This window comes from Bubalus bubalis, chromosome 16 (genome assembly GCF_019923935.1).
Source record: "Bubalus bubalis isolate 160015118507 breed Murrah chromosome 16, NDDB_SH_1, whole genome shotgun sequence".
Classification (NCBI taxonomy): domain Eukaryota; kingdom Metazoa; phylum Chordata; class Mammalia; order Artiodactyla; family Bovidae; genus Bubalus; species Bubalus bubalis.
This window is the reverse complement of record NC_059172.1, coordinates 2,374,492-2,446,580: the sequence shown is the minus strand read 5'-3', so window position 1 is coordinate 2,446,580 and position 72,089 is coordinate 2,374,492. Positions and strand designations below refer to the sequence as shown.

The 72,089-nt window shown below is 41.0% G+C and overlaps 2 protein-coding genes and 5 pseudogenes across 2 annotated transcripts; 2 read left to right on the top strand and 5 right to left on the bottom strand.

Annotated features, from left to right (window-relative positions):
* Window positions 1–7,655: 7,655 nt before the first annotated feature.
* LOC112579591 (olfactory receptor 5B2-like) lies at window positions 7,656–8,612 on the bottom strand. Its single transcript, XM_025266292.3, has one exon. It carries the CDS (start codon window positions 8,607–8,609, stop codon window positions 7,656–7,658), a length of 954 nt encoding a protein of 317 aa, XP_025122077.3. The 5' UTR covers window positions 8,610–8,612.
* Window positions 8,613–15,877: 7,265 nt separating this feature from the next.
* LOC102411157 lies at window positions 15,878–16,819 on the bottom strand (annotated as a pseudogene).
* Window positions 16,820–23,127: 6,308 nt separating this feature from the next.
* LOC102404415 lies at window positions 23,128–24,047 on the top strand (annotated as a pseudogene).
* A 5,844-nt stretch (window positions 24,048–29,891) lies between these two features.
* On the bottom strand, window positions 29,892–30,842 carry LOC102410818 (annotated as a pseudogene).
* Window positions 30,843–49,243: 18,401 nt separating this feature from the next.
* On the bottom strand, window positions 49,244–50,182 carry LOC102410488 (olfactory receptor 5B2-like). The gene has a single exon (XM_025265833.3). It carries the CDS (start codon window positions 50,180–50,182, stop codon window positions 49,244–49,246), a length of 939 nt encoding a protein of 312 aa, XP_025121618.3.
* A 4,242-nt stretch (window positions 50,183–54,424) lies between these two features.
* On the top strand, window positions 54,425–63,098 carry LOC102406894 (annotated as a pseudogene).
* A 4,121-nt stretch (window positions 63,099–67,219) lies between these two features.
* LOC112577639 lies at window positions 67,220–68,255 on the bottom strand (annotated as a pseudogene).
* Between the last annotated feature and the right edge of the window lie 3,834 nt (window positions 68,256–72,089).

The window sequence follows — 72,089 nt, the reverse complement described above, 5'->3', positions numbered from 1 at the left end:
CCTTAGGAAGCATCACTATGAACAAAGCAAGTGGAGATAATGGAATTCTAGTTGAGCCACTTCAAATCCTACAAGATGATGCTGTGAAAGTGCTGCACTCAATGTACCAGCAAATCTGGAAAACTCAGCAGTGGCCACAGGACTGGAAAAGGTCAGTTTTCATTTCAACCCCAAAGAAAGGCAATGCCAAAGAATGCTCAAACTACCACACAATTGCACTCATCTCACATGCTAGTAAAGTACTGCTCAAAATTCTCCAAACCAAATTTCAACAGTACATGAACTGTGAATTTCCAGATGTTCAAGCTGAATTTAGAAAAGGCAGAGGAACCACAGATCAAATTGCCAACATTCACTGGATCATCAAAAAAGCAAGAGAGTTCCAGAAAAACATCTACTTCTGCTTTATTGACTATGCCAAAGCCTTTGACTGTGTGCATCACCACAAACTGTGGAAAATTCTGAAAGAGATGGTAATACCAGACCACCTTACCTAACTCCTGAGAAATCTGTATTCAGGTCAAGAAGCAACAGTTAGAACTAGACATGGAACAACAGACTGCTTTCAAATAGGGAAAGGAGTACATCAAGGCTGTATATTGTCACCCTGCTTATTTAACTTCTATGCAGAGTACATCATGAGAAACATTGGGCTGGATGAAGCACAAGCTGGAATCAAGATTGCTGGGAGAAATATCAATAGCCTCAGGTATTCAGATGACACCACCCTTACGGCAGAAAGTGAAGAAGAACTAAAGAGCCTCTTGATGAAAGTAAAAGAGGGGAGTGAAAAAGTTGGCTTAAAGCTCAGCATTCAGAAAACTAAGATTGTGGCATCTGGTCCCATCACTTCATGGCAAATAGATGGGGAAACAATGGAAACAGTGAGTGACTTTATTTTTGGGGGCTCCAAAATCACTGTAGATGGTGACTGCAGCCATGAAATTAAAAGACATTTGCTCCTTGGAAGTAAAGCTATGACCAACCTAGATAGCATATTAAAAAGCAGACATATTACTTTGCCAACAAGGTCTGTCTAGTCAAAGCTATGGTTTTTCCAGTAGTCATGCGAGAGTTGGATGTGAGAGTTGCACTATAAAGAAAGCTGAGTGCCTAAGAATGGATGCTTTTGAACTGTGGTGTTGGAGAAGACTCTTGAGAGTCCCTTGGACAGCAAGGAGATCCAACCAGTTCATCCTAAAGGAGATCAATCCTGAATATTCATTGGAAGGACTGATGTTGAAGCTGAAACTCCAATACTTTGGCCACCTGACGCAAAGAACTGATTCATTGGAAAAGACCCTGATGCTGGGCAAGATTGAAGGTGGGAAGAGAAGAGGACAACAAAGGATGAGATGGTTGGATGGCATCACCGACTCAATGGACATGAGCTCCGGGAGTTTGTGATGGACAAGGACGTGTGGCGTGCTGCACTCCATGGGGTTGTAAAGAGTCGGACAGGACTGAACAACTGAACTGAATTGAACATTTTCCTCCTAAAACTTTTGCAACTTCATTTTACAAGCCTGTACCTTGAAGATATTATGTTTACCGGCCCAAACACACGTGACCACTTTTAGCAATAGTATGTTCTGTTACCAACCAGTTCTTTAAAGATAAACGAGTGGTGTGTGTGTCTGTGTGTCTGGTTATGTGTGTGTGTGTGTGTGTGTGTGTATAAGGTAAGTAGCATTATGATTTCTACTTTACCATTAGGAAATTAAAGACTTAAGAAGTTATGCGTTGCTCTAAAATTGCACAGCTAATATGAGAGTCAAGATTCAAGAGTTAAATCCACTTTTGGTCAAATCAAAAGTCTATGCTTTTAGCCATTCACTGCTAACATGTGTACACATTCTAGTAATAATAAGCATGAAATTATGAAGAAAAGGTCACAATGCAGTTTGGATTTTGTTAATTCCTATTAGACACTTTCATGTTGCTATTGTCTCAGTGAACTCCGGGAATTGGTGATGGAGAGGGAGGCCTGGCGTGCTGTGATTCATAGGGTCGCAAAGAGTCAGACACGACTGAGCGACTGATCTGATCTGATTGTTGTTTAGTCGCTAAGATGTGTTCAAATCTTTATGCCCTCCAGGCTCCTCTGTCCATGAGATTTCTCAGGCAAGAACACTGAAGTGGGCTGCCATTTCCTTCTCCAGGGATCTTCCTGACCCAGAGATTGAACCCACATCTCCTGCATTGGCAGGTAGCTTCTTTTTTAAAAAATTAAAATTATTTTTTATTGAAGGATAATTGCTTTACAAAATTTTGTTGTTTTCTGTCAAACCTCAACATGAATCAGGCATAGGTATACATGTATACCCTCCCTTTTGAAGCTCCCTCCCATCTCCCTCCCCATCCCACCCTTTAGGTTGATACAGAGCTCCTGTTAGAGTTTCCTGAGCCATACAGCAAATTCCCGTTGGCTATCTATTTTACATATGGTAATGTAAGTTTCCATGTTACTCTTTCCATGCATCTCACCCTCTCTTGCCTCTCCCCACGTCCATACATCTATTCTCTATGTCTCCTTCTCCCATTTCTCCCACTGTTCATTGCAGCACTATTTACAATAGCTAGAGCATGAAAGCAACCTAGATGCTCATTGACAGATGAATGGATAAAGAAGTTGTGGATATATACACAATGGAATATTACTCAGCCATAAAAGGAACACATCTGAGTCAGCTCTAATGAGGTGGATGAGCCTAGGACCTATTTTACAGAGTGAAGTGAGTCAGAAAGAGAAAGATAAATAACGCGTTCTAACACATATATAAGGAATCTAGAAAAATGGTACTGAAGAGTTCATTTGGCAGGGAGCCTGTTTACAGTAAGCCACCAGGGAAGCCCAGGTACTGTTACAGTGTAACCAGGAAGGGTTAATTTTGATTTTACACTGGATCTGCTTCTGTGACTTTAACCCTTATTTTGCTGCTTTTGTTATTATAGACATGCACAGTGGCTGCCTGAGAGAGAAAACCTGATCCTGGCCGCCTGTGAAGGATGCCACACTCTTGAGGCCTTTGTGTCCCAAGGTGGAGTGACAGTGCCCCTCACACGCTGCTAACTGTCTTGGCCCCAAAATTCACTTTGGGAGGCCAGAATCACAGATAGATGTGGCATCCTTGTTAGCCGATACAACAGGAGACATTCCATTTCACACCAGCGGTGAAATGACTTAAGGAAGTGAAGTGAACACGTCCCCCTACCTGAGGCTTGCCAGTCTAGGAGATATTTGCAGGAATTAAATGGTCTTTTTACTTTGTTTCCTCACCTCCCCTTTGCCCCCCAGATCTCTGATCCATAAAAGAACCTGGCCACCAAGCCCCTGACAAGATGATTATTTTGAGACACTAGCTTGCGGTCTTCTCCACCAGCCAGCTTCCAAATAAAGTCCCTTCCTAGTCCCAACACCTCATCTCAGATTCATTGACTTTTCTTGCAGCAAGCCAAGCAAGCCTGGACTCAGTAACATGCGGATTTTTTTACCTCTGCTTTTTTTGTTTGTTAGTATTGATTTGTTTCTTACCTCTATTGAGCAGCCAATATTTGATGAACAAGATGAAATTACCATTCAATCAATCAGAGAATCTATCTAGGTTTTTTTTCTGTTCATGTCTTTAGGAAAGCAGGATGGGGTTTCCTGGGTATCAGTAAACTCTACTGATGGAAGTTTGACGTTTGCATCCCAGTCTCACCTTGATATCAGCTGTAGAATGACGCAGAAATACTGTCAGAGGACCTGTCCTTCCAATAATGGTCTTATGATTCCAAAGTCTCTAAGGCAGGAAAATGGAAGAAAGAATATTAACATGGTTTAATTCCTGAACTTCCTGTGTATTCTTTCTGTCTCCTTATCTCCTCCTCCTTTGAACAATAAACTTCGTAAGATTACCTCTGTCATATAATTCACAGAATTGTTTCTGTAAATAAAAAATTCCAAAGAGATTATCCTTTAAGAGCCAGTCAATTTCATTTTTATCTTTGGGGTGTTTCCCTGACTATGGGTACAGGTACATATAAAATTCTGGGGTAAAGCTTCTGTGTACTGACGAGTATGAATAGTCAGATGAATAAATGATGGCTGTATGGGTTCAGCATGCAGAGCCGTCCCTCTAAAATGAGGTCACATTGATCCTGGGATTTCAAAGGCTGATGCTGGGGGACGTGGAGGGTGTTATAGAGAGGCAGAGCTCTCCAGGAATTTCCCTTGTGGGCACATCTACAGTTTCTCATCCTGCTTTCCCAGGAAAGGCACGATTAAACTGTCTGTGGGGACCATGCTGATTATTTCCTTTGTACACACATGTTTTTTTACTACTTCTTTTTTTCTTGTTATTTTGGTCAATTTATTATGAACATATAATTTACATACAATAATATCCAAAATTTTAGTGTACAGTTCTAAGAATTTTGTCAAATTTACTGTCAAAAAACCACTATCACCTGAATAAATTGCTATAAACTTCTTTGGATAAACACATTTTCCTATCCACTGCCCCTGACAATCAGAGAATTTTGCCTTTGCAACGATGTCCTTCACTGCAATCCTGGAATACGTACTCTGAGTTGGGAATCTTTCACTTAGCATTTGAGAGTCACTCTTGTTATTACGTGGTCATAACGGAATCTTTATTGCAGAATCATATTCTGCACAATGGACATTACAGGTTGTTCATCCTACTTCGTAGCTGAGGAACATTTGTGTTGGTTCAAGGGTCTGGTGATTACAAATAAAACTGATATAAACATTTGCCTAAGATATTTGAACACAAGCATTCACATCATTTGGATAAATATCTAGGAGATGGGTTGCTTGATCATAGGGTGACTATGTGTTTATTTAAATGAAACGTTGCCAAGATATTTTCTGAAGTGTTCTACTATTTCAATTTCTTACCAGCAATGCATTAAAATTATTTTACATTTTTACCATCATTTGGTATTTGTTTTTAAATTTAAATTTATGCCTTATGTCATTTTTCCAAGGTATTATAATATCATTTACCATATTCACTCTGCTGTATATCATGTTCTCATGGCTCCTGTGTTTTATCACTGGAAGTTTGTGCCTCTCATTCCCTTCACCTCTTTTGCAGCCTTACTCCCACCCCACGGGCAGCCGTCAGTTATTTCTCTATGAGTTTGTTTTCATTTTGTGCTGTTTGTGTTTTAGAGTCTCATAATGGTCAGAATGACCATCTTCAAAAAATCTGGAGAGGATGTGGAGAAAAGGGGATCCTCCCACACTGTCAATGGGAATGTAAATTCGTACGCCACAGAGAGCAGTATGGAGGTTCCTCAGAAAGCTAAACGTAGAACCAGCACATGATCCAGCAATCCCACTCCTGGGCACATTTCAGAGAAAACAGTAGTTCAAAAAGATACATGCACTCCAGTGTTCACTGCGATAGTATTTACAGCAGCCAGGACACGGCGACAACCTAAATGTCCATTGACAGATGAATGGATAAAGAAGACGTGGTAGGTATATACAGAGGAATATTTCTCAGTCATTAAAGAATGAAATAATGTCATCTGCAGCAACATGGCTGGACCTAGAGATTGTGGTACTAAGTGAAGTAAATCAAACAGAGAAAGATATATGTGGAATCTTATTCCACTCACATGTGGAATCTTAAGAAATGATGATACCAATGAACTTATTTACAAAACAGACTCACAAACTTTGAAAACAAACTCACGGTTATCAGAATGTAAAGGTGAAGTGGTGTAACAAATTAGGAGCTTGGGATTAACAGCCACACAATACTACGCATGGGGCTTCCCAGGCGGTGCTAGAAGTAAGGGACCTGCCCGCCAGTGCAGGAGACGTAGGAGACGCAGGTTCCATCCCTGGGTGGGGAAGGTCCCCTGGAGGGCATGGCAACCGCTCCAGTATTCGTGCTTGGAGAATCACTTGGACAGGGGAACCTGGAGGGTTACAGTCCACGGGGTCGCAGAGAGTCAGACACGACTGAAGCAACTTAGTATGAATGCACTAATATATGTGAAGCAGATAATCAACAAGGACCTACTGTGTAGCCCTGCAATTCTACTCAATATTCTGTAATAAATTATATAGGAAAACAACCTGAAAAAGAATGTGTATACACTGACTCTCTTTTCTGTACACCAAAAGCTAACACAATATTGTTAAATCAGCTATGTGTGTGTTCAGTCGCTCAGTCATATTCAACTCTTTGCACATCCATGGACTGTAGCCTGCCAGGCTTCTCTGTCCATGGAATTTTCCAGGCAAGAATACTGGAGTGGGTTGTCATTTCCTCCTCCAGGGGATCTTCCTTGGATCGATCCCATGTCTCCTGAACCTCCTGCATTGGCAGGCAGATTCTTTATCAGGAGCTTCACATTCCAATATAAAATAAAAATAAAAATTTAAAAAGAGGAGTTTTAGGAAAATGAAAACACTCTTCATGGTATTATAATGATGCATTCAGTTCATTATACATTTGTCCAAACCATTAGCATGTAGAATACCATTAGGGTGAGCTATGGATTTGGGTTGATTATTTTATCTTATTGAAAATTGTAGTGTGAATGTGTTGTGATTCAGTCAAGAAGAAATATTAATTCAAGATATTTATATATCGTTTAATAAAATGTGCCAAAAGAGTACATAATTTCATTTAAAATAATTATTTTTCTCCTATTCAGAATCACAGAACAGTTATTCAACAAAAGAAATAACTACAAATAGACATAATTTTATATTTAATGTCAAATCTGCTAAAACTACTTTTATTAAAAACTAGCCACAGTCCATTTTTTCATTTAAAAGAAGTTTTACTGGAGTATGGTTGATTTACAATATTTTATTAGTTTCTGTTATACAGAAAAGTGAATCAGTTATGCATATACATATGTCCACTTTTTATAGATTCTTTTCCTATATAGGTCATTACAGAATATTAAGTAGAGTTCCTTGTGCTATACAGTAAGTTCTTATTAGCTATCTATTTTACATATAGTAGTGTGTATATGTCAGTTCCAATTGACCAATTTATCCCTTTCTTCCCCATTTCCTCCTAGTAACCAAGAGTTTGCTTTTAAAGTCTGAGAACCTGTTTCTTTTTTGTAAATAAGTCCATTTTACCATTTTTTTTCCAATTCCACATACAAGTGATATCACATATCTGTCTTTCTTTGTCTGACTGACTTCACTCAGTATGACAATCTCTAGGTCCATCTGTGTTGCTGCAAATGGCATTATTTTGTTCTTCTTATTCCAGCCACATTTCATTTACCTGTGACAAATCTCTCTTTCCAGCGTGTATGTGCCCGCATGAGACACATGCCTGCACCTTTGTTTACGGGCTTGACTGTACTCCTGTTTTAGCATTTATGTTTGCACTGACAGGTAGTGAACCAAATGTAAGTGAAACAGTGAATAAATCAAATAGCATCAGTAAGTTTTGACAAGTAGGTCTTAACATTTCTAAAGCTTCCCATTAGCCATTCTCATTCAGGTTTTAGATTTTTAAATGTTTTATTTTTTACTGGATGACAGATTTTTAAAGATAAAGATGTCACCTCAGAAATGTAAATGTTTTCACGTCCACAGACCTGAAAAGCAACAAGTTACATGGGGAAAGTCTGAGAGGAGTTAAGTGAGGTTACTGTGCATACTACAGTGTTAAAAGGCCCAGCCCTGTAGATAAATCTGTCTTCTCAACTACCTTCTTGAATGCACTCTTGACCTCCTTGTTCCTCAGGCTGTAGACCACAGGGTTCAGCATGGGGATGACCATGGCATAAAACACAGATGCCACTTTGTCTGTGTCCATGGAGTGCCTGGAACTGGGCTGTAAGTACATGAAGATAACAGTCCCATAGAAGATGGAGACGGCAGTGAAGTGGGAAGCGCAAGTGGACAAAGCCTTTTGGTGACCCTGAGCTGAGTGCATCTTCGAGATGTTTACAAATATGAACAGGTAGGAAATCAGTATAACCAGAAGAGCAAACGAGACATTAAAGCTCGACATAAAAACAAGAACCACTTCACTAATGTGTTTTTCAGAGCAAGAGAGAGCCAGGACAGCTGGAACATCACAGAAGAAATGATGGACCGTGTTGGACTTACAGAAAGTAAGACTGAATATGTCTCCAACATGGAAGCAGGCATTTAGAAACCCAGAGATGTAGGAGCCTATGGCAAGATGTGCACAAACACTTGTCGTCATAGTTGTGGTATAATGCAGAGGTCTGCACACGGCTGCATAGCGATCATAGGCCATTGAGGCCAAAAGGTAATTTTCCACAGTAGCAAAGGCTACGAAGAAGAACATCTGAGCAGCACATGCACTGTAGGAGATGAACTTGTCTCCTATAAGTAACCCAGCCACAGCTTTTGGAGTGACAGCCGAGGAGTAGCCAAAGTCCACCAGAGACAGGTTACTGAGGAAAAAGTACATAGGAGTGTGCAGATGAGAGTCCAGGAGAATCAGTGTGATCATTCCCAGGTTTCCGACCAGAGTAACGAGGTAAATGAGAGTGAGCATGATACAGAGGAGGCTCCGCAGCTCGGGGGCACTGGATAGTCCAAGGAGGATGAACCCAGTCACTTCCGTGCTGTTTTCCATTAGTGCTATTTGGGAACCATTAGATGTCTTGGAGCAACAAGAAATAAAGGGAAAAGTGACCCCCAAAATAATAAATTGTAATGAAATGGGAGTGCCTAATTACCTTGTGCATTATGTCATTAATAATTTGTACTTCAAAATTATCTTGATTTAATGCTAAGAGCTTTACATTTAAGTTTGTGCATGTGGCCACTAGTGGTAAAGAACCCGCCTACCCATGCAGGACACATAAGAGATGTGGCTTTGATCCCTAGGTCGGGAAGATCCCCTGGAGTAGGAAATGGCAACCCATTCCAGTGTTCTTGCCTGGCGGGCTACAGTCTGTAGGCTTGCAAAGAGTCGAACATAACTGAAGCAATTTAGCATGCACACAAGTGTGTGAATGTGTGTGTATATGTATGTGTGTGTATATATATATGTGTGTGTACACTAGGTAGTGTTATTATGTTTATTTTACCATTGTAAGAATTAGAGATTTGAGATTATGTGATATTCTACAATTTCATTGTATGAAGAAATTTCAGGATTCAAGATTGAAATCCAGTTTCAATATAATAAAAATATGTGTGCGTTTATATACTCCATTGTCAGCATATTTAAAGGTGCCTGTAATAATAAGGATGAGGTTATGGGGTAAAGTTTGATCTTGCTAGGGATGCTTTTGTTTTAAACCTCCAATGGGAGACCAGCTGAAATTAACACCTACACAATCAAAGTATCATTTATCTTATTTTTTTAACTTCTCTTTATTCAGGGCTTCCGTGGTAGCTCAGTTGGTAAAGAATACACTTGCAATGCAGGAGACCCCTGTTTAATTCCTGGGTTGGGAAAATCCCCTGGAGAAGGGACAGGCTACCCACTCCAGTATTCTGGCCTGGAGAATTCCATGGGCTGTATAGTCCATAGGGTCACAAAGAGTTGGACACAACTGATTGACTTTCAATTTCACTTATTCAGGAAGCAGCAGGATTCATAATTATCACCAAATCCCTTACTAACCAAAGTTTTGACATTTATACTCCAGGTTCTACTTACTACTATAAAAATAATCAAAGCATCTTCTCCTGTGCTCTAATAATTCATCATATGCATAGTCTCCCCAAGGCTTTTACATGGATTGTACTTTTTAGTAAAAATCCCTGGGTTAGGAACATCCCTTGGAAAAGGAGATGGCAACCACTTCAGTATTCTAGCTTGAAAAATTCCTTGGACAATGGAGCCTGGCAGGTTATAGTCCATGGCGTTGCAAAGCGTCAAACATGACTGAGAGACTGAGCACACACACGTTGATTTACATGGAATACAATAGCTTACCTTGATCCTTGACAAGAAGAGACAATCAATTTTGAATAGTGAGTGTGAAGTGAGAATTTCAGCCATAAAATAGTTAATCAGTAATGAAAGAGGGTAGTGGTCAAAAGGTTCCGAATTCTCTAAAGCAGAGAAACATGGAGGAAAAAGACTAACAAAGATGGAGGAGCCTGGGTTCAAATTTCAAATCCATGATCAATTCTTATTGTGCCTTGAAAGGAGTCACTTAGCCTCTCCTTATTTGTAGGATAAACATAATAAAATAACTTCTCTTACATAATTTACAGATTTAGTCACTGTAAATAGCAAATAAGAGAAGGTTGTCATAATTTTTACATAGAGGTGGTTTTCTTGGCCATGGTTGTAGGCTCATAGCAATTCGTCAGGTAGTAGGGAGACCTGTGTGCAATGACGATGATTAACATGCAGGTGAGTATATGATGACCAAGGAGCTTGGCATGCAGTCAGGCCCCTCTAAAACGATGTCGTGTGGAGTGTTGGTATTTCAAAGGCGGGTGCAAGGGAACCAGGAGTGAATTATAGAGACATGGAGCTCTCGGGGATGCCCCCATGGGACCATCTACAGCTCCTCACCCCACCTTCCCAGGGAAGAAGCAATTGAATACCCTGTGAGGACCTTATTGCATATGAGTGTGCACGCATATTTTGGTATTACTTGTTCTTTCCTCTTGAGTTTTTCTAAATACATAATTCACAAATATTAAAATCTACAGTTTTTGTATATAGTTTTTAAAATTTGGCCTAATGTATATGGTTATGTGTTACTCCAATCAAGATATAAAACCGTTCTATCATGTAGACAAAACCTGTGGTTCTTTCTGATCCACTCCTTCTCCTACCTGTGGCCCCTAGAAACCTCACAAATGCCTTGTGTACAAACTTTGCCTTTGCAAGAATATCCTTAACTAGAATTCTAGCATATTTGGTCTTTAAGTCTTGTTTCTTTCACTTACTATAATGCAGTTAACATCCATCAATGCTGTTAACTTGACTATCAGTGGAATTTTTTGAATAGTATTCCATTTTCAGTTGCTTCACTCGTGTCTGACTTTTTGCAACCCTACAGATTGTAGCTTGCCAGGCTCCTCTGTCCATGGAATTTTCCAGGCAAGAATACTGGAGTGGATTACTATTTCCTATTCCAGGGGATGTTTCCAACCCCGGGGTCAAATTCTTGCAACTCTTGCGTTGGCAGTCGGGTTCTTTACCAGTAGTGCCAGAGACATTACATTGGTTCTAGTGCTTAGGGATTACAAATAAAGAGAAATAAAAAATAGATTAAGACAAATAAAAATGAAAACACTACATATCAAATATTGAATAGTTAACAAAAACAGTGTTCATAGAGATCCTTACAGCTGTGAGTGTTTATTTCAGGAATGAGTAAAGATCTCAAGGGAAAAGAAGTGCTCACTAAAAACAAAATTTAAAGAAAGCAGGAAATAGTACAGATTCGAGTAGTGATAAGGAAAATAGACAATAAAAATATGTAATCTGCAATAGAAGCCATATGAAACTAATAAACCTGTACCCAGTTTTCTCCATATCCTGTATTACTTATTTACTAAAATGTAAAAAATAACTGTTTGATGTATTTGAGTGCAACATGATGTTTCGATGGACAGGTACACAGTGAAATGATTGTTGCTGTCAATGTGATCAACATAAACATTTTTTCACATAGTTACTTGGTTTTCTATGTGTGTATTTCACACCATTATTCACAATAGCCAAGCTAAGGAAACAATCTAAGTGTCTCTGAAGGATACATGGATAAAGAAATTGTGGGATGACCCAGAGGGATGGTAAGGGGAGGGAGGAGGGAGGAGGGTTCAGGATGGGGAACACGTGTATACCTGTGGCGGATTCATGTTGATATATGGCAAAACCAATACAATATTGTAAAATTAAAAAATAAAAAATAAAGCAAAAAAAATATATATATAAAAAGAAATTGTGGCATATATACATGCAATGGAGTAATATCCAGCCTTAAAAAAGGAGATATTGCCTTTTGCAACAGCATAAATAAACCTGGAGGACATTATACTAAGTGAAATACGTCAGAACTAGAAAGAACATGGCTGCCCGATCTCACTTATGTGTGGATCTAAGAAAACTAAACACAAAGAAACAGGCAGCAGAATGGTGGCGGTTTCTGTTGCAATGTTAGCTTTTTCACTTTTTATGGTGAAATGAAAATATCTCCTGCCATATCAATAGGCAAGAAATGTCACAGCCATCAGCGATTTCTGGCCTCCAAATATGAATGAGGGCTCCCCAAGCTGGGATCCCCCAGACGCCTCCACCCGCCAGGGTGATTGCTGAGGACCTGGGGAAGGCAAGAAGCAGCCATCTGCACATCCACCACCCGTTAGGGGGAGCCAGGAAACAGGAGTGGCCCCGGAGAGCGGAGGTGCATATGAAAGGAAAGAATTCACGGAGCCCAGAGGCTTGCATCTTCCTGTGCACAGAATGCTAAATTCCTTAACTTGATACCTGATATTTGATGTTCAGGCTGCCTGCTCCCTTTGTTGCAAACTTGTATATAGCCTGACTTCCTCTCCTGCCTCCTTGGAGCAGTTTTCTCCGAGCTACTGAGATGCTGTCTCCCTGGCTCAGAGTCCTAAACATTCCCACCAAATAAAATAGCTCTTTACTTTCAGGTTGTGACTATATTATACTCTTTGAAATAAGTCACTAAGTCGAGCTTACTGAACTGCAGGTGTTGTGGAACTAAGCTCCACCTCCTAGAGGGGGCAATGTTCTAACAAGAGTTCTGTTAGTGAAATTTGTCTGTTCTTCCTGATTTATTACTTAGTCATGTATTTTTTTAGTGTGTTCTCATACATTTACGCCTTGGGTTGTAATCCAATCCCAGGTTATTTTTTTGCTTTAATTATTCCCGTTTTCACCATGTGAAACTTTTTCAGTTAGATCCTTTGTCTCCCTGACATAGCACGAGCCTTCTGTTCTTTGAGCATTTCTTTACTTCGTGGCACTATAGAACGCTCTAGGCATAATGCTCTTGTTTTTTCTCTTCCCCCAAACCAGAATCAATACTTAAAAACTTGGCGGCTTAAAAGAACAGAAAGTTATTCTCTCACAGTTCCAAAAGCTGGGCATCCAAAGTCAGTTTCACTGTGCCAAATTAGTGGTGATCCCTTTGGAGGCTATAGGATCAGATCCATTATTGCTTGTTCCACTTCTGGTAATTGCACCACTCCGATCTCCATCTCCATAGCTACACCGCCTTCCCCTTCTCTGTGAGCCAATCTCTCTCTGACTTCTTCTAACAGGGATACAGGTGATTTCCTTTAGGGCCCACATGTATAATCCAGGACAGTTGTTCAGTCTTAAACCCTTAACATAACCACAGCTGCACAGTTCCCAGACTATACAGGTTCACATGGGAACATCTACATGATCTTTGAAAACTGGCTATAACTCAAAATTAGCTCTAACATTAAAAAATTAAGTTTCAACAGCAAAACATCATCATAAAAACAGATGTGAATCTTATGATATACTTCACTGCCTACACGTAGCAGCATGATCGTCTTCATACGTTCCAGTAGGATCTTACCAATGCTGAGATGGTGAAGTCTACAATCAGATAGAGACAGAAAAAGGAGCCACTGGTACATGTTCCCTTTGAAATTTTAGTATAGAATCGACTTCCCTGAGGATCAAATTAAATGCATAATGATATAGAATGTATGTTATGTTTATTACTGACAGGTATTTTTATATGAATATTATGAAGCATTTCAGTTAGAAGTATAATCAGTATGTATGAAGTAATTTTCCAAATTAACTGAGTAAACTTTTATATAATCTTATTAATGTATTTTTATGATTTACCAAATAGAATTCATTTGGTGCTTACTTGCCATTGTACAAGGCATTGTTGTAGCCACGCGTTCTCGGAAACAAACTCACTCAGAAGGACAATGCAGATAGTGGAGTGCAGTTTATTACACCAGCGGGCCCAAGGCAATCTCCTCTTAGCCAAGGACCCGACCACTTTTTGTGAAAACCTTATATACCCTACCTATACGTGCCCAAACCCACCTCCCCAAATTCCCTGACAATCAAAGTTAACCCGTGATTCATATGCCTTAAGCCTAGGTAGTCAACAGTGGACAATTATCAATAGGCCTGTGGTCATACTCCTAATATGCATAATAGAATGTATGATTGTATTCTGTTACACAAATAATTAGGGTATTCTTTTAGGCCAGGGAGAGTCTAGGTACGAGCCCTGGGGCTCTTCCTTCGGGGGCCTGGTTTTCCAGTTGATGTGTCATTTCCATAGATACTGGGCATAGAGCTCAAAGTCCACAGTCCAACCCAAGATGGAGTCCTGCTTTCAAGATACAGCCTGTTCTCTGTTTCCTCCTTCAACAGGATGAGGAGTATGTGTGTGTGGGGGAGGAGAGAGTGACTATTTTTAACAATGATCAGGGAAGCTGTCCATGTTAAGATAACACTTAAAGACACCCTGAGTGAAGTAAGCGGAGATTCCATTCAGAAGGAACCTCAGGTACAAAAGCAATGAAATGGAAGCATGTGTAGACTTGTCAGGAAACAGCAAGAGGATCACAGAATGAATGGAGTGGGGAAGCAGACATTGGGAGTGACAAGAGATGACCTAATTCAGCCAAAGTATGAACATAAACCATTTCACAGCATTTGTAGGCAGAAAAACGTACTGACTGAGCTTTGCTGGTGGCTCAGTGGTAAAGAACCCACCTGCCAATGCAGGAGACATAGGCTTGATCCCTGGGTTGTAAAGATCCCCTGGACAAGGAAGTGACAACCCACTCCAGTATTTTTGCCTGGGAAATCCCATGGGCAGAGGAGCCTAGTAGGCTACCTGGCATGCTACAGTCCATGGGATCACAAAGAGTCAGACATGTCTTTGCTACTGAACAACAACTCTCAGGGCATTTTAAAACATTGTGAAAATGTGTGGTCATCTGTGAAGAACTGAACATGCTTTTATTTTCCTCCATTTTTCTTCTAGTGTTTTCATCCTTTCATAAAAGCAAATGTTTGGTTTTTGGTTCTTCAAAATGACTCAGTCAAGACAGAAATATAGCTCCATTTAAATGTGATATTTATGTGTCTTTCAATAATGTGTTGGAGAAGGAAATGGCAACCCATACCAGTATTCTTACCTAGAGAATCCTGTTGACAGAGGAGCCTGGTGGGCTGCTGTCCATAGGGTCACACAGAGTTGGACGCGACTGAAGCAACTTAGCATGCATGCATGTCTTGGAGAAGGAAATGGCAACCCACTCCAGTATTCTTGCCTGGAGAATCCCAGGGACGGAGGAGCCTGGTGGGCTCTGTCTATGGGGTCGCACAGAGTCAGACATGACTGAAGGGACTTAGCAGCAGCAGCAGCAATAATGTATGCCAATAAGGCACATACTTTCATTTAGAGTTACAAAATATTTCTCTAATTAAGATACTTAGAAGAGATATTCAGCTAAATAAATTAAACATAAAGTTACATTCTAATACCCAAAAGTTATCCTAACTTATTTTATTAAAAACTACTAACACTTTATCACTGACATTTACACCACTGTCATGTGTAAATGACCGCATGCCTCATGCCCACATAGAGCACATGCATGTGTTTCTCATCATAGCCTTGCTTGTCTCACTGATTTACATGTACATTTGCACTGACATGTGGTAGAGAAAAAGCCTGTGTAACAAGTGAATAAATCAAATCCATGACTAAGGTTTTTGAGAAGCAAGACCCAAACATCTTATTCTTTCCCTGAGCTATACTATTTCAAGTATTACATTTCCAGACATATTTTATTATCCCTAAACAACATATTAAATGCATTGTATGGCTAAAAAGAGAGAATAGAATGACCTGAGACAAATGAAACTACATTATTTTGTATAATACATTAAAATGCAAATCCTAGAGAGAATTTTGCCTTCCCCCAAACCTTCTTGAATGTGCTTTTCACCTCTTTGTTCCTCAGGCTGTAGACTATAGCGCTCAGCATGGGGATGACCATAGCATAGAACACAGAGGCCACTTTGTCTGTGTCCATGGAGTGATTGGAGCTGGGTTGTAAGTACATGAGGATGATTGTCCCATAGAAGATGCTGATGGCCGAGAGGTGACTAGCGCAGGTGGACAAAGCTTTTTGGTGTCCCTTAGCCGAGTGCATCTTCAAGACAGTGATAAATATGAGAAGGTAGGAAATAAATATTACCAGAAGAGCAAAAAAGACATTAAAGCTTGAAATTAAAATGAGAACCACCTCTCTAACATGTTTATCAGAGTAAGAGAGAGCCATGACAGCTGGAATATCACAGAAAAAGTGATGGACCACCTTGGACTTACACAGAGAAAGACTGAACGTGCCCCCAACATGGATGGAGGCATTCACAAATCCACAGACGTGGGACCCTATGGCCAGATGGGCACACACACTTGTCTTCATGGTGATGGTGTAATGTAGGGGTTCACACACTGCGACGTGGCGATCATAGGCCATTGCAGCTAAGAGGAAATTTTCCACACTGGCAAAGGCTGCAAAAAAGAATATCTGAGTAGCACAGGCATTGTATGAGATGACCTTGTCTGCTCTAAGAAACCAGCCATCGCTTTCAATGTGACAGCTGAGGAGTAGCCAAAGTCCACCAAAGACAGATTAATGATGAGAAAGTACATTGGGGTGTGGAGACAGGAGTCCAACAGGATCAGTGGGATCATCCCCAGGTCTCCAAAAACACTGATGAGGTACATGAGGGTGAACACAATAAAGAGAGAAATTTGAAGTTCTGGAGCATTGGTTAGATCCACCAGGTGAAATCATCACCTCTGTACCATTCTTCATGGGAATTTTCTAAATTCTTTGTAGTAATGAGAAGGCAAAGAGCATCTGGTAAATAGCAAAAAGTTTGCACTGGAATTATATAAACACCCTGTTATTTTATCACTTTATGATGGCAATAAATTATTCTTCACAATTCTCTGATCTAGAGCATAGGTTTGAAGCAAAAAACCTAGTAAATATCTTATAGTTACATACTGATTTATCTTACAGCTACATACTTTGCGTTTTTGGGCTTCAAAGTCACTGTAGATGGTGACTGTGGCCATGAAATTAAAAAACACTTGCTCTTTGGAAGAAGTTATGACCAACATAGACAGCATATTAAGAAGTAGAGACATTACTTTGCCAACAAAGGTTTGTCTAGTCAAAGCTATGGTTCCAGCAGTCATGTATGGATGTGAGAGTTGGATTATAAAGAAAGCTGAGTGCTGAAGAATTGATGCTTTTGAACCATGGTGTTGGAGAAGACTCTTGAGAGTCCCTTGGACAGCAAGGAGATCCAACAAGTCAATCCTAAAGGAAATCAGTCCTGAATATTCGTTGGAAAGACTGATGCTGAAGCTGAAACTCCAATACTTTGGCCACCTAATGGGAAGAACTGACTCATTTGAAAAAACCCTGATGTTGGGCAAGATTGAAGGCTGGGTGGACAAGGAGATGACAGAGAATGAGATGATTGGCTGACATCACTGACTCCATGGAGATGAGTTTGAGTAAACTCCGGGAGTTGGTGATAGACAGAGGCCTGGGCTGCTGCAGTCCGTGGTCGCAAAGAATCAGACACGACGAAGTGACTGAACTGAGCTGAACTGATAGTTACATCCTGTTGAAGCTGCAAGATGCATACAGAGTACACGCATTGCACAACTTCCCACTTGTGCAGATGAGCAAACTAAGGTGCAGAAAGAGGTTATAATCTGTCTAAGATCACATATTTACCATAAACTTGTCTCCCAAGTCCGATAACTTGAATCTGTTAACGGTTTACATTTATATAGTGCTCATCCTCAGTATACATTTACATTTAATATGTTGGTCTTCGCTAGTGGCTCAGACGGAAAAGAATCTGCCTACAATGCAGGAGATCAGATCAGATCAGTCACTCAGTCGTGTCCGACTCTTTGCGACCCCATGAATCAGCACGCCAGGCCTCCCTGTCCATCACCAACTCCTGGAGTTCACTCAGACTCACGTCCATTGAGTCAATGATGCCATCCAGCCATCTCATCCTCTGTTGTCCCCTTCTCCTTCTGCCCCCAATCCCTCCCAGCATCAGAGTCTTTTCCAATGAGTCAACTCTTCGCATGAGGTGGCCAAAGTACTGGAGTTTCAGCTTTAGCATCATTCCTTCCAAAGAAATCCCAGGGCTGATCTCCTTCAGAATGGACTGGTTGGATCTCCTTGCAGTCCAAGGGACTCTCAAGAGTCTTCTCCAACACCACAGTTCAAAAGCATCCATTCTTTGGCGCTCAGCCTTCTTCACAGTCCAACTCTCATGTCTATACATGACCACAGGAAAAACCATAGCCTTGACTAGACGAACCTTTGTTGGCAAAGCAATGTCTTTCCTTTTGAATATGCTATCTAGATTAGTCATAACTTTCCTTCCAAGGAGTAAGCGTCTTTTAATTTCATGGCTGCAGTCACCATCTGTAGTGATTTTGGAGCCCAGAAAAACAAAGTCTGACACTGTTTCCACTGTTTCCCCATCTATTTCCCATGAAGTGGTAGGACTGGATGCCATGATCTTCGTTTTCTGAATGTTGAGCTTTAAGCCAACTTTTTCACTCTCCACTTTCACTTTCATCAAGAGGCTTTTGAGTTCCTCTTCACTTTCTGCCATAAGGGTGGTGTCATCTGCCTGGGTTCAATCCCTAGGTCAGGAAGATCACCTGGAGACAGAAATGGCAACCCACTCCAATATTCTTGCCTGAAGAATCCTGTGGACAGAGGAGCCTGGAGGGCTACAGTCCATGGGGTTGATGTTAAAAACTATGTAATCCTCTTAACAGTCATACAAACAATTAAGTGTTTTGTGGACCTTTACACGTGACAGAGTGAAGCTTTTAATCAAAGGTAGAGCTTGGACTCTGGAAAAAGGTACATATATATTAAAAAAGCAGCCCCACCGTTTACTATTTGGGAGACATTATCCATAAAATAACTTCTCAGAGCCTTTCTTTCTCTATATACAAAATGAAAAGATTAATAGGACGTCTAAAGTTGGATTATTATAATAGTTAAATGAGAGAATACATTTTTAAAAAACCACAAACGGATGTGCACTGCAATCCTAGTGATTTACTGTGTGTTCTCATTATGATAAAACAGCCGTCTCCATCTTGGTTTAGGAAATGAGGGTGGTGGCATGTAGGGTCTCAACATGTGGGTGAAGTTGACCTATGAGATTTGATCTATGAGATTCTAATTTGAACAATTAGAATCACACACTAAAGGCTATGAGTTTTGGGCTTCCCTGGTGGCTCAGATGGTAAAGAATCCGCCTGCAATGCAGGAGACCTGGGTTCTATCCCTGGGTTGCGAAGATCCCCTGGAAAAGGGAATGGTTACCCACTCCAGGATTCTTGCCTGGAGAATCCCACAGACAGAGGAGCCTGGTAGGCTACAGTTAATGGGGTGGCCAAGAGTTGGGCATGACTGACTTAGCACACCACAGAAACTATGGCTATTAAGTGTTTGTTGTTGCTAGTGGTAAAGAATTCGCCTGCCAGTGCAGGAGACACAAGAGAATGGGTTCAATCCCTGGGTCGGAAAGGTGCCCTGGAGAAGGGACTGGCAACTCTCCCCAGTATTCTTGCTTGGGAAATCCCATGGACAGAGGAGCCTGTGGGGCTACATTGAATGGAATCGCAAAGACCTGGACATAACTGAGCAACTGAGTGCACATATATTTTAATTAGAAAATGGAGAAAGAAAAAGAAATAACAAGCAATACGATAATGTGTAAACCATCAACATATCCAGCTAGATCACACAGGTAATTCAATTCTTTCTTCCCTAAGAAAGAGATGAGAGCTATAGATGCCCTCATGGGGAATATCCCTGAAGAGCTCCATGTATCTATAACTCCTTCATGATTCCTATGAGCTAGTCTCTGAAATCCCCATCTGACTCAGTATGACATCATTTTAGCTGAGATCCCTTGGCTGTCATCTATTCCAGTAAGAATTAGTGAAGTGTTCAGGACTTTCTCCCAGGTTTCTAACTCTGCTGGGTTCTTTCCTCCATTTTTACTTATCTTAGAGGTCTTAGAATCTTTTGACCAGTGCCTGACAGAGAACATCCATCTCTCGCTACATACATGCATTATTCCATGGTTAAATGCTGACTCTAGACTCACTATTTGGGACTGACGGTCTTTTCCAGCAGTAAGGTAAGACTTTATGTTTCATATAAATTTTTGGTGAGTGTAATTCATGCAAAAATATGTGGGGCAACTTTAGCTACTATGAACTATTTGAGCACAGAAATAGATATTTTGACAATTTTCTTCCCTAAAACTGTAAGTTGAGACTGCAGTTTAAATGTCAAAACTTCCATCAATAGGAAATTTAGTGACACAAGGAATATCCATCATACTGCCTTCCTAAAAAAAAAATTAGCAAAAAAAAAATGTAAGTGATGCTGTCTTACTTCATTTTATTTACTATTTCTTGTCCTTTTATTGGAAGCTAAAAAAGAAACAAATAAAAAACACTAAAACACCAGAACAGAGTGAAATAATTCTTCTTTAGACCACAGAAGTGTTATAAATGAATTAGCAAGATCAATATTCCATTGTAATCTTTCCCCAATAACCTCATCCTCATGATTATTACTAGCACATTTATAAAGGCCAGTAGAGAGGGGGCTAAAAAATAAGGCTTTTGATTTGATCACAGCTGAGTTTGAATTTTGAATCTTTAACTTACCTGATACTAACTATGTAATTGTAGAGCTTCATGTAATTCTCAAATCCTCAGTTCTCTTAATGGTAAAATAGGAATAATAATACCTACCTTACAACATGACTGAGGATTAAATGAAAAGAGATATGTATTTGTATATATACATATAAACACATGAATAAATAAATTAAATATATATCTGACAATTAGAAGTACAATGGTAGAGAAGAATAATAGATGGCCTGTTAAAGGACTAAATTCAAGTAAGAAATATTTAAGGCACTCTTACACCAGAACATGTTCATATAAAAATTTCATACATGGGGCTCACCACCAAACCAGACCTATTGGCAGGCTGGACTGTCAACAAACTAGGAAATTTTCCACCCTTGACCTCTGTGGTTCAACTATGAGAAGATAGTAATAAGAGAAAGGATGAGCTTCTAAAGAGGCTCTGGGAATTCCCCGGCAGTCCAGTGGTTAGGACTCCAGGCTGTCACTGCCGAGGGCCTGGGTTGATCCCTGGTTGGAGAACTAAGATCCCACAGGCCACATGGAATGGCCGAAATAAAAATAAAAAAGAGACCCTTTCAACCCAAGCTAAAACCTGGATTTTAAAGGAGGAACCTGAGCAAAAGAATCACTCGTATGGAATGACCAGAAGAGCCACTCTGTACAGCTGCAGACAGACAGCCTGGGAAAGCCTGGAGGACACAGGAAAATGTCAGTGGACCACAGGCGAGAGGAAGACACAGCACTACAGCTCTCACCCACGCCTGAACCTTGCACCTCACTACCCACGTTTCTCAAGCAATCATGGAGGTGACCAATTCATCTTAATACTAACATTACATCTGATGTGATCAGACTGCACTCAATACCCAGCATTTTACTCATCGTTTTTAATATGTTTTATCTCCTTTAATTCTCATAATAATACCTTGTTAAGTCTCAGGGACTTAAGTCCTTATTAACTTAACAACTTAATAAGTTGTTAAGCCACAGGGACTTCCCTGGTGGCTCAGCTTGTAAAGAATCCGCCTGCAATACAGGAGACCCAGGTTCAGTCCCTGGGTTGGGAAGATCCCCTGGAGAAGGGAATGGCAACCCACTCCAGTGTTCTTGCCTGGAGAATTCCATGGGCAGAGGAGCCTGGCGGGCTGCAGTCCATGGGTTGCAAAGAGTCGGATGACTGAGCAACTAACACTTATTTAGTCTCATTACTATTGTCACTTTGTAAATGAAAAAGATCGGTTCAGGGGAGTTAGGTCAGGCTCAGTGATTCCCAGGTAGTGGGTGGCAGGCTGTGTGCACTGCATCTCAGAGCCCAGGCTTCTTGCTGGATGCTGCACCCCACCTCGCTGAATTGTTTCTGCAGGTTGTATAGCTCCTCCTGCCCCAGTTATCCCACCATGGGCACTGGGCAAGTGTCTCTCAGTTACTTCAGTGTAAAACTGCAAAGCCTGGGTTAGAACACTGGAGACATAGAGTAATTGTAAACTGAATTAAGTTCAACTTGATTTTAAACTCAGTTAAGACAGTGGACTTACACTGGCAGTGGAATCTCTTACACTTCCAGTGAATCACTCACACTTCCAGTGAATCACTCACACTTCCAGTGGAATCACTCTGAAAGTGAAAGTCGCTCAGTCGTGTCCTACTCTCTGCGACCCCATGGACTGTAGGCCTCCAGGCTCCTCTGTCCATGGGATTCTCCCAGTAAGAAAACTGGAGTGGGTAGTCATTCTCTTCTCCAGGGGATCTTCCCGACAGAGGTATCGAACCCAGGTCTCCTGCATTGCAGACAGATTCCTTACCATCTGAGCCACGCTGAAAGCTGGGTACAGACATTGTTCTGGCAGTCATAATTTTATAAACTTAAATACAATACTCAGCCTCTGTGCTTCATGAGTTAAATGGGGACATTAATCTCATGGGGCTGTTGAGAGAAATAAAAGAAAATACGTGTCAAGTGTCCAGAGCAGTTTGGGGCACTTGAGCAATTTAGACCTAAGCGTTTACTAGGCTGAGAAAAACTGAATTAACAGATATATTTATTCAAGACGGTTCATCTTAATCAGGACATAATATTTTCTACATCTCAGTTTATGAACTTACAAAATTTAAAAGTTGGAAAATTATCCATGAAGACCCCTCAGCTTCAACAGTGTGAAACTCTACAGATACTTTGTGGCTTAAATTTCGTTTAGTCTGTACTTCAGATGTGGAGAATCTTGAAGTTCAAATTATTCCATTAATGAAATATTTGTATATGTGTATATATACACATATGCGCCTACAGTGCTGAATTAATTTCACTTTCAATCTCCCATTTGTTTATCACTGTGCTCCTTTCTTTTTCTTTGCCATAGGACCTCCTGTGATTCAAAAACTGCCTCCATGGGGAATGATACAGGAGTGCCTGAATTCATCCTGCTGGGACTCACCAGTGCCCCCGGACTGCAGGTCCCCCTCTTTATAATATTCCCGCTCATTTATCTTGTCAACGTGGTTGGAGCTCTGGGACTGATGCTGCTGATTCTCTTGGACTCTCGTCTCCACATCCCATTGTACTTTTTCCTTACAAATCTGTCTCTGGTGGACTTTTGCTACTCCACAGCTGTCACTCCCAAGGTGATGGCTGGGCTCCTGTAGGAGACCAGGTCGTCTCCTACAATGCACGTGCTGCTCAGAGGTTCTTGTTTGCAGCATTTGCCACTGTGGAAAGTTACCTGTTGGCCTCAGTGGCCTATGACCACTACGCAGCAGTATGCAACCCCCTACGTTATAACACCACCATGACAGCAAGTGTGTGTACTTGTATGGCTATGGGTCCCTACTTCTGTGGTTTCCTGAATGCCTCCGTCCACACGGGAAACATTTTCCAGCTCTACTTCTGTAGGGCCAATGTGGTCCACCACTTTTTCTGTGATGTTCCAGCAGTCATGGCACTCTCTTGCTCTGGTAAACGTATCAGCGAGCTGATTCTCCATGTGGTGGCAAGTTTCAGTATTATGTTTGCCCTCCTGGTTATCTTGATTTCCTATTTGTTCATATTTACCACCATCTTGAAGATGCACTCGGCTGAGGGATATCAGAAGGCTTTATCCCCCTGCGCGTCTCACCTCACCACAGTCTCCATCTTCTATGGGACAGGCATCTTTATGTACTCTCAGCCCAGCTCCAGTCATTCCATGGACACAGACAAAATTGCGTCTGTGTTCTATACCATGGTCATCCCCATGCTCAACCCCTTGGTCTGTAGTTTGAGGAACAAGGAGGTCAAAAATGCTTTCAAGAAGGTGGTTAAGAAGGCATAATTTTCTAAGCTTCACCTTTGAAAGTTGTAGGATCCAAATGACTTAGTTTCTTTCCCCTAAGACCTTCATCATGCAGTAATTCACATTTTAAGGCTTGTACTGCACCTAAATTACTATGGTAACACCATTCCTTTTTTGAAAATCTATCATCTAGAAAAACAAAAAAAATATGTTTAAATATGTGATAGTTGATTGAGGATGGCCAGAGGGGACCTTAAGAATATTAAAATCCTGCTGGTAGTGAATTTTGTTAATTATATTTGATTTATTCGCATGTTGATATCTTTATCATGTGGCAATGGTGCTGCTGCTAAGTTGCTTCAGTCGTGTCCGACTCTGTGCGACCCCATGGACTGCAGCCGGCTCCTCCATCCATGGGATTTTCCAGGCAAGAGCACTGGAGCGGCAACGCTAGCATATATGAAAACACGGCGCGCAGAAACCCCTACCAGAAGCATATGTAAGAATCTCGTAAGTGCGCATACGCACAGGAGTGAGAAATTTGTTAAAGGAGTTGGAGTATCGCCAGCTTTTAAATAAAAATTTAAAATAATCAATATATGTTCATGTCTTATATTGTTTATCTAGTTGAGAAACTGTTTCCAGAGTCCAGAATGAGGAAAATTGTGACATGGATTTTTAATAAAAATATATGATTTTATTGGATGATTTATTCAGCACCACATACGTATAGCATTTTACAGAAATCAATATCTCTGTCTTTAGTGTGTCATCTGGTAGAAAGAGTAAGGTCACAGGATGATCTTGAGAAGCAAGAAGCCCACAGTACAAGAAAAGGTGATCAGTCAATAATAATAATGGAACTTTCCAGTTGTCCCGTATATGACTACGGTCTCTTACATTTTGAAAAAAAAAAAAGCACTAATAATCATGCCATTCATTTTCCTCCCTGGAAAGACTATAAAATGGCTAAAGCCACTCACTCATAAACCCTCTGGTTTTAGGTGAGCCACGTGGTGCCTTCCCTCTTCTAGGCACTCACCCCGCTTCTTTCACGCCGCGTTCCTTGCTGTTCCTGGACAATCTCAGCGTGCCTCTTCCCCAGGGCCTTTGTACTCGCTGTTTCTAATGACCAAAGGCTCCCTCTCTTCCTTCAGGCTTGCTTCATTGTTACCATGTCATAGTTACCCCGGCCCCGTGGGCACTGTTCCCTGCTTACCTTCCTTGCTTTATTTTTCTTTGCTCTGGTCACTGCCCAAACCCTATTAATTTCTTTTCTTAAGGCTTTTTGCAATTAATGATTTGATTGTGCCAGGTCTTAGCTGAGGCATGTGAGATCCTCACGGTGGCATGTAGGATCTGTTAATAGTTCGGACCCAGGCCCCCTGCAATGGGAGCATGGTGTTTTAGCCACTGCATCACCAGGAAAGAACCCTATTTCCTTCTTTATTCAGTCATTTACCTTTCTCCCCAAAACATACACTACACAAGAGGAGTGACTTTGTCTTCTTTATGAACAACTTCATGCACAATACATGAATAATGATCCGATTCATACCAATAGTTCAATAAACGTTTGTTTAAAGAATTCAGTTTGGTGTCCAGAAGTCAATATATCTGAATTACTGATAATTATAGTTTACTACTCTTTAGAAAATTCTTCAGATAATAATTTTAGAGCATTTCTGGAGATACAGCTTTTTTATCTATATTCTCACTCACTATTTGTACTTTTGGACAAATTAATTTTTTGGAAACCAACAGTATTAAATGATTAATATCAAACCATCTAAATGTTTCATTACTGATTTTTCATTAAGGGAAAAATAACACATGAAATGAATTTTATTTAGTAAATCAAAAAGGCAAACTATGAGACTATGAGAAGTTTCCTACCTGATACAATTTGCAAAATTTCTTCATAAATAATTATTCATTTAACTTAAATGATTCTAAACAGACAAGACTTACATAATTCTCACCCAGTTTCCTCTATTTTTAACATCTTATTTTATCATATTTGTCAAAACTAAGAAACCAATATTGACATGTTACTATTATCTAAAACTTCAATAATTTATTCAGATTATTACTGATATTTTCAATTATGTCATTTTGCTCGCACAAATCTAATCAAGGACACGACATTGCCTATATTTGTTATATCTCTTTATTCTCCTCTGATTTGTGACAGTTTCTCAGTCTTTCCTTATTTTTCTTTAACTTAATATCCTTAAGGAGTACTGGACCAGTGTTTTGTTGAAAGTCTTTCAACATATGTTTCTGATTTTTTTGGTCACAGTTATACAGAATGTATAAGTTTGAGAAAGGATAAGTGACCTTTGTATCACATCCTATCAGATAATGCATTTTACCAACAAGACTTGTCACTGGGGGATGTTAACCTCGATCACCTGCTTAAGATACTTTTGCAGGTTCTTTGACGTAGTGCTAACTCTTCTCCTTTCATACTCTGTACTCCAGAGAGAAGTCATTAAGTTCAGCCCACCTTTAAGGTAGAAGGGAATATACTCTACCTTCTAATGGAAGTCTAAATATATAGCTTGGAATTTTTCTATATAAGGAAGAATTATTTATTTGTTTGTTATTTATATCAGCATGGAGTCATGTGTATTTGTTTTATACTTTGGGTTACACTTTGGTACCATGGTATTTATTGTGTTGTTCAAATTGCTCCATCTTTGGCTACTGGGAGCACTTTTAGTTTTACTCCTGTTTCCTTCTAATATGCCCCAACCCTTTTGTCTTTTGGGTTCCTCCTTATTTTCTGGAACTACAAGGTATTCCAGGTTCATTCTGTATTATCCTTGTCCCAATCCTATCATCAGCTAGTTCTCCAAAGAACCATACTTCCTTTTATTCAGCTCAGTTCAGTTGCTCAGTCATGTCTGAGTCTTTGTGACCCCATGGACTGCAGCACACCAGGCCTCCCTGTCCATCACCAACTCCCGGAGCGTACTCAAACTTGTGTCCATCAAGTCAGTGATGCTATCCAACCATCTCATCCTCTGTCCCCTTCTCCTCCTCTTCTCTCCTTCCTTTTATTAGATAATGATATTTAGTATTGAGTGGTGTGTTAGGTATAGTTATTGCTACTGGGAACCACTTATTACAGGCCCTCTAAGCAGAGAAACCTGGAATAAATATTATATACAGATAGATAGATAGATATAGAGACATAGAGACAAATAGATATCTATATTTATATAGATATAGATAGTTCCATGAAAGGAAAAGTGAAAGTGAAAGTGTTAGTTGTTCAGTCGTGTCTGACTCTTTGAAATGCCATGGACTGTAGCCCACCAGGCTCCTCTGTCCATGGAATTCTCCAGGCAAGAATACTGGAGCCAGGTAGCCATTCCCTTCTCCAGGGCATCTTTCTGACCCAGGAATTGACCCCAGGTCTCCTGCATTGCAGGTAGTTTCTTTTACCGTCTAAACCATCAGGAAGATAGTTTCATTGTTTTGACAAATGCATAGTCAAGTATCTATCATCCCAGTACCATATAGACTAGTTCTATCACTCTAAGTATTTCCTTATGTGTCTCTTTTTCAGAAAACAGCTCTTCCTTTTCCCAACCCACCAACAATGAACAATTTGGAAAGGAAATTAATAGCTGTACAGTTGAGCTTTGAGCAACATGGGTTTAAACTGAATGGGCCCACTCATATGTTGATTATTTTTCACTAAATATGTATAAGAGTAGTACACAATCTATGGTTGGTTGAATCTGCAGATGTAGAATTGCAGATACGGAGTTGCAATTTGTTTTAAACTTATATGTGATTTTTTAACTGTGCAGAGGGCCCATGCCTCTAATGTTAAGGAGTGTTTGAGGCTCAACTGATTTACAATAGCATCAAAAGGAATAAAATGCTTAAGGATAAACTTAATCAAAGAATTGAAAGACTTGTATCTACACTGAAAATTATGAAGTATCATTAAAAAAAACTAAAGATGATACAAAAAAAGGAAAGATAGTCTATATTCATTGATCGGAAGATTTAATATTGTTTAAACAGCCATACTACCTGAATTGAAAGAGACACACGTACCCCAGTGTTCATCGCAGCACTGTTTATAATAGCCAGGACATGGAAGCAACCTAGATATCCATCAGCAGACGAATGGATAAGAAAGCTGTGGTACATATACACAATGGAGTATTACTCAGCCATTAAAAAGAATACATTTGAATCAGTTCTAATGAGGTGGGTGAAACTGGAGCCTATTATACAGAGTGATCAGATCAGATCAGATCAGTCACTCAGTTGTGTCCGACTTTTTGCGACCCCATGAATCACAGCACACCAGGCCTAGCCAGAAATAAAAGCACCAATACAGTATACTAACGCATATATATAGAATTTAGAAAGATGGTAACGATAACCCTGTATGCGAGACAGCAAAAGAGACACAGATGTATAGAATGGTCTTTTGGAGTCTGTGGGAGAGGGTGAGGGTGGGATGATTTGGGAGAATGGCATTGAAACATGTATATCATATGTGAAACAAATCGCCAGTCCAGGTTCGATGCATGATACAGGATGCTTGGGGCTGGTGAACTGGGATGACCCAGAGGGATGATATGGGGAGGGAGGTGGGAGGAGGGTTCAGGATGGGGAACACATGTACACCTGTGGTGGATTCATGTTGATGTATGGCAAAACAAATACAATATTGTAAAGTAATTAGCCTCCAATTAAAATAAATTTATATTAAAAAAATAAAAAATAAACAGCCATACTACCTCAAGCAGTCTACAAATTCAATGCAATCCCTACCACTGAGCCGAAACTACCCAAATACATTCGTGTTGCTACAGCTTATGGTAAATTCTTGCCAATGAAATGTATTCAGTAATAATGTGTACAGCATCTGCATCACTTTCTTGAAAAGAAATTATTTTTCCTCTAGCTTACCTATTTCTCCTTTCCTCTAGATATAATAATTATAGTGAAGACAGACTTTCAAGACTCTAGGCAATGGTAGAAAGAGACAATGTGGAATGAACTTGGTCCCAGGATATCCGAGACACACAAGTTGTCTAGATAATTCATTTTCACCATGCTGCATTAGTTACCACTATTTGAGAAATAAATAGTTCTATTTTAAAATCCACTGTATTTTGTCTCTCTTTGTTACAGAAGTTTAACCTAATTGTGATAAATGAATTATGGGTAGAAATTCTTTGCAGTTCTTTTCCTCAAGAGACAGAGTCTTTTTCTTCATGTTTGGATCTTGATCATCCTTTTGACATGCATTGATTAGTATAACATGGTCGAAAAAATGTTGTGAGTTGGGAGTCTGGACTTTAAGAAGCTTTTTAGTTTTGCTATCACACTGTGAGAATGTTAGCCTGAAAATATTATGAGAGAAAGCTTTTCCAGCGTCTGAAGGATCAAAGACCATGTGTAGAAGAGATAGAGAGTAGCCAGAGTCAGCATCCAGATATATAAGGACATCTTTAAACTTTCAGCCCAGCTGACCATGCAGAAAATAGGCAACCTCATGAGTCCATGTGAAAGCAGAAAAATAAACGCCCTGCCAACCATAGAACTGAGAGAAATAATAAACAGTTGTTTTAAGCTTCCCTGGTGGCTTAAGTGGTAAAGAATCTGCCTGCAATACAGGAGACTTGGATTCAATCTCTGGGTCAGGATAATCCCTTGGAGAAGGGAATGGCAACCCACTGCAATATTCTTGCCTGGAGAATCCCATGGACAGAGGAGCCTGGCAGGACACAGTCCTCGTGGTCACAAAGAGTTGGACACATCTGAGCAATGAACACTCACTTTTCACTACTACTTTAAGCCACGAAGTTTCTTGGGAGTTTATCACAAAACAAAATAAATTTATAATTAAATCTGTGTACTGAACAGAAGCTTCATCTTCTCAATGGCTCTCCTGAAAGCATTACTAATCTCTTTATTCCTTAGACTATAGATGAGAGGGTTCAACATGGGTACGATTATTGTATAGAACACAGATGCCCTCTGGTCGGTGTCCATAGAATGATTAGAACTTGGCTGTAAGTACATGGAGATCACAGTTGCATAGAAGATGGTAACAGCAGTGAGGTGAGAAGAACAGGTAGAAAAGGCTTTCTTCCATCCCTCCACTGAGCGCATGCTCAGGATGGCAAAGAATATAAACAGATAAGAGCTCACAACTACCATCAGGGCAAAAAAGACATTGAAAGCTGCTAGAATGAAGAGCACCATCTCATTTACGTAGATATCAGAGCAGGAAAGAGCCAGGATTGGAGGAATATCACAGAAGAAGTGATGGACCACATTGGCAGAAGGAGAGGCGGAAAGCGAATCCAGTGTGGATGGCAGACTCAGCAAAGCCCCAGACATAGCAGGCCGCGACCATCCTGAGTGCACACACCAGGGGTCACAGTGCTGGCGTAACGAAGAGGCTTACACACGGCGGCGTGCCGGTCGTAGGCCATGGCAGCTAGGAGCAAACAGTCTACACTGGCAAAGGCCACAAAGAAGAACATCTGAGCAACACCCCCCCCCGTAGGAGACGACCTTATCTCCGGTGAGAAGCCCAGCCATCACCTTGGGAGTCACAGCTGAGGAGTAAACACAATCCACCAGAGAGAGGTTACTGAGGAGAAAATACATGGGGGTGTGCAGACGAGAGTCCAACAGGATCAATGTGATCATCCCAAGATTTCCAGTGAGAGTGATGAGATATATGAACGTGAATATTATAAACAGGGGGACTTGCAACTCTGGGGCATCCGTCAGTCCCAAAAGTCTAAACTCATTCACCTCAGTGCTGTTCTCCATGAAGGACATTTTGAAATGATGTTTTACCTGTCAGAAGAAGGGAAGCAAAATGGAAGAATTATTGGTGCGTGGAAAGTGACTCGCTGCACGTTCTGTCACCTGAACAACACGAGCCTTGGTACCACCGTCAGTACAGCCCAGCTCAGCTCAGTTCAGTACATTTGCTCAGTCATGTCCGACTCTTTGTGACCCTATGGACTTCAGCACACAAGGCCTCCCCATCTATCACCAACTCCCAGAGTTTACTCAAACTCATGTCCGTTGACTTGGTAATGCCATCCAACCATCTCATCCTCTGTCATCCGCTTCTCCTCCTGCCTTCAATCTTTCCCAGCATCAGGGTCTTTTCCAATGAGTCAGTTCTTTGCATCAGGTGGCCAAAGTATTGGAGTTTCAGCTTCAGCATCAGTCCTTTCAATGAATATTCAGGACTGATTTCCTTTAGGATGGATTGGTTGGATCTCCTTACAGTCCAAGGGACTCTCAAGAGTCTTCTCCAACACCACCACAGTTCAAAAGCATCAATTCTTTCACACTCAGCTTTCTTTATAGTCCAACTCTTACATCCATATATGACCACTGGAAAAACCATAGCCTTGACTAGATGGACCTTTGTTGGCAAAGTAATGTCTCTGCTTTTTAATATGCTGCCTAGGTTGGTCATAGCTTTTCTTCCAAGGAGCAAGCATCTTTTAATTTCATAGCTGCAGTCACCATCTGCAGTGATTTTGGAGCCCCCCAAAATAAAGTCTGTCACTATTTCCATTGCTTCTCCATCTATTTGTCATGAAGTGATGGGACCAGATGCCATGATCTTCGTTTTCTGAATGTTGAGTTTTAAGCCAACTTTTTTGACTCTCCTCTTTCACTTTCATCAAGAGGCTCTTTAGTTCTTTGCTTTTGGCCATAAGGGTGGCATCATATGCATATCTGAGGTTGTTGATATTTCTCCCAGCAATCTTGATTCCAGCTTATGCTTCATCCAGCCCAGCGTTTCTCATGATGTACTCTGCATATAAGTTAAATAAGCAGGGTGACAATATACAGCCTGACATACTCCTTTCCTGATTTGAAACCAGTCTGTTGTTACATGTCCAGTTCTAACAATATTGCATAGGATCCTGGAATGTTAGGTCCATGAATCAAGGCAAATTGGAAGTGGTCAAGCAGGAGATGGCAAGATTTAACATCGACATTTTAGGAATCAGTGCACTAAAATGGACTGGAATGGGTGAATTTAACTTAGATGACCATCATATCTATCAATATAAGGTTCCCAATAACCCCAAGACTGGCAGCTTCTCATCTTGCCATCTGTAAAGGCATGCACTGTATTCATTAGTTCCTGACCCCACTCAGCTATTCCAAACAACCACCTAATTATGTACAAAATACCTCTTGTGTGGGCTTCCCTGACGCCTCAGCAGGTAAAGAACCTGCCTGCAGTGCAGAAGATGCAGGTTTGATCCCTTGGAAGGAAAGATGACTTGGGGGAGGAAATGGCAGCCGAGTCCAGCATTTTTGCCTGGAGAATCCCATGGACAGAGGAGCCTGACGGGCTACAGTCCCTGGGGTCACACAGAGTCCGACGTGACTGAGCACATACATACTGCTAGTGTCTATTGCTTATTTTTATGCCGGTTGAAAGTTGTGCTTCCTCTGCAGATTGCTTTTTCTGAAGACTTTTTTTGACGTGGACCAGTTTTGAAATCTTTATTGAATTTGTTACAATATTGCTTCTGTTTCACATATAGGTTATTCTGGCCCAGAGACATGTGGGGTCTTAGCTTCCTGACCAGGGATCAAACCTACACCCCCTGCATTGGAAGGCAAAATCTGAACCCCTGGACTGCCAGGGAAGTCCCTATTTATACTTTTATCGCTGTTGTTCCTAAGCAAGACATCACTCCTATTCACTGAGCACTTACCATAAGCCAAGTAGTTTGAGAAGGATAAATATTTCATTTGATCTTTTCAGCTCTCCTATTAGATTATCACCTGAGAAAAAAGTGATATATCACTGTCTTTCTGGAGGTGAACAGTGTGAAGAATGAGATTATCATCCAAGCAACTATGATCTATCTGAGGTCTAAGAAATGGAGAGTCAATTGCATGTTAAATGCAGATTTTCGACTGTGCTGAGGGTCACTGCCCCTAAATCTCATGTTGGTCAAGAGTCAGTCTTACTTAGTGAAATATGTTTAAATCACAAGATGAATCCAGGATGGTTCATCCTGATGGCTGTCAGAGATGGGGGAGTGGAGGGTGGCTGACATGGGTGAAAGAGTCAAATGATACAAACTTTCAGTTACAAAATAAATCATGGGAATATAATGTACATTATAGGCAATAATGCTACACTGCATATTTTAAAAAGTTGTATCTATGCATGGTGACAGCTGTTATCAAGACTTATTCTGATGATCGTTTTACTATAAATACAAATATCAAACCACGGTGTTGTGCGCCTGAAACTAATAGATAGAAGATAGAAAAGCACAGGAAGTAAAGGTACGTTTCAGATAAAAATACGCTAGGGCTCCATGAAAGTTTTATTTCTACTGTACGCATTAGGTGGGTAGATGTGCTGAGCGACAATGTAAGTCATGTTTTTTTCTGTAGATTTCTTATTCAAAAAGTGTAAAGCTTTTGATCTCGGGCTTCCGAAAATCCCATGCAAAGTTACACCCGAGACTGCTCTAGTAACACAGGACCATGAACTTCATAGTGTGCTCCATGGAGTTCAGCTAGTGACTTATTCATGTCTTCATTTGTCCACTCAGTGCCTTAGTAAACATTTACTGAGTACCCACCATTTTCTGAGTGCCACCCTAAACACAGGGATTGTGCTCAGAAAAATATCATCTTCTATTACTTGAGAAAAGTCATTTCTTAGTTAATGAAGGTTGTTGAAACATCTGGACTCTAGCTTGGGAACATGAGAGCATTAAAACTCAGGATTTTAAACTCCAAAGAAATTCACGAGGACACACTGCCTTTGTAACTTTACACAGCACATCTTGTAAGACCACAGTCTAAACTAGGCCATAGAACTGACCTAGAAATTTACCTTACTTTTCAAGGAAAGTGGCACAACTTCCCTGTGACCTTCAAATTTTTAGTCCCACTCAAAGAGAAAGGATCCTATTGAAGCTTTTTCTACATGTCTCATCACAAAGATTGAAGTTCTCCAGAGGCAGGGAGATATAAGGAAAATGTAATTTTTAAGTGAAGATGATAAAATACTTTCAAATGTGTCACACAGGGATGTTGCTGTGAGGACAAATAGGAGAACATCCTTGCATGCACTCTATAAAGGGCTGAGCAATGTCAAGAAAGGATTATCATACTCACCATGGACATTTTAGCTTGGGGTTTTATCCCTGATAGTTGTTACAGGCTCAGAGTAATATGCCTGGGAAATAAGTTCACTTAGTAAAATGGACAAACTATTACCTTAAGATTTATAGAAGAATGCCAAAGGGCCTCTGACCAGCAGACTGGTCCATCTAAAACGATGTCAGAGTCATTGCGATGTTACAGGCCAGTGAATGGAAACCAGATGGATTTATGTGGACATGAAGTCATCAGGGGATCAGGTACCCAGGAGGGAAGCCACCATCTCTCATTCCACCTGGAGAAGAAGCAATTACACTGTCTGTAGAGACCTACCTTAGTTTGTGAAGGCACAACACGATATATCTACATCACTGGGCATTATTTCTTTTGGTAATGAAGACACCTTTAGAAGAGATTAGTCACTAACTTTCCTGATAGAATCAGACAGAATCATGAGAGGAGTAATGAAAACTATGCTAGGACATTAATTCTGTTATCTCACAGCGATATGACTTCCTAAATTCACAACAAAATTGTTACACGTGACATAACCCTTCTGCACATCAGTCCCCTCATTTATAAAAAGGAGATGATGATAGTGCTTACTTCTTATGGATGTTATGAGGAACGTATTTGTTGATGCTCATAAAGTTCTTCGAACAGCCTGATACATGGTAAACTCATCAAATACTATAAAATACAAAGTCTTAATTTTCTTTGTAAAAGAGCCTCTGGTTCTGAAAGTGTGATTTTCTCTGAAATAAATCATTTATCCCTTGTGGTGGTGGTGTTCAGCCGTTACGTCATGTCTGACTCTGTGATCCCATGGACGGCAGCACGACCGTCTTCTCTGCTCTTCACTATGTCTCAGTGTTTGCTCAAGTTCATGTCCATTGAGTCGGTGATGCCATCCAACCATCTCATCCTCTGTCATCCCCTTCTCCTCCTGCCTGCAATCTTTCGCAGCATCAGGTCTTTTCCAATGAGATGGCTCTTCACATCAGGTGGCCAAAGTACTGGAGTTTCAGCTTTGGCATCAGTCCTTTCAATAAATATTCAGGGTTGATTTCCTTAAGGATTGACTGGTTTGATCTCCTTGCAGTCCAAGGGGACTTAAAAGTCACCATGAGTTAATTTCAAAGACCTTAACATATAGTTGTGGGATTGGGGATGCCTGTGAAAAATTAACAAACCAAGAAATAAGACAGAGGAGGGTCAAAACATGAACATTCTTAAGGTGTCAAAAATTGTAAAGCAAGGATTCATCAGTACAATCTTTGCTTTTTTTCCTCCAGTTATGGACAAGGCTGAACAATTCTGGGACTCCACCAAAACAAAAATTCAGATATATTTCTATGTAGAAACTGTAACATGACCACTAGGAGATTCCATTTTCTGGAAGTTCTTTACCTTTACTTCACGTCAGTAGCTCAGTCGTGTCCGACTCTTTGCGACACCATGGACTGCAGGATGCCAGGCCTCCCTGTCCATCACCAACTCGCAGAGTTTACTCAAACTCATGTCCAGTGAGTCAGTGATGCCATCCAGCCATCTCATCCTCTGTCGTCCCCTTCTTCTCCTGCCCCCAATCCCTCCCAGCATCAGGGTCTTTGCCAATGAGTCTGCTCTTCACATCAGCTGGCCAAACTATTAGAGTTTCAGCTTCAGCATCAGTCCTTCCAATGAATATTCAGGACTGATTTCCTTTAGGATTGATTTGTTGGATCTCCTTGCAGTCCAAGGGACTCTCAAGAGTCTTCTCCAACACCATAGTTCAAAAGCATCAATTCTTCAGTGTTCAGCTTTCTTTATAGTCCAACTCTCACTTCCATACATGACCACTGGAAAAACCAGAGCCTTGACTAGACGGACCCTTGTTGAAAAAGTAATCTCTCTGCTTTTTAATATGCTGTCTAGGAGGTGATGGAATTCCAGTTGAGCTATTTCAAATCCTAAAAGATGATGCTGTGAAAGTGCTGCACTCAATATGCCAGCAAATTTGGAAAACTCAGCAGTGGCCACAGGACTGGAAAATGTCAGCTTTCATTCCAATCCCAAAGAAAGGCAATGCCAAAGAATGCTCAAACTACCACATAATTGCACTCATCTCACACACTAGCAAAGTTAATGCTCAAAATTTTTCAAGCCAGGCTTCAGCAATATGTGAATCGTGAACTTCCAGATGTTCAAACTAGTTTTAGAAAAGGCAGAGGAACCAGAGATCAAATTGCCAACATCTGCTGGATCATGGAAAAAGCAAGAGAGTTCCAGAAAAGCATCTATTTCTGCTTTATTGACTATGCCAAAGCCTTTGACTGTGTGGATCACAATCAACTGTGGAAAATTCTGAAAGAGATGGGAATACCAGTCCACCTGCCCTGCCTCTTGAGAAACCTATATGCAAGTCAGGAAGCAACAGTTAGAACTGGACATGGAACAACAGACTGGTTCCAAACAGGAAAAGGAGTACGTCAAGGCTGTATATTGTCACCCTGCTTATTTAACTTATATGCAGAGTACATCATGAGAAACCCTGGGCTGGAGGAAGCACAAGCTGGAATCAAGATTGCCGGGAGAAATATCAATAACCTCAGATATGCAGATGACAACACCCCTATGGCAGAAAGCAAAGAAGAACTAAAGAGCCTCTTGATGAAAGTGAAAGTGGAGAGTGAAAAAGTTGGCTTAAAGCTCACCATTCAGAAAACGAAGATCATGGCATCTGGTCCCATCACTTCATGGGAAATAGATGGGGAAACAGTGGAAACAGTGTCAGACTTTATTTTTCTGGGCTCCAAAATCATTGCAGATGGTGACTGCAGCCATGAAACTAAAAGACACTTACTCCTTGGAAGGAAAGTTATGACCAACCTAGAGAGTATATTGGAGAAGGCAATGGCACCCGACTCCAGTACTCTTGCTTGGAAAATCCCATGGATGGAGGAGCCGGTAGGCTGCAGTCCATGGGGTCGCTAAAAGTCGGACATGATTGAGCAACTTCACTTTCACTTTTCACTTTCATGCATTGGAGAAGGAAATGGCAACCCACTCCAGTGTCCTTGCCTGGAGAATCACAAGGACGGGGGAACCTGGTGAGCTTCCGTCTGTGGGGTCGCACAGAGTTGGACATGTGAAGCGACTTAGCCGCAGCAGCAGAGAGTATATTGAAAAGCAGAGGTATTACTTTGCCAACAAAGGTCCATCTAGTCAAGGCTATGGTTTTTCCAGTAGTTATGTATGGATATGGGAGTTGGACTGTGAAGAAAGCTGAGCACCGAAGAATTGATGCTTTTGAACTGTGGTGTTGGAGAAGACTCTTGAGAGTCCCTTGCACTGCAAGGAGATCCAACTAGTCCATCCTAAAGGAGATCAGTCCTGGGTGTTCATTGCAAGGACTGATGCTGAAGCTGAAACTCCAACACTTTGGCCACCTCATACGAAGAGTTGACTCATTGGAAAAGACCCTGAAGCTGGGAGGGATTGGGGGCAGAGGAGAAGGGGATGACAGAGGATTAGATGGCTGAATGGCATCACTGACTCGCTGGACATGAGTTTGAGTGAACTCCAGGAGTTGGTGATGGACAGGGAAGCCTGGCGTGCTGTGATTCATGGTGTCGCAAAGAGTCAGACACGACTGAGTGACTGAACTGACCTGAGGTTGGTCATAGCTTTTCTTGCAAGGAGCAAGCATCTTTTAATTTCATGGCTGCAGTCAGTATCTGTAGTGATTTTGGAGCCCAAAAAAAATAAAGTTTGTCACTGTTTCCACTGTTTCCCCATCTATTTCCCATGAAGTGATGGGACCAGATGCCATGATCTTCGTTTTCTGAATGGTGAGCTTTAAGCCAACTTTTCCACTCCCTTCTTTCACTTTCACTGAGAGGCTCTTTAGTTCTTCTTTGCTTTCTGCCATAGGGGTGTTGTCATCTGCATATCTGAGGTTATTGATATTTCTCCCGGCAATCTTGATTCCAGCTTGTGCTTCCTCCAGCCCAGGGTTTCTCATGATGTACTCTGCATATAAGTTAAATAAGCAGGGTGACAATATACAGCCTTGACGTACTCCTTTTCCTGTTTGGAACCAGTCTATTGTTCCATGTCCAATTCTAACTGTTGCTTCGTGACCGGCATACAAATTTCTCTGGACACAGGTCAAGTGGTCTGGTTTTCCCATCTCTTGAAGAATATTTCAGTTTGTTGTGGTCCACACAGTCAAAGGTTTTGGCATAGTCAATAAAGCAGAAATAGATGTTTTTCTGGAACTCTTTTGCTTTCTTGATGATCCAACAGATGTTAACAATTTGATCTCTGGTTCCTGTGCCTTTTCTAAAACCAGCTTGAATATCTGGAAATTCACAGTTCACGTACTGTTGAAGCCTGGCTTGGAAAATTTTGAGCATTACTTTTCTAGTGTGTGAGATGAGTGCAATTGTGTGGTAGTTTGAACATTCTTTGGCATTGCCTTTCTTTGGGATTAGAATGAAAACTTACCTTTTCCAGCCCTGTGGCCACTGCTGAGTTTTCCAAATTTGCTGGCATATTGAGTGCAGCACTTTCACAGCATCATCTTTCAGGATTTGGAATAGCTCAACTGGAATTCCATCACCTCCACTAGCTTTGTTCTTAGAGATGCTTCCTAAGGCCTGCTTGACTTTGCATTCCAGGATGTTTGGCTCTAAGTGAGTGATCACACCATCATGGGTCATGAAGATGTTTTTTGTATAGTTCTTCTGTGTATTCTTGCCACCTCTTCTTATCTTCTGCTTCTTTTAGGTCCATACCATTTCTGTTCTTCCAGAAATGGACATTATTTACCCTAACTTTTCCTATTTTTGATAATTCCCCAGTATGTGAAACTTGGTGGAAATCTATACAACAGCATGTTCAAGGGTCTCCTACAGAACCTCTAAAGAGGCATGATTTCAAGCCCTGGTTCTGTCCAAACTGCCCTGGACCTCAGGCAAGTTATTTAGTGTCTGTAAGCCTCCATTTCCTAAGTAAAATGGAAATAATAGTACCTATTCATGGAGTTGTTGTGAGGATTAAATAAGTTAAGACATATAAAGCATGGAGAGCAGCATCAGTGCTCTAAGAAACTATATAAATGAGAGCTATTATTATTGTCATTGGGCTTCCCTGGTGGCTCAGAGGGTAAAGCGTCTGGCTGTGATGCGGAAGACCCAGGTTTGATCCCTGGGTCTGGAAGATCCCCTGGAGAAGGAAATGGCAACCCACTTGAGTATTCTTGCCTGGAGAATCCCGTGGACAGAGGAGCCTGATAGGCTACAGTCCATGGGTGCCAGGGGCAGAGGTCATGAGGAAGGAGGCTCGGCATATGCAAAGGTGAGATTGAGTCTCAGGAGTCCCTCTGGAAATTCTTGAGCATCTACCCCCAAAACCAGAGTCTGCCTACTTTCTGCTTTGTGCTTTCACCTACACCTCTGACTTTACAGGGGGGCTGTCCCCCATTACCTCTCTCTGAAAAAAAGAGTTAACTTACAGTTCCAGTTAATAAAGTTCCTGGGTGTGATAGTGTTTCAACGTACAAACTCCTTTGGAAGTCCTCTAGCCTGCATGAATAGGTTTTTCCGGTCACATGTGATTGCTCAGAGCCTCCCAACTGTGAGAGGCATGAAATGTTCTAAACTGTCTAAATACAGATTCCTTTGAGCAGTTAAAAGATTGATTAGAAATTGTATTGGTGAAGGGTTTTTCACTTGTTGGGCCAATGTTTGCTGCTAAGTTTCCATATCCCTCACCTGCTGTGTCCCTGGCAGTGTATTGATTAATATAATCGGTGTAAGTAGTAGCTTTAATGTTTGCAACCTTGGACCCTTTTTCTTGTTATAGCCCACCACACCTTTGCCCTATAGGAATGCAACTTTATCTAATGCTTTTGGAGGCTGGCACTTGACTAATCACCTTTAGAGAAAAATAAGTTTTCTGAAGAAAGGGTTTTAAAATGTTAACAGGCCTCTGGGCCAGAAGATGATGCAAATCACCTAAAGATTTGCATATGATAAGTTTGCAGGAAGAAAGCCTGGCTTACTGCATGACTCTACCCCTTCCCCCATTATCCTCTATGCATAACTTAAGGTATAAAAACTACTTTGGAAAATAAAGTGCGGGCCTTGTTCACCGAAACTTGGTCTCCCCATGTGGTTCTTTCTCTCACCTTCTGGCTGAATTATTCAGCCTCTTTTCTCCACTGAATTTCCTCACTGAGCTATCCTTATTTCAGCCTCTTTTCTCCACTGAATTTCCTCACTGAGCTATCCTTATTCTATTACTCTTTATATCCTTAATTAACATTTAATTAAGCAGTTGTTTCCTGATCCTCGCGGACGCCGTCCCCGCTTCGAATTCCCTGGATCCACCGGGGCTGGACCCCAGCACATGGGGTAGCAAAGAGTTGGACACGACTGAGCGACTAGACTTACACTTATTATTGTCATTATACTTACCATGCTCACTGCTCAGCCAGCAACAGAAGTACTTATCTCGGTCAAGGGGATGCCATAGATAACGTATCAAAGTTGGGACAGTCAGAATTCGTTGATATCGGGTGCCATGGCATGTGACATTAGCAAAGGGCCTTCAGCTGTGATTATGACGGCCTAAGGCAGAAGTGATGGGTGTGTCAGAGGAATTGTCTTAACAAAACTATCTCAGGGGTTTTATCTTGCCTGTGTTCTCTGCCTTCTGGTTTTCTTTGTTTAACACTGATTTCCTGAGCTTAATTAGCCATCATTTTTCTTGGTTTTGTGAGTACTTCATTATTCTTCCAATAAACTCCTTTCTGTTAAGTTGGCCAGAGCTGATTTGTGCTCTGTCCATCCATGATCCAGTCTCAGCAATCACATCTACGCGATGGGTGGGGCTGGGGACGCCGGAGGAAACCCCGTCACGAGGGGCAGAGTGCTGCCACCGCCGTCGCTCAGTTTCCCAAGCTGTCCTCTCTCACACTTCAGCTCCCACAGCGGTCATGATAGGCTTCTTGACACAACACCAAACATGGAGAATTTTGTGGATTTTATGTCTTAAATACAGGAGGAAAAGGCATGCTTCTTTGTCTCTATTTACTCGCATTATCTCGGCCTATTTACACATTGCTCTTGGTGTTGGATCAACTTTGTCCCAGCAAAAGCATTCCAACTCAGCTGGGGAAGAAAATAAAAATAAAAGCCATGAATGAGAAGCACATGGTGATCTATTCTCAGGTTTCCTAATTCAACAATATTTAAATACAAGTTTATAATGTCTTTTAATTGCAAGTGACCAAAAAAAACAAAAAAAAACAAAAAAACAAAACAAAACAAAAAACCCAAAAAAACCCCAAGTATAGAAAGTACCCTAATGCTAACACCAGAAAAATACATTAAAATCAAAGAAAGTTACAGACCAGTATTTCTCATGAACATAAATGCAGAAGTCCTCAACAAAATATTACCAAACCAAATCCAGCAAAGTATAAAAAGAATTATACACCACAACTAAATGGGATTTATTTCATGTATGCCAGGCTGATGCAACATTTAAATATCAGTCCCTGTAATCTGGCATATTAATATGCTAGTAAAGAAAATAACATGATCATATCAATTGCTGCAGAAAAAATTATTTGATAAAATCCAATTTCATGATAAAAACCCTTAGAAATCCAGGAATAGAGAGGGGAAGTCACACATAAGTAAGTGGAGAAGGCTGAAAGAACCAGCAGGATCAATGTATTATTTAGCTTACTGTAGATATGCCGCTAAGCCGCTTCAGTTGTGTCCTACTCTTAGTGACCCCATGGACTGCAGCCTACCAGGCTCCTCCATCCATGGGATTTTCCAGGCAAGAGTACTGGAGTGTGTTGCCATTGCCTTCTCCTACTGTAGACATAGATAGATTGATATAGAAAGAAACACACCTTTGGATGTATGTATTTGTTATTGTTATTAAGTCTCTACATCGTCTGACTCTTTTGTGACTCCATGGACTGTAGTCCACCAGGCTCCTTCTGTCCATGGAATGTCCCAGGCAAGAATACTGGAGTGGGTTGCCATTTCTTCTCCAGAGGATCTTCTTGACCCCGGTATTGAACCCACACTCCTGTATTGCAGGTGGATTCTTCACCACTGAGCCACCAGGGGAGTCCAAATGTTTGTTAGTGTACATATATATTTCCTAGTTTTATCTTCTAGGAGTGCCTAGAAGTGGCACCCCAGTAAAAATGAGCCTTCCTAGCTCCTGGCTCCTATTTTCTAAATATCTTCCTCTAATAGCTTAAAGCAGAGCTCTTTGAAGAAATAATTTATTAATTCTGGGACTGAGCAGGTTAAATACAAGATGACCCTGAGTGTCTTGTAACTCTCAAGTATAAATAACTGTTCAAATATAAAAGGATAGGGGACATGTCAAAAGGAAACAGGGAAAAAAAAAATTAAAGAGTTTCCAATGACCAAACTTGGAACAATTTAAGCAAAATAAATAAATCAATATAATATTGGATTACAATACAAAGTGCACACTAAGTATGTGTTCCTATGGTTACATAAACAAATAATTGAATAAATAAATAAGTGGTGGAGAAGAGATCATTTTTTCCCTTCATAAGCATTCTAAATAATTTATTGGTATATTCTCCTCCACTGCAGGAGGTCAACCTTAGTCCTCCATAGCCTGGAGGATCAAATAGACGTAGTGAGTTGCTTACAAAAAAAAAAAAAAAATTGAAAAGGGAGAAATTTTCTTGACACTGGACAACAGAAAAGCTATCTTGGGCCAGTGACTGAAGTTAATATCACAGCATCAAGTCATGTTGTTTACATGTACCCCCTTATATAAGAAGATGAATAGGGGTTTTATTCTTCACATAAACCCCCAACCTTCATCTAACGATGATAAAAAAAATTCAAACAAATGCAAGTTAGGAGACTTTACAAAACATCTAATTAGTATTCCCCAAAACTTTAGGAATATGAAAAATGAGGAAAAACTGAGAAACTGTTATAGACAAGAAGGAATGAAGGAACCGTGAGATGTCAACTCAATGTTGTTTCTGAGTTGTCTCCTGGAAGAGAAAAAAAATTGGTTGGAAAAAATTGCAAAATCCAAGTAAAATCTAAAGTTTAAATAGTAGTAATGCCAATGTTGATGTCCAAGTTTGACAAAGGTACCTGGTGGCTCAGCCAGTAAAGAAGCTGCCTGCAATGCAGGAGACCTGGGTTCGATCTCTGGGTTGGGAAGGTCCCCTGGAGAAGGGAAGGGCTATCCACTCCAGTGTTCTGACCTGGAGAAACACAGAGAGTAGGACACGACTGAGAGAATTTCCCTTTCACACATGGTAAAGAGAGTCCCAGTAGGGGAAACTGGGTCAGGGAATGGGTATATGGGAATTGTCAGTAATACCTCTGTAAAATTTTAGAGTACTCTAAAATTTTAAAAACATTTAAAATAATAATAACAAAATGATTCTAGCAAGAGAAACATTCCTCATCGCATAGACTTTAGAGCTAGAGGGAATGTCACTAGTATCCCATCAACACACGCTGGTGAGATAAAATTATGCTTGTCCCACTAGAATCAGCATGACTGCCTTAAGGCATTAAAGCACAGTCTTATAAATCTTGAGATGCTGAATGCTTCTAATTGCATAGCGATAGAGAAGGCAAAGGAACAAATACCATTGTGTAGCATTATTACAGATCACTGGAAGGCAAAAATCAAGTGATAATTAAATTTCATACTAGTTTACTGAATATAGGTTATATTTACATTCAATATGGGTGTTTGCAACCACATGGTCTGTAACTTATCAGGCTCCTCCGTCCATGGGATTTTCCAGGCAAGAGTGCTGGGGTGGATTGCCCTTTCCTTCTCCAGGGGATCTTCCCGACCCAGGAATTGAACCCACATCTCCCACATTGCAGGCAGATGCTTTACCATCTGAGCCACCAGGGAAGCCCTTAGAGTTATGAGTTAATTATACATTCAGCATATGAAGTAATTTTCCAAATTGAATCAAATATTAAAAACTTTTAATAGTTTCTTATCTTTGTGTCTTTTGTGACTTACTATATAGAATCTATCTGATGTTACTCACCACTTAATGAGACATAATTCCAAAGGAAAAAATGTTTAAGATGGTTTCAGATGATCTATCAGATGCTGTGGATTCCAAAAGTTCATTGTGTAACTGAAAGTGGGTTCTGACTGCTCACCACTCAAAAGTCATTAAAGGCAGGGTTGGTGGAAAGGAAAATTTGCTTCGTTTTGGATGATGGCAACTGGCGGGAAGAGCAGACTCCTGTCCAAAGGCCAGCTCTGTCCCCAACCCCAACAATCAGAGGGCAAGAGCTTTCATAGGCTGAGAGGGGGAGCTACATGTAGACACAACACAGTCAGCTCTGACAGTCATCTTGAAACTGGTCTTCAGTGGTCTGACCAGTGTCCTTTTGATTGTTTTAATGACAATGAAGCTTCAGTTCCAGGGTCATTTTGCTCCCATGTTTTTTTGGCCAATTCTTGAAATTGTGGCAGCTTATGTCGTGACTACAGTCTGGTCATTACATATCATCATGTCTCCACCTGGTGGGGGTTTCGGTATCTGTGGCCCAGAATATTATCTACAGCCCTTGAGAAGGAACTAAAGGGCCTAGACTTTGCTCACTTACTAAACTGTTATTATTTGGTCTCCCTTGACTACTTCCCTTTGTTTCTGTGTTTTCTCACTTCTCTGGTTAAACTTAAACAAGTTTAACCCCCACCAGTTTTCTTCTACTCTAGTCATTTTATGTCTTTGAAAATTATCATGTGAAGATGCTATTTCTCCAAAATGACTGAGTCAAGATGGAAATATTATTATAATCCATTAAATGCTATGCTTAGGTAGTTTCCATAAAATGTGCCAATAAAATGATACCTTCATTTGAAAAATGGCAAAACTCTTCCTCTACATTGGACAATTTTTCAATTAAATAAATAAAGGTTCAATATAAATTTATGTTCCAATACCCTAATTGATTTTGATTTTACTAAGGGGAATACACTGTAATATAATCATCAGCAGTTCAAAGATTTAACATATGATGCAAAAAAGACTCAATTTATTTGTACTTTTGATAATTGTTTACTGAGAATCTACTATGAAACACATAACCATTAAGTACAGAGAATCACATGATGAGAAAACGAGATAAAGTCACTGTTCTTAAGGAACTTACATTCTAACAGGGAGAAATAGTTAACAAACCAGAGGGCAAATAAATATACATGAGTGAGTGTTGATAAGGATTATAAAGAAAAATACAGGGTTAAGAGTTGGTGTGTAAGGGGATGAGAGAGTGTTTTATAAAGATAGTCAGGGAAGTGCCGGGGTTCAGCCCTGGTGGATCCAGGGAATTCGAAGTGGGGACGGCGTCGGCGAAGATCAGGAAACAACTGCTTAATTAAGCGTTTATTAAGGATATAAAGAGTGGTGAAATAAGGATAGCTCAGCGAAGAAATTCAGTAAAGAAAAGAGGCTGAATAAAACTCCGAAGCAGGGAATTTACGTCACCTACGAAAGCCGCAGGCGTCCTTCCGTTCTCCCGAAGGAGAGGAGACACTAAGGCCTCCCCGGTCAGATCTTCGAAGCCCAGGCAAAATTAGTAGGCTTGACGAGCTTCCCCGCCTCAGAGGAAAAATTCAGCTAGAAGGTGAAAGAAAGAACGACATGGGGAGACCAAATTTCGGTGAACAAAAAGGCGTACTTTATTTTCCAATAGTAGTTTTATACCTTAAGTTGTGCATAGAGGATAATGGGGGAAGGGATAGAGTCATGCAAGGACAGCAGTTCCTGATCCTAATCAAAGCCAGGCTTTCAAACTTATCATATGCAAAAGTTTAGGTGATTTACATCATCTTCTGGCCAGGAGGCCTGTTAACATTTTAAGAAACTTATTTTTCTCTAAAGGTGATTATTCTAAAGTCAGGCGCCAGCCTCCAAAAAAGCATTGGATAAAGTTGCATTCCTATAGGTCCAAGGTTACAAACATTGAGGCTACTACTTACATTTCCATACACCCATTATATCAATCAATACACTGCCAAGGACACAGTAGGTAAGGGATATGGAGACTTAGCAGCAAACATTGGCCCAACAAGTAAAAAACCCTTCACCAATACAATTTCTAATCAATCTTTTAACTACTCAAAGGAATCTGTGTTTAGACAGCTTAGAACATCTCCTGCCTCTCACAGTTGGGAGGCTCTGAACAATCACATGTTGCCGGAAAAAACCTATTCAGGCAGGCTAGAGGACTTCCAAAGGAGTTTGTAGGTTGAAACACTGTCACACCCAGGAATTATTAACTGGAGCTGTAGGCTAACTCTTTTTTCAGAGAGAGGTAGTGGGGGACAGCCCCCCGTAAAGTCAGAGGTCTAGGTGAAAGCACAAAGCAGAAAGTAGGCAGACTCTGGTTTTGGGGGTAGATGCTCGAGAATTTCCAGGGGGACTCCTGAGGCTGGATCCTGCCTTTGTGTATGCTGAGCCTCCTTCCTCATGACCTTTGCCATGGGCGGAGTGCCTGACGCTGGCTCCCGGCAGTGATAGAATTCTAGTTGAGCTATTCCAGATCCTGAAAGATGATGCTGTGCAAAGTGCTGCACTCAATATGCAGTATGCACTCAATATGCAATATGCCGTCTCCCTGCAGGGAAGTCTCTGGGTTAGGGTAACATTTAAGGACATTCACTCGGAGCAGCAAATTCAAAGGCTCTGATGCAGAAACATGTGAAGTTGTCAAGAAATAGCAAGGGAATTGGTGTGAATGGAGCCGGGAGAAGACTTGGAGAGCAAAAAAGGTGACCTAACTCAACTAAAGTATGAACAAATGAGAAGCATCAACAATTTCAAAGCATTTGCAGACAGAAAAATGCACAATGTTATCAATACTCTCTGCATTTTTAAAAAATATCATTAAACTTTGTGGTCATATATAAATAATGGAAAATGCTTTTATTTTTCTTTATTTTTCTTATATTCAAGTTCGTTCATCCTTTTGAAAATTGTAATGTGAACATTTGGTTTTACAAAATGACTCAGCCAAGACAGAAATATAACTTCATTTGAATGTGATATTTATGTGTCTTTCAATAAAGTGTGCCAATGAAGCCCATCCTTTCATTTAGGATTACATAACTTTTTTTTTTTTTAACCAATTAAGACTCTTAAAACAGATATTCCATTAAAGAAATAAAGAAGATTAGACATAAATTTGCATTTTAATACCTTTAAATTATCTTAAATTATTGTATTATAAACTGCCGGGGACCAGCCCCGGCTGATCCAGGGTATTCGAAGGAGAGACGGCTAGGCGAGGGTCAGGGAATAACTGCTTAATTACACTTTAATTAAGGATACAAAGAGTAATAGAATAAGGATAGCTCAGTGAGGAAATTCAGTGGAGAAAAGCGGCTGAAATAAGGATAGCTCAGTAGGAAAATTCAGTGGAGAAAAGCGGCTGAAATAAGGATAGCTCAGTAGGAAAATTCAGTGGAGAAAAGCGGCTGAAATAAGGATAGCTCAGTAGGAAAATTCAGTGGAGAAAAGAAGCTGAGTGGCTTGGTTTACGCGGAAAATCAATATAACCCGTGACACCAGGTTAGCTCTGACCACGGAGGCCGCAGGCGCCCTCTCGAATAGCGGAAGGTGCCCCACCTTAGACACCTTCTCGAGTGGGTCTTAGAAGCCCAGGCAAATAAATGGTCGCAGAGGACATCCACGCTCCAGATGGACGCTCAGCCGGAAGTTAAAGGGAAGAATGACATGGGGAGACCAAGTTTCAGTGAACAAGGCCCGCACTTTATTTTCCAAAGTAGTTTTTATACCTTAAGGTATGCATAGAGGATAATGGGGGAAGGGGTAGAGTCATGCAGCAAGCCAGGCTTTCTTCCTGCAAACTTATCATATGCAAAAGTTCAGGTGATAGACATCATCTTCTGGCCCGGAGGCCTGTTAACATTTTAAGAAACTTATCTTTCTCTAAAGGTGATTATTCCAAAGTCAGGCGCCAGCCTTCCAAAAAGCATTGAACAAAGCTGCATTTTACATTTCTATACACCCATTATATCAATCAATACACTGCCAAGGACACAGTAGGAGTATGGAGACTTAGCAGCAAACATTGGCCCAACAAGTGAAAAACCCTTCACCAATACATTTTCTAATCAATCTTTTAACTACTCAAAGGAATCTGTGTTTAGGCAGTTTAGAACATCTCCTGCCTCTCACAGTTGGGAGGCTCTGAACAATCACATGTGGCCGGAAAAACCTATTCAGGCAGGCTAGAGGATTTCCAAAGGAGTTTGTAGGTTGAAACACTGTCACACCCAGGAATTATTAACTGGAGCTGTAAGCTAACTCTCTTTTCAGAGAGAGGTAGTGGGGGACAGCCCCCCGTAAAGTCAGAGGTGTAGGTGAAAGCACAAAGCAGAAAGTAGGCAGACTCTGGTTTTGGGGCTAGATGCTCGAGAATTTCCAGGGGGACTCCTGAGGCTCGATCCCGCCTTTGCGTATGCCGAGCCTCCTTCCTCATGACCTTTGTCATGGGCGGAGTGCCTCACGAGTGCCTCACGCTGGCTCCCAGCAGTGATAGAATTCCAGTTGAGCTATTACAGATCCTCACTCAATATGCAATATGCCGGCTCCCAGCAATAAACCACCTATACCACAAATTTGCCAGGGCAATGTGTATGTGATCATATGCCCACACAGAGCATACATATGTGTTTCTGTTCATGAACTTGCTGGTCCTACTGATTTACATGTATGTTTGCACTGCCATGTGATAGAGGAAATGCCTGTGTAGCAAGTGAATAAGTCAAAAACCATTAGAAATATTTTTAAGAAGCAGGACTCAAAATGTCTTATGCTTTACTTGAGCCATATTTAATTCAAGTATCACATATATTTTATTTTTATTATACTACAGATTTCTGAGTGGTAAGAATATAACTTTAGCAATTAAATGTACTTGAAGTCTAAAAATGTGAATAGAAAGACTTAAGAGGAACAAAACTAGATTATTGTACATGATGTGGCATTAAAATCCTAGAGAGAATTTTGCCTTCCCCCAAACCTTCTTGAATGCACTTTTCACCTCTTTGTTCCTCAGGCTGTAGACTATAGGGTTCACCATGGGGATGACCATAGCATAGAACACAGAGGCCACTTTGTCTGTGTCCATGGAGTGATTGGAGCTGGGTTGTAAGTACATGAAGATGATTGTCCCATAGAAGATGCTAACGGCTGAGAGGTGACTAGCGCAGGTGGACAAAGCTTTTTGGTATCCCTTAGCTGAGTGCATCTTCAAGACAGTGATAAATATGAGAAGGTAGGAAATAAATATTACCAGAAGAGCAAAGAAGACATTAAAGCTTGAAATTAAAACGAGAACCACCTCTGTAATATGTTTATCAGAGCAAGAGAGAGCCATGACAGCTGGAATATCACAGAAAAAGTGATGGACCACCTTGGACTTACACAGAGAAAGACTGAACGTGCCCCCAACATGGATGGAGGCATTCACAAATCCACAGACGTAGGAGCCTATGGCCAGACGGGCACACACACTTGTCTTCATGGTGATGGTGTAATGTAGGGGTTCACACACTGCAGCGTGGCGATCATAGGCCATTGCAGCTAAGAGGAAATTTTCCACACTGGCAAAGGCTGCAAAAAAGAATATCTGAGTAGCACAGGCATTGTATGAGATGACCTTGTCTGCTCTAAGAAACCCAGCCATCACTTTCGGTGTGACAGCTGAGGAGTAGCCAAAGTCCACCAAAGACAGATTAATGATGAAAAAGTACATTGGGGTGTGGAGATAGGAGTCCAACAGGATCAGTGTGATCATCCCCAGGTTTCCAAAAACACTGATGAGGTAAATGAGGGTGAACACAATAAAGAGGGGGATCTGAAGTTCTGGAGCATTGGTTAGACCCACCAGGATGAAGTCCGTCACCTCTGTACCATTCTCCATGGGAATTTTCTAAATTCTCTGTAGTAATGAGAAAGCAAAGAGCATCTGGTAAACAGCAAAGAGTTTGCCCTGGAATTATATAAACACCCTGTTATTTTATCACTTTATGATGGCAATAAATTATTCTTCTTGATTCTCTGATCTGAAGCATAGTTTTGGTCTTCCCTGGTGGTCTAGTGGTTAAGAAGCTGCCTGCTGATGGAGGGGGCATGGGTTGGATTCCTCATCCAGGAGAGTCCCACATGCTGTGGAGCAACCAAGCCCATGCACCACAACTGTTGAAACCCACACACTCTAGAGCCCAAGCTCCACAACAAGGGAAATCGTGGGAATGAAAAGCCCGTGCACCACCACCAGAAAGTACCCCACTCACCACAACTATAGAAAGCCCGTGAGCAGCAACAAAGACGCAAAACAGTCAAAAAAAGTGGGGAAAAAATAAAGCATAGAGTGGAATAAAAAACTTAGCAAATGAATTATCTAACAGTTACATGCTGTTGAAGCTGAAAGATCCACGCAGATTATATTGTTAATTTCCCACTTGTGCAAATGAACAAACTGAGGTGCAGAAAGAGATTATTATTTGTCCTATACCACACAATACTTTGACCACCTGGTGTGAAGAAGGTCATTTGGAAAGACCCTGATGCTGGGAAAGATTGAAGGCGGGAGGAGAAGTGGATGACAGAGGATGAGGTGGTTGGATGGAATCACAGACTCAATGGACATGAGTTTGAGTAAACTCAAGGAGTTGGTGATGGACAAGGAAGCCTGGCATGCTGCAGTCCATGGGGTTGGACACAAATGAGCGACTGAACTGAACTGAACTGACTGATCACACATTTGCTATAAACACATCTTCCAAATCAAATCACTTGAATCTATCAACAGGTTACATTTATACAGAGCTCACTCCAAGTACACATTTAAGTTTAACATGCTTAAATATGCTTAATCCTCTCAACAAACCTACAAAAGGTTAAGTGTTTTGAGTAAGTTTATCTGAGTATCAACTGACAGAGTCAAGCTTTGGACCCATGCAGAGTGATTTCTGGGACACATGCTCCTAACTGAAATTTAATTGAATTTATTTTAAACTAAAGCTTATATTTATTCATTGCATATTGTAGAGGCATACATAGCCAAAGGAGAAATTCTTAAAAGAAAGTGTGCCATGGAATGTTGAGCTTGGGTTCTGAAAAGAGGTACATATGTGTTCAAAAGCAGCCTTATAATATAAAACCTAGGAGACATTGTTCATGAAATAACATCTTTGAGCCTCATTGTCTCTATAAAATGATATGGTAATTAGATCCTTGGAAAACAATTATTATAACAGTTAAATGAGGTAATATATTTTTTAAAAGCACAACTAGAGTGTTGCTATGAAAGTGAAAGAAAGTGAAAATGAAGTCACTCAGTTCTGTCTGATTCTTTGCAACCCCATGGTCCATGGAATTCTCCAGGCCAGAGTAGTGCAATGGGTAGTCAACAAAAGAGTCTGAAATGCAGTACTTGGATGCAATCTCAAAAATGACAGAATGATCTCTGTTTGTTTCCAAGGCAAACCATTCAATGTCACAGTAATCCAAGTCTATGCTCCAACCAGTAATGCTGAAGAAGCTGAAGCTGAACGGTTCTATTAAGACCTACAAGATCTTCTAGAACTAACACTCAAAAAGATGTCCTTTTCATTATATGGGACTGGAATGCAAAAGTAGGATGTCAAGAGATACCTGGGGTAACAGACGAATTTGGCCTTGGAATACAGAATGAAGCAGGGCAAAGGCTAATGGAGTTTTGCCAAGAGAACACCCTGGTCATAGCAAACACCCTCTTCCAGCAACGCAAGAGACGACTCTACACATGGACATCACCAGATGGTCAATACTGAGATCAGATTGATTATATCCTTTGCAGCCAAAGATGGAGAAGCTCTATACAGTCAGCAAAAACAAGACTGGGAGCTGACTGTGGCTCAGACCATGAACTCCTTATTGCCAAATTCAGACTTAAATTGAAGAAAGCAGGGAAAACCACTAGACCATTCAGGTATGACCTAAATCAAATCCCTTATAATCAAGTGGAAGTGAGAAATAGATTCAAGGGATTAGATCTGATAGACAGAGTGCCTGAAGAACTATGGATGGAGGTTCATGACATTGTACAGGAGGCAGTGATCAAGACCACCCCCAAGAAGAAGAAGTGCAAAAAAGCAAAATGGCTGTCTGAGGAGGCCTCACAAATAGCCGAGAAAAGAACAGAAGCTAAAGGCAAAGGAAAGATATATCCATTTTAATGCAGAGTTCCAAAGAATACCAAGGAGAGATAAGAAAGCCTTCCTAAGTGATCAATGTACAGAAATAGAGGAAAGCAATAGAATGGGAAAGACTAGAGATCTCTTCAAGAAAATTAGAGATACCAAGGGAACATTTCATGCAAAGATGGGCTCGATAAAGGACAGAAATTGTATGGAACTAACAGAAGCAGAAGGTATTAAGAAGAGGTGCCAAGAATACACAGAAGAACTGCACAAAAATGATCTTCATGACCCAGATAACCATGATGGTGTGATCACTCATCTAGAGCCAGACATCCTGGACTGTGAAGTCAAGTGGGCCTTAGGAAGCATCACTATGAACAAAGCTAGTGGAAGTGATGGAATTCTAGTTGAGCTATTTAAAATCCTAAAAGATGATGCTGTGAAAGTGCTGCACTCAATATGCCAGCAAATTGGGAAAACTCAGCAGTGGCCACAGGACTGGAAAAGGTCAGTTTTCAATCCAATCCCAAGAAAGGCAATGCCAAAGAATATTCAAGCTACTGCACAGTTGCACTCATCTCACATGCTAGTAAAGTAATGCTCAAAATTCTCCAAGCCAGGCTTCAACAGTATGTGAACCATGAACTTCCAGATGTTCAAACTGTATTAGAAAAGACAGAGGAACCAGAGATCAAATTGCCAACATTCGCTGGATCATGGAAAAAGCAAAAGAGTTCCAGAAAAACATCTACTTATGCTTCACGGACTATGCCAAAGTCTTTGACTGTGTGGATCACAACAAACTGTGGAAAATTCTGAAAGAGATGGGAATACCAGACCACCTGACCTGCCTCTTGAGAAACCTGTATGCAGGTCAGGAAGAAACAGTTAGAACTGGACATGGAACAACTTACTGGTTCCAAATTGGGAGAGGGGTACATCAAAGCTGTGTGTTGTCACCCTGCTTATTTAACTTATATGTTAGGCGAAATGCTGGGCTGGATGAAGCAGAAGCTGAAATCAAGATTGCCGGGAGAAATATCAATAACCTCAAATATGCAGATGACACCACACTTATGGCAGAAAGTGAAGAAGAACTAAAGAGCCTCTTGATGAAAGTGAAAGAAAAGAGTGAAAAATTTGGCTTGAAGCATCTGGTCCCATCACTCATGGCAAATAAATGGGGAAATAATTGAATACTTTATTTTGGGGGGCTCCAAAATTACTGCAGATGGTGACTGCAGCCATGCAATTAAAAGATGCTTGCTCCTTGGAAGAAAAGCTATGACCAACCTAGACAGCATATTAAAAAGCAGAGGCATTACTTTGCCAACAAAGGTCTGTCTAGTCAAAGCTATGGTTTTTCCAGTAGTCACGTATGGATGTGAGAGTTGGACTATAAAGAAAGCTGAGCACTGAAGAACTGATGCTTTTGAACTGTCGTGTTGGAGAAGACTCTTGAGAGTCCCCTGGACTACAAGGAGATCCAGTGAGTCAATCCTGGAGAAAATCAGTCCTGAATATTCATTGCAAGGGATGATGCTGAAGGTGAAACTCCAATACTTTGGCCACCTAATGCAAAAAACTCACTCATGGGAAAAGATCCTGATGCTGGGAAAAATTGAAGGCAGAAGGAGAAGGGGATGACAGAGGATGTGATGGTTGGATGGCATCACTGACTTGATGGACATGAGTTTGAGTAAGCTCCGGGAGCTGATGATGGACAGGGAGGATTTTTGTGCTGCAGTCCATGGGGTTGCAAAGAGTCAGATAGGACTGAGCAACTGAACTGAACTGAACTGAGCTGTTCCCTTCTCCAGGGGATCTTCCCAACCCAGGGATCGAACACAGGTCTCCCATATGGCAGGAAGATGATAACATAGCAAATCCTGATAAATTGTTATGTTATCGTTACCATGAAATGATGATCTCTATCTTGGTTTAGGAAAGGTGGATGGTGATTTTCAGGGTCTCAAAATATGGGTGAGTTTGAAGTCTGGGTAACTTATTTCTCAATATGCCTTTCCTTACACATGAGTTCATTTAATCTTTCCTGTGCCCTCCAGGATTTCTTACTCTATCCCAGACATTTTAGGGCTTCCCTGGTGGTGCATTGGTAAAGAATCCACCTGTCAATGCAGAAAGTGCTGGTTCGATCCCTGGGTGGGGAAGATCCCTTGGAGTAAGCAGTGGCAACCCACTCCAGCATTGTTGGCTGGAAAATCCCATGGACAGAAGAGTCCAAGGGGTTGCAAAATATTTCAACATGACTTAGTGACTTAACAACCACAGACATTTTATATGAAAATTCAGGGATGTTCAGCCTATCTTGATTGTTTAATTTTCCTTCTGATCCATATTTGAAAGAGTTTTCTTCTCTCAAACTCATTTTTACTCACTTCACTCTCATTCATTAGCTGGGTCACAGAAATATAAGACTGATAAATGATGGACCAGGAGTTTAATTCTAGTCTGCACCTCTGTTCTGGGGCAAGTTCCATGTTTTTACTTTTTAATTTAGATTTGGAGTATTGGAAGCATGTTCATTCTCTGGCAGCACTTGTCTCTAAAATCTTTCTCTGTCCATGCTGCTATTTAAATTACCATTCCTAGTCTTTAAAGGGTTTGTGCTTACAAATTTCTGAAAAACATGGTAAAATAACCTATAACAATTTATAGCATGCACTGAGTCCTAAAATCTCTAATAAGAGAATTATATATTTAGATAAATTAAAAGACGCTTACTCCTTGGAAAGAAAGTTATGACCAACCTAGATAGCATATTCAAAAGCAGAGACATTACTTTGCCAACAAAGGTCCGTCTAGTCAAGGCTATGGTTTTTCCAGTGGTCATGTATGGATGTGAGAGTTGGACTGTGAAGAAGGCTGAGCGCCGAAGAATTGATGCTTTTGAACTGTGGTGTTGGAGAAGACTCTTGAGAGTCCCTTGGACTGCAAGGAGATCCAACCAGTCCATTCTGAAGGAGATCAGCCCTGGGATTTCTTTGGAAGGAATGATGCTAAAGCTGAAACTCCAGTACTTTGGCCACCTCATGTGAAGAGCTGACTCATTGGAAAAGACTTTGATGCTGGGAGGGATTGGGGGCAGGAGGAGAAGGAGACGACAGAGGATGAGATGGCTGGATGGCATCACTGACTCGATGGACTTGGGTCTGAGTGAACTCCGGGAGTTGGTGATGGACACGGAGGCTGGCGTGCTGCGATTCATGGGGTCGCAATGAGTCTGACACAACTGAGCGACTGAACTGATGTCTCAATCTTCACAGTAAATGTTAACTCTATTATGAATGTTTTAGACATACTAAAAATGAGAATTTGAGAAGTTATTTCCTAAATTACCTATATGCTGCTAAGTCACTTCAGTCGTGTCCGACTCTGTTCGACCCCATAGACAGCAGCCCACCAGGCTCCTCCGTCCCTGGGATTCTCCAGGCAAGAACACTGGAGTGGGTTGCCACTTCCTTCTCCGATGCATGAAAGTGAAAAGTGAAAGTGAAGTCGCTCAGTCATGCCCGACTCCTAGAGACCCCATGGACTGCAGCCTACCAGGCTCCTCCGTCCATGGGATTTTCCAGGCAAGAGTACTGGAGTGGGGTGCCATTGCCACCTCCGAAACTACCTATATAACACAACATAAATTTAATATTTAAATGAATATATGATTCATTTTGCAGCCTATACTTCTGAATGACTGCTCTGTCAACTTTTCTAGATGTCCTGAAAAGGGTGAGATTGTGAGGTAAAGAATAGTAAATGGCATAAAGATCTAAAAAAACCACATGAGGACTCTTCTGGAATCTAAACAACTGTTAATTCAAACACTGTAAGCTTCTACCACAATGACATGAGAAGATAGAAAACAATGAAATTACCACCTAGTCAGTCAGAGCATCACCTGCTGTTTTTGTCCATCGTCTTTAGGAACATAACCTAGAGCTTTATGAGCATAACTGAACTTCCAACTAGTGGAATTATTTTGTAATTTGACTCTATCCCAATTTTTTCAGGAAAATGTTTATGACATTCCAATTTGAGCTCAAAGAGCTCATAGTATCAACTTCACGACTGCTTTTTACATGTATTGCTGCTACTGCTGCTAAGTCACTTCAGTCGTGTCTGACTCTGCAACCCCGTAGACGGCAGCCCACCAGGCTTCCCCGTCCCTGGGATTCTCCAGGCAAGAACACTTGAGTGGGTTGCCATTTCCTCCTCCAATGCATGAAAGTGAAAAGTGAAAGTGAAGTCGCTCAGTCGTGTCTGACTCTTAGCGACCCCATGGACTGCAGCCCACCAGGCTCCTCCATCCATGGGATTTTCCAGGCAAGAGTACTGCAGTGGGGTGCCATTTACATGTATTACACTTGCTCAAAATGTGGATGGAATATAGAAGCTTACCTGTCTTTTGAAAAGAAGCTGCAAATCCTGAATTTTCAGTCTGATCTAAAGCTCCTCAAGGGTAGAATTTAAAAATTCTGTGGAAGAGGCTCTCTCTGTGATGTTAATCAAAGGGTGTCCTTATAATTGTCACTTACCTTAGACCAAACTTTTGTGAAATAGATATAATATGATTGACACATCAGCATAATTCAGGGACTTGTGGCCACGAAGAGCTAAGGACAGAAGGTCTATAGTATGGCTCAGTACATTGCTGTCATTTTGACTACATTCCATATGATGTTTATCTTGGGGTTTCCCCTGTCAGTGGTTGCAGACTCACAGAAAATCCTGTTTTGAGGAAGGCCTTTATGTGTACTAGCAACTATTCACATTCAGATGAGTAAATAAATGGCCAGAGAGGTTCCGTATGTAGTCTGTTCCTTCTAAAATGATGTCAAGGAGAACTGTTTTGGGATTTTAGAAGCTAATTAATGGGAGCCAGGAGGGAATGTTACGGACCTGGAGCTTGTCTCAGGACAAGCCCCCATGAGATAGCCAAAGGCGCTCATTCCACTTACTCTAGAAAGAAGCAATTAAACTGCCTCGAGGACGAGCTTGGCTTCCTGAGCCAGGAGCACGCAGATATATTTACATTATTTTCTTGTCATTTCTTTCTTTTTTTCAGTTTAAGTGTAATTTATTTGCAACTTCTTATTTTAGTGTACAGTTCTGAGAGTTTGGACAAATGTGAGTGATCATGTAACCACCAACACAATCAAAATTAAAAACAGGCTTGAAGTATGTAAATCACTTTGAATTCTAGCATAGAATATAAAAGGTAAACAGATAAAAATAACTGTAACTGTAATTTTGTATTACCAGATACCAAATATGAAAAGATACAATTTGTGATATGAGTAATGAAAAGAGAGAGGTATATAGGAGCAGAGTTTTGTAAGTGATGGAAGTTAAATTGTTACCAGTCAAAAAGACGGTTGTAACTATGAGATGTTTTGTGTAAGCCCCAAGGTAATCCCAAAGACAGTACCAGCAGAAGATGCACCACAGAAAATGAGGAAGGAATCAGTCTATCACTACAAAAAGTCAGCGACACACAAAGCAAGGTATCAAGAGAATAAAAGAGGGGGGAAATGGCTACAAGACAGCAAAATGAAAATAACTAGTCCTTCTGTGATGGCTAATTATATGTATCAACTACAGTAGGTCAGGGAATGCCCGATATGTTATTAACCACTGGTTTTGCGTGTGACTGTGTGGGTGTTTATAGACGAGATCAGCGTTTAAATCAGTGAAATGAGTGAAGCAGATGACCCTCTCTGATGTGAGTGATGACCATCCAATCCATTGTGGGCCTGAATGAAACAAAATGGTAGCAAGTTGAATTCACTTTCTACTTGACTGCTTGAGCTTAGGACATTGATAGTCTGCTCTTGGCATTAAAAAGCTCAGGGTTTTGTTAAGGCGATAGAAGTCTTCTGTATTGTATTTGTGGCAGTGGTACCTGACCAGATAAAACTTAACCAAACTCTTGGAATAATACACTGAAAGCTGTGGGTGTTGATGGCTTGTAAATTATACTTTGAGTGCAAAATGGAAAAAAAAATGAAGAACAAGCAGTGAATATGAAAACACGTGTACACTCTCAATATATCCAGCAGAATCCCACAAGCTATTTAATTCTGTCTTCCCTAAGAACATGGGATAAGAGCTACAGATGCTCTCATGGGGGAAAGCCCCAGAGAATTCTGTGTTTCTATGGCTCCCTTCTGACTCCCATGAGCCAGCTTCTGAATTCCCAACATAAATCTACATGACATCACTGACTGTGTGTGCTGAGCCCCTTGGCCATCATTTAGCAAACACAGGCATCCCTGTCTGACCTCGAACCTAAGGATTTGCTATAGTGGCCAGAGAAAACGTCTCAGAGTAAAATTATATTGATCAGCTTTAAAGTGATAACCTCTCAGTAAGGTGTTTTATGGAGCTGCCCTCATCTGCTAGTTACAAGCACAAGTCTGTACAAAATATATGAAAAGAGGTAATATTATTAATTGTTTTTCAAACAAGGAGAAGAAAAATGACTTCTCCAAGAGCATAGTCAGAATTAGTGGTGAATTCGGGACTTTTATCCAGGTTTCTAACTCCATGTTGGGTTCCTTCCTCCATCTTTACTTGTCTTCGAGGTCTTGGAATCTTTGGACCAGTATCTGATAAAGAACATCTCTAACAGTGGTGGTTTAGTCACTAAGTCGTGTCCAACTCTTGCAAACCTATGAACTGTAGCCCGCCAGGCTCTCTGTCCATGGGATTTTTCCAGGCAAGAATACTGGAGGGGGTTGCTATTTCCTTCTCCAGCGGATCTTCTGGACCCAGGAACTGAACCCAGGTGTCCTGCATCACAGGCGGATTCTTTACCAACTGAGCTATAAGGGATGTGCGCTTTATTCCATGACTAAATATCTGATTTCATTATCACTCTTCAGATTGGCTCTCTTCTTTTCCAGCAGCAAGGTAAGCTTCTATGTTTCATATACATTTTTAGTGAGAAGTATAATTCATGTAAAATCTATGGGGCAGCTATATCTACTATGAAGTATCTGAGCACAGAAAGAGATGGCTTCAACATTTTTTTTCTAAAACGATGAGTTGAGGCTGAAGTTTGAATGTCAAAATTTCCATTAACGGGAGTTTAGAGATATGTACGGAATAAAGTCATGTTGTTCTCCTATAAAAGAATAGCAAAAAAAAAAAATTAATTATAAATGGTCCTGTTACCAAGTCTTAATCTCATGTTAGTTACTATCCTATGTCCTCTCATTGGAGGCAAGAAAGAAAACCACAAGAGATTGAAATAACGCTTCTTCAAACCACAGAAGTGTTCTGATCAAGTTAGCGAGATCTCTACTCTATTGTAATCTTCCCCCATAATCCCATCCTTGTGATTACTCGCACATTTGCAAATGCAGCTAGTGAGGTGGCAGAAAACACAGGCTTCTGATTTGGTCATGGCTGGGTTTGAATCTTGAATCCTGAATCTTTTTCATACTAACTGTAATTGTGCAGCTTTACATAGCTGCTCAAGTCCTCAGTGTTCTTACTGGTAAAATGGGTATAATAACATGGTCCACCTTACAGCATCACTGAGGATTAAAAGAAAAGGTGGGATTCCCTGGTGGCTCAGACAGTAAAGAATTTCCCTGGGTTGGGAAGATTCCCTGGGGAAGGGAAAGGCTACCCACTCCAGTACTCTTGCCTGGAGAATTCTACGGACAGAAGAGCTTGGCAAGCTATAGTCCATGTGGTTGCAAACAGTTGGACACAACTGAACAACTTTCACTCACTCACTCACTCAGAGGAATGAGTGTGTGTATTATTTGTATACATGTGTATATACATATTAACACATGAGCAACTATATGTGTATACATACGCATAAACATAGATGCATATGCTCTTAATGGGGGCTTCCCCAGTGGCTCAGCTGGTAAAGAACCCACCTGCCAATGCAGGAGATGTAAGAGAAGTGGGTATGATCCCTGGATGGGGAAGATTCCCTGGAGAAGGAAATGGCAACCCACTCCAGTATTCTTGCGTGAAAAATCCCAAGGACAGAGGAGCGTGGTGGGGAGTCCATGGGGTCACAAAGAGCTGGACATGACTGAGTGCACATGCACATAGACACAGCACATACATTCTCTCTGTAGCGAGCCTATGAGATGAGACGCGCACATGCATGTTCTCTGTAGCGAGCCTCTGAGATGAGACGCGGGTAATGAGAAAGAACGAGCTTAAAGAGACTCAACTCATGCTAAAATAAAGGCTTTAAGAAAGAAAATAGACAAACGAATGGTTCATGTGGAGTGGCTGGAACAGCCATTGATGGTAGCAGAGACCCGATAGACTGGGAGACATTGGAAGACACAAAAGTATTGGTGGACAGAGTGTGAGATAAAGGAAGTTGAAGAGAGAGGCTGCAAGACTTCAAAACTCATCCACACCTGAATCCCTGATTTCACCTGCCTTTCTCAAACATGTAGCCTATCATTCCATCCTAATGATAAAGTCACAACTAATGATTATCAGGAGATGCTAGGCACTCAGCATTTGACTTGTTTGGTTTTTTTTGATACATTATTTCATCTAATTCTCATAATACTACCTTGAGGTATTATTCTTCTGTACATGGAGAAAACCAGGATCAAGTAGTTAGGTTACAACCAAAGACTCTTGGGTAGCAAATGGTACAACTTACATGCATCTCTTCCCAGAACCCAAGCTTCATACCCAATGCTATGTCTTCCCCTCAGAATTGCCTCTGCTGGCAAGTGCTCTAGTTATTCCGCTGTATCTATTGCACATACGTGTCTCAGCTACTTAATGGAGAAACCCAAACACTGAGTTTGGGCCAATGGAGACAATGAGTAATTGTAAATTGAGTAAAACTCAATTTTATTTATTTATTTATTGCAGGCGAGTTTAATTTATTTCTTTTAAAAAATTTTATTGAAGTACAGTTGATTTACACTGTTGTGTTTCACTTCTGTGGTACAGTAAAGTGACTCAGTTATACATACACATTCTTTTTCATGTTCTTTTCTACCATGGTTTACCACAAGCTGTGGAATACAGTTCTCCGTGTTTTACAGTAGACTTTATTGTTTATCTATCCTGTATACCATAATTTCCATCTGTTAATCCCAAAGTCTCAGACCAGTGGGCCAAGAACAACTCTTCCTGGGTACAAAACTTGACTTTGACAGTAATAATTTTGTGAATTTAAATACATTACTCAACCCCTATACTTCAAAAGTTAAAAGAGGGTAACAACTAGTCACTCTTATGAGCTTATTGAGAAAAGCAAATTGATACCCAGGTGAAGTGTACAGGGCAGCTCCAGACACAACAGCAGCATAGAAATGTAAGCATTTGCGAGGCTCAGGGAACTGAAATGACATGTATTCACTCTAGACATGCCATCTTGAGCAAGACTTTATATTTTCACATTTCAGTTTACAAGTTTATAAAATTTAGACAGTAGGAGATGAACCATAAAGATCCTTCAGTTTCAACAATGTATAACTCTATAATTTATTGATATGCATCAAAACTTGTTGCCAAAGCCATATTTTATATGAATAATATTGAGGCTATAATTACTGCCATAATGCAATAATGCACATCTACCTATCTACCAATCATCTAGTTACCGATCTGTTTCAGCTTCTCTCCATTCAATTTCTCTGTTCCTTTATTTCTTATTGCTCCAGGGCGTCTTGTGATTCCCAAACCACAGCTATGGAGAACAATAAGGAGTGGCTGAGTTCGTCCTGCCGGGACTCGCCAGTGCCCCGGACTGCAGGCCCCCTGCTCATCGTGTTTGCTCTCATCTACCTCTTCAGCGTGGTTGAAGCCTGGGGATGGTTGTTCTGATTCTTGTGGACTCTCGTCTTCACATTCGCATGTGCTTTTTCCTTAGTGATCTGCCTTTAGTGGACTTCTGTTATTCTACAGCTGTCACTCCCAAGGCCATGGCTGAGCTGCTTATGGGAGACCAGGTCATCTCCTACAATGCATGTGCTGCTCAGATGTTCTTTTTCGTGGCCCTGGCCACCGTGGAAAATTGCCTCTTGGCCTCAATGGCTTATGATTGCTATGCAGCCGTGTGCAAACCCCTGCACTACAGGACTGCCATGACAACCCGTGTGCGTGCTGGTCTGGCCGCAGGTTCCTACATCTACAGCTTTCTGAATGCCTCTATTCACATCAGGGACACATTCAGTCTCTCTTTCTGTAGGTCCAATCTAGTCCATCACTTTTTCTGTGACATTCCAGCAGTCGTGGCTCTCTTGCTCTGATAGACATGTTAGTGAGCTAGTTCTCGTCTTTGTGGCAAGCTTCAATATCTTTTTTGCCCTCTTGGTTATCTTGATTTCCTACCTGTTCATATTTGTCACCATCCTGAAGATGCTCTCGGCTGAGGGATATCAGAAGGCTTTATCCACCTGTGCTTCTCACCTCACCACAGTCTCCATCTTCTACGGGACTGCCATCTTTATGTACTCCCAGCCCAGCTCCAGTCATTCCATGGACACAGACAAAATTGCATCTGTGTTCTATACGATGGTCATCCCCATGCTGAACCCCCTGGTCTATAGTTTAAGAAACAAGGAGGTTAAAAGTGCTTTCAAGAAGGCAGTGGAAAAAGCAAACTTGTCTCTAGGCTTTACCTTTTAAAGCTGTAATATTCCAAATAACCTAGTTTCATTCCTCTCCTGTCTTTAACCATGAAATTATCCACATTTTAGGGCCCACACTACTCTTAAATTACTGAGATACTATTACCATTTCTCCTTCAAAAGTCTATCATCAAGAAAAGATAAAATGGCCAACTAAGTAATATCTGAATGAGGATGTCCACAGGGGTCTTTGAATATTTGGTGCCCTGCTTGTAATAAACTTTATTAATTATATTTGATTTATTCACATGCTCTTATTTTCTCTACCACATAACAACACAAGCATATCAGTAAAACACTGGATACACAAAACCATGAATAAACGCACGTGCAAGAAGCTCAGAAGACTTTGGTAAATTTCCTTAGATAAGAAAATGTGGTTAGAATGGTCTTTTTTCCCCAAAAACTTGTGGGGTTTTTTTGTCTCCTGGTTGTGTTTTAGAAGCTGATTGAGAATCGACAGATATTAGTGAAATTAAATTGTGCTGTAGACACTTCATAGTGTTTCTTGCCACAGTGTCCTTCCACTTCTTGCAAGCAGCATCCAGAATGTCTTTGGGGAATTTCTTTATGTTAGTTGGTATAAATAATACTATTTTTTGCTGTTATACAAGCAAAGTCCAAAATTACAGTGGCTTAACCACAGAGATTTTTCTTGCTTGTATATTGTTCAGTTAGTTGTTCTACAGAAGCTCAGTAGAACAGTAATCCAAGTTCTTTGTTTTGTGGCTCACATGATCTTTGCTCCTATTCTGTAAATCTAAAACATATTCTAAAAGCATTTATTATTTACAGTAACTAGCACATGGAAGCAACCTAGATGTCCATTGACAGATAAACGGTAAGGAAGTTGTGGTACATATACACACTGGAGTATTGCTAAGCTATAAAAAGGAGCACATTTGAGTCAGTTCTAATGAGATGGATGAACCTAGAGCCTATTATACGGAGTGAAGTGAGTCAGAAAGACAAGCACTGTATATTAACACATACATATGGAATCTAGAAAGATGGTACCGATGATCCTGCATGCAGAGCAGCAGAGGAGACACAGACACAAAGAGCAGACTCTGGGGCACAGTGGGGGAAGGAGAGGGTGGGACGATTTGAGAGGATGGCACTGGCACACACACAATGTCACATGTAAAACAGACAGCCAGCGGGACGTTGCTGGTGGTCTGTGACAGCCTAGAGGGCTGGGAGGGGGAGGAGTGGGAGAGAAGTACAAGAGGGAGGGGGCATGTGTACACCTACGGCCATTTCACGGTGCTGTACGAAAAAACATCACAATATTATAATCACCCTATGATTAAAAATAAAATATTAAAAGTTTAAAAAGTAGCTTTTAAATGGCCCCAGTAGAAGACACATCACTATCATCATAAACTTAGAGCCAGAAGAGGATATATTAGGATTACAACATCCGTCCACACTGCTGTCCATCTCAGTACATCCAAACTCAGTCTTGCAAATACTGGGAGGACGGAAGCCTCCAAGTATGTAGACGCAGAGAAAGGAATATCAGTGCAAGTTCCTATGGGCGTCTTTATTACAGAATTGAGCTCCCCAAGGATCAAAATAAAACACATAAATATTATTCTACTCCGATATTTAATATAGGTTATGTTTACTATTGATAAGTACTATTATGTTTACATTATCTATGGAGGCTTAGAATCACTGGAATGAACTGCATTACCATAACCAACTCACATATTAAGCATTAAAATAGTTTGATACGTTTTGTCTTTTCAGTTCAGTTCAGTTCAGTCACTCAGTCGTGTCCGACTCTTTGCGACCCCATGGACTGCAGCACTCCAGGCCTCCCTGTCCATCACCAACTCCCAAAGTTTGCTCAAACTCATGTCCATTGAGTTGGTGATGCCATCCAACCATCTCATCCTCTGTTGTCCCCCTCTCCTCCCACCCTCAATCTCTCCCAGCATCAGGGTCTTTTCAAATAAGTCAGCTCTTTGTCTTTTATGACTCACTAGATAGAATCTATTTGATGTGTTGTCGATGAGATATCATTTCTAAGGAATGATGACAAAGTTTCCAGATAATCATTGTGTCTGTCAGTGGGAATCAAAAGCACTGAGTGACAATGTAGAAAATATTTCAGTCAAACAAAACACCAGTCATGCCTCTTGAAATGCTTATTTTACATAGATTTATTTTATGAATGAATTATAAATATCCTGATTCAAATATTTAATATACTCATCCTGATAGGTGAAGCTGAAATAAAAGCTTCATCCATCCATTCATTCACACATTCATTCATTTAAAAATATTTATTTAACTCTCCTATGATCCAGAAATTGATTTAGGTACCAAGGACTAGGGGCTTCCCTGGTGACTCAGATGAGAAAGAATCTGCCTGCAATGCAAGAGACCCAGATTTGATTCCTGGGTAAGGAAGATCCCATGCAGAAGGGAATGGCTATCAACTCCAGTATTCTTGCCTGGAAAATTCCGTGGACAGAGGAGTCTGGAGGGCTACAAAGAGTTGGACATGACTGAGCAACCAATGCTTTCACTCACTTTTACCGAGGAGATACGAACAAAGCAGATGAACCTATTTCTCATATGGAATTTATGTTTTAGTTTGAATATATACATAAGTACAAGATGGATTTAGAAAAGGCAGAGGAGCCAAAGATCAAACTGCCAACATTCGTTGGATCATAGAAAAAGCAAGAGAACTCCAGAAAAACATCTACTTCTACTTCACTGACTACGCAAAAGCCTTTGACTGTGCTCAGTTCAGTTCAGTTGGTCAGTCGTGTCCGACTCTTTGTGACCCCATGAACCGCAGCACACCAGGCCTCCCTGTCCACCACCAACTCCTGGAGTTTACCCAAACTCATTTCCATTTTGACTGTGTGGATCACAACAAACTGTGGAACATTCTAAAACAGATGGGAATACCAGACCACCTTACCTGTCTCCTGAGAAATCTGTGTGCAGGTCAAGAAGCAACAGTTAGAACCGGACATGGAGCAATGGACTCATTCCAAATTGGGAAAGGAGTATGTTAAGGCTGTATATTGTCACCCTGCTTATTTAACTTCTATGCAGAGTACATCATGTGAAATGCTGGGCTGGATGGAGCACAGGTTGGGATCAAGATTGCTAGGAGAAATATCAATAACCTCAGATATGCAGATGACACCACCCTTATGGCAGAAAGTGCAGAGGAACTAAAGAGACTCTTGATGAAAGAGAAAGAGGAGAGTGAAAAAGCTGGCTTAAAACTCAGCATTCAAAACACTAAGATCGTGGCATCTGGCCCCATCACTCCATGGCAAATAGATGGGGAAAATGGAAACAGCGTGCTATACAGTAGGGCCTTGCTGTTTATCCATTTCGTATGTGATAGTTTTCATCGGTTCATCCCAAACTCCCGATCCAGCTCTCCTTCATCTCCCTTCCCCTTGGCAACCACCAGTCTGTTCTTTGTGTCTTGCAAGACAGTTTGTTTTGTAGATAAGTTCATTTGTATCAAGTGATATCACAGGTGTTTGTCATTCTGACTTACTTTATCTGATATGATAATCTCCAGGTCCCTCCCTATTGGTACAAATACCATTCTTGTTTTTATAGCTGAGTAGTATTCCATCGTATACATGTACCACATATTCTTTGTCCACTCATCTGTGAGTGGAAATGGAGGTTATTTCCACATCTTAGCTATTGCAGATAGTGCTGACATGGACATAAGGGTGCATGTCTGGTTTTGAATTATAGTTTTGTCCTGATATATTCTCAGGAGTGGAATTATTGGATCATATGGTACCCCAATCGATCATTTAAAAGTCTTTTCTTTTTCAAAAACTAGCCATCTGTGATTTATTTATTTAACAAATTTCCTGCTCCAGTCTGTATGTGCATACATGAGCCGCAGGAACGCAGTTCTAACCCTAGGCTTGTGTATGCCCCTGTTTTTGCATGTACCTTTGCATCAGCATGATAATAATAGGTTTCCACTAGGAATCTAACATCATATGATGGGGGCATATCTCCTCAGGAAGATAAGTGCAGTATGGGCCTTAACATGTGAGTCACTGAGCAAAGGATACCTTAGAGATGATGCTAACTTTTCTGGATCCTACATCATTAAAGAGCTAATCCTAGAGACAATTTTGATTTCTCAACAACCTTCTTGAATGCACTTTTGACCTCCCTGTTCCTCAGGTTATAGACCACAGGGTTTAGCATAGGGAGGACCATAGCATATAACACAAAGGCCATTTTATCTGTATCCATGGCATGACTGGAGGAGGGCTGTAAGTACATGAATATGACTGTCCCATAAAAAATGGAGATAGCAGTGAGGTGAGAAGCACAGGTGGACAAAGCCTTCTGATGTCCCTCAGCTGAGTGCATCTTCAGAATGGTGATAAATATGAGCAGGTAGGAAATAAAGACAATTATGAGAGTAAAACCCACATGGAAGGTATTAACACAAACAAGAACTAACTCACGGATGTGCTTATCAGAGCAGGAAAGGATCATGAGTGCTGGAACATCACAGAAGAAGTGATGGACCACATTGGACCTGTAGAAAGAGAGACTGAAGTTATCTCCAACATTTACAGAGGCATTCAGAACACCACATGCGTCAGAGCCTATGACAAGACAAACACACCTATTTTTTGTCATGGAGGTGGCATAATGCAGGGGTTTGCACACTGCTGCATAGTGGTCATAAGCCATTGATGCCAAGAGGTAACTTTCCCCAGTGCCAAAGACCATAGAAAAGAACACCTGAGCAGCACATGCATTGTAAGAAATGACCTTATTTCCTGTAAGGAATCCTGCTGTTATATTGGGTGTGACTGCTGAGGAGTAACCAAAGTCCACCAGAGAGAGATTACTCAGGAAAAAGTACATAAGAGTGTGAAGGTGAGGTCCAATAGAATCAACATGATCATCCCCAGATTTACAACTAGAGTGATAAGGTAAGTGAGGGTAAACATCATGAAGAGTGGGACCTGTAGTCCTGGGCATCAGTAAGTCCTAGGAGGATGAATGCAGTCACTTCTGTTTTGTTCTCCACGGTGTCATTTAGGAATCTCAGGATGCCCTGCAACAATGAGAAGTAAAGGAGCAGAGGAATGGAAAGGACAGGGCACAGTGGAACTGGATGCATAAATGCTCTGTGCACTCTTCCAATCACAGCAATAATTTGCTCTCCAGCTCGAAAGCATACACATAAGAAAATTAGTAAAAAATTTAATAGTTGAAATTGAAGGGTTTCATGGATCAGTCACCCCATTTACTAATTTTGTATATGAGAAACTGAGGTAAAGAAAGGGTTATGACAACCTTAGACAAGGTCGTCATACTATTCATACTTTTGCTACCAGATGCAAAGAACTGACTCATTTGAAAAGACCCTGATGCTGGGAAAGATTGAGGGCAGGAGGAGAAAGGGATGACAGGGGATGAGATGGTTGGATGGCATCACTGACTCAATGGACATGAGTTTGAGTAAGCTCTGGGAGTTGGTGATGGACAGGGAGGCCTGGAGTGCTGAAGTCCATGGGTTGCAAGGAATCAGACACGACTGAGTGACTGAACTGAACTGAATTGAAGGTCGTCAAATATCTGGAATGATTCCATCTTCCAAATCATATCTACTGAGAATAGAAACAGCTTACCCTTCTACAGTGCTCACTTTCAGGAATATATATATATATATACACACACATATATACATATATATATATATATATATATATATATATATGTCACAGCTGGTCCCCATTATCTGTAGCAGTTAGGTTCTATAAAATAACAGTGAGCAGCGAATTCATGAATGCTTCTTTGCTCCCAGCAGAAATAGTTTCCTGCAAGACTCTGGCCACATTTTCATCAGTCATTCAATCCAAAATATTTTTTATGTATGTTTCTTTTTAAAGAGATCTTATTTAATATATACTATTGATTCATTAACATTGATATCACAGCCAACGGCATTATATGTCATATACTTATTTTCTCCTTAAGGCACATCACAGTCTTCTTTTAGCACTACATTCAGGAAAATTTAATTTTCCTAATTAAAAAATCACACAACAGGAAGCATAAAAATGTGAAAAACTGACACTACAAAGCCTGCATGAAAACACTTGTACAGTAACCATGGCGTGGAAGCACCTAGGTGTCCATCAAGAGATGGATGGGTAAAGAAATTATAGTCCTAACCCCTGGGCCGCCAGGAAATTCTCTGGGAGATACTTTGTTGCTACTTGCCTGTTTGAGGATTATTCAAAGTGGCAAACAAAATCAAAATTACAAAGAGGTACCGCCTCACACTGGTCAGAGTGGCTGTCATTAAAAAGTCTACAAATAACAAACGCTAGAGAAGATGTCGAAAACGGAACCTTCTTACACTGTTGGTGGGAATGTACATTGGTGCAGCCACTATGGAGAAAAGCATGGTGGTGCCTTAAAAAGCTAAAATTAGAGTTGCCATGTGATCCAGAAATCCCACTCCTGGCATATATCAGGGCAAAAGTATAGTTCAAAAAGACACATGCACCCTGTGTTCATGGGCTTCCCTGGCAGCTCAGATGGTGAAGAGTCCGTCTGCAGTGCAGGAGATCTGGATTCGGTCCCTGGCTTGGGGAGATCCCCTGGAGAAGGGGAAGAATACTGGCTACCCACTCCAGTGTTCCGGCCTGGAGAGGTCCACGGACAGAGGAGCCTGGCAGGTTGCAGCCCATGGGGTCACAAAGGGTCGGACACGACTGAGTGACTTTCACTACGTTCATAGCAGTACCATTGACAATAGCCCAGACACGGGAACAACCTACATGTCTACTGACAGCTGAGTGGATAAAGAACATGTGAGACACAAGCACACACACACACGTGAGATACACACACATGAGATACACACACACACGAGATACACACATACACGAGATACACACACACGAGATACACACACACGAGATACACACACACATGAGATACACACACACACAAGATGCACACACACACGAGATACACACACACACACGAGATACACACACACAAGATACATACACACACACACGAGATACACACACATGAGATACACACACACGAGATACACACACACACGAGATACACACACACGAGATACACACACACACGAGATACACACACACGAGATACACACACACACGAGATACACACATACACACGAGATACACACACATACACAAGATACACACACACACGAGATACACACACACATGAGATACACACATACACACAAGATACATACACACACATGAGATACACACACATACAAGATACATACACACACACGAGATACATGCACACACGAGATACACACACACACACGAGATACATACACACACACGAGATACATGCACACATGAGATACATACACACACATGAGATACACACACACACGAGGTACACACACACGAGGTACACACACACACACACGAGATACATACACACACACGAGATACGCACACACATGATATACACACACACGAGATACACACACACACGAGATACACACACAAACACACATGAGATACACACACACACGAGGTACACACACAAACACACATGAGATACACACACACACGAGATACACACACACACGAGATACACACACACACATGAGATACATACACACACACGAGATACACACACACACACACGAGATACACATACACGAGATACATACACACACACAAGATACACACACACACGAGATACACACACACACACAAGAGAATAGTACTCAGCCACAAAAAAAATGAAATAATGCCATTTGCAACTAAATGGATGGAACTAGAGACCATCATATGACGTGAAGTAAAACAGAGAAAGACATATCGTATGGTATCATCTACATGTGGAATCTAAATATGACAGAAACAAATCTATCCATGAAACAGAGACAGACGCACTGAGACAGAGTTGCAGTTGCCTAGGGGGACGGGGGTGGGGAAGGGCTGGATTGGGAGCTCGGGATTAGCGGATGCAAGCTATTATACACAGAATGAATGAACAACATGGTCCTCCTGTGTAGCACAGGGAGCCGTATTCAGTCCTGTAATAAACCACAATGGAATATAATATGAAAAAGAATGTATAACTGAATCACTCTGCTGTACACCAGAAACTAACACAACTTCAGTAAAAAAAATAAAGTGGCAAACAAACAAACAAAAAGAAATTGTAGTCCATATATAAAATGGACTATATATATCAGATCAGATCAGATCAGATCAGTCGCTCAGTCGTGTCCGTCTATTTATATTCTTGAGAGTCCCTTGGACTGCAAGGAAATCAAACTAGCAACCCTAAAGGAAATCAACTCTGAATATTCACTGGAAGAACTAATGCTAACGCTGAAGCTCCAATACTTTGGCCACCTGATGCGAACAGCCAGTTCATTGGAAAAGACCCTGAGGCTCGGAAAAATTGAAGGGAAAAGGAAAAGAGGGCAGCAAAGGATCAGATGGTTGGATAGCACCACCAATTCAATGGACAATGGAACTTGGGCAAACTCCAGGAAATGGCGAGGGACGGGAAGCCTGGCATGTTGCGGTCCATGGGGTTGCAAGGAGTCAGACACAACTTAGTGACTGAAAAGCAACAGCACATATACATGAAATCTAGAAAAATGGTACAGATGAGCTGTACCATTACTGGGCAGGAATAGAGTCACAGACACGGAGAACAGACTTGTGGACATGGGGGAAAGGAGAGGGTGGGATGAGCTGAGAGAGGAGCACTGAAGCAGAGACATTGGTGTGTGTAAGAGAGACAGCCAGGGAAAGATGCTGTGTAACACAAGGCATTCAATACCACCTAAAGAGGTGGGGTGAGGTTGGCGGTGGGAGGGAGGGAGGCTCAAAAAGGAGGGGACATATGTATATATTTATGGCTGATAGACTTCCCTGGTGGCTCGGACGGTAAAAGCATCTGCCTACAATGCAGGAGACCT

Coding starts and splice junctions, on each gene's coding strand:
- LOC112579591 (XM_025266292.3), bottom strand. CDS start 8,609: ATGGAAAACAGCACGGAAGTGACTGGGTTCATCCTCCTTGGACTATCC.
- LOC102410488 (XM_025265833.3), bottom strand. CDS start 50,182: ATGGAGAATGGTACAGAGGTGACGGACTTCATCCTGGTGGGTCTAACC.